The sequence below is a fragment of the Polypterus senegalus genome, chromosome 15 (genome assembly GCF_016835505.1).
Source record: "Polypterus senegalus isolate Bchr_013 chromosome 15, ASM1683550v1, whole genome shotgun sequence".
Taxonomy (NCBI): Eukaryota; Metazoa; Chordata; class Cladistia; order Polypteriformes; family Polypteridae; genus Polypterus; species Polypterus senegalus.
In genome coordinates, this window is record NC_053168.1 from 132,908,037 (window position 1) to 132,980,125 (window position 72,089).

Here is a 72,089-nt window from a genome sequence, read left to right on the forward strand (position 1 = left end):
AAATCTTTCTAATGTTCTAAAGAAATTGAACCATGGCACCCATGGAGCCGTAAGGCAATACTGGCAACAACTAGGCCGCTGTATTCTGCCTTTTACGCTGTTTGAGTTTTGGAAGATAGAAATGTGACAAATAGCTGGAGGTAAAGCAGTTCAGATCATTTTAGTTAATGCACTCCCTTATTTAAAAAGAGATAATCAGGTTGAGCTAGATCGAGAGGTATGAAATATTTGTTCCTGCCACATGCTATAAACAGCTTCTTGCCCTTGTTTTCCTTTTCAATGAATGTCTCCGATAGCGCCAGTGAACATTCTAGAATTTGCCTGCCACTTACACGACGCAGGCTGCAGCATATGCCTCTCCATATTACGTTACAAAGTCTGACAGAGTCACATTATCAGGAAGGGGGAAAAATGATGACCGTATCAAAACATTGTCTTGTTCATTCTGCTCAAGCGCTTGAATTGATTAAGCAGAGTTGTAGACACAGCAATGGAATGTGATATGCAGCTTGTCACGGGCTACAGCAATTCACAGCTCTCGTGCTCCTTTGCCATGTCATGCACAAACCTTCGACAACAATGCAAATGCCTATCTCTGGTAAATCAAAAGTTAAAAAAAAAAAAAAAAAAGAGCCAAAGGGTAATTTTTGTAATATTAAAAAAAAGGAATGTATTCTTAAAGATATATTTAGAATTTGATACACAGCAAGATAACCTGCCGCTGTCTTGCCAAAAATGACACGCATAGGGCAGCAGACAAACAGAAGAGAATTATTCCTTTCATTTGGCTGTGTCATATGGAAGATGTTATAAAATGTGGCAAGCAAATATAATTAGGATAGCTGGAAAAAAAAAAAATGGGAGTGGTCTCCCCTTGACTTTCTTGTATGCTCAGATATGGGGATGGATATTTGAGGAGTAAACTGCAAGACAATGATTATATTTATATTATGTACATTAAAGAACCATTAACAACAAATCAAATTAATAATATAATGAACAATTATTATAAAAGTAAAGTTGAATAAAAAGTAAAGTACCACTTCCAGTTAGTGTAAATAGCCCAAAAGTTGATAGAAATCTGTGTTTTCTACCTAATACTTGTATGCAAAATTTGGTTGACCTAAGTGAAAGCGTTATCGTGTTCACACACACACACACAGATATAATTCCAAAAATGGTATATTCGGACTTAGGGAGGTCTAAAATGTCGAGATTCATCAAAATCTCGAAATGGAATTTTTGGAGGATTCCAATACTTTCCCTAAAAAAAACAATACTTTCCCTACTAAAAAGATTCATCAAAGTAATATTTACTTTCCTGTACTTCACATACAAGAATTTTGGAGGATTCCAATACTTTCCCTACAAGAAAGTAAATTGGAAGTCTAAAACGTCGACATTCATGAAAATCTCCAAATGAAATTTTTGGACGATTACAATACTTTCCCTACAAGAGAAATACAGGAAGGTCTAAAATGTCAAGATTCGTTAAAATCTAGAAATGGAACTTTTGGACAATTAACAATATTTTCCCTATACTTCACATATGAGAAAGTCAGGGAAGTTTAAAATGGGAGGGGGGGGGAGGGGACCATGGAGAAAAATTGTTGTGTGACGAAATGTCTGACAATCCCCTTAAATGATTGTCTGCAATGTGCATTTTAATTATGTCTGAGTTGAGTTGTTTGATTTGTAATTTTAAATTGTGGAGCAGAGGGGGAAATAGGGGAAAAAAAAACATGTTTTGTCCCAGACATTAAGGGTGACACTACATGTCTCACTGAAGCCACCTTGGACCACTCGAAAGTGAATTTATTTTATCAGATTACATGGCACTCTACTGATGCATTGTAAGGGTTATTAACACCCAAAGAATCCTTTGTTAAGGTCATGTTACACAACAGTAATAGATACATTATTGGGGTACCTAAACTAAAAAAGTGTAAAAAGTGAAGGGGTCTTAACACTTCCTGAAGACCCACGGTCTGTGTAATCCGACAAGATCTACCTAATCTGCTTGAGTGAACTATGGCTATTCTGGATCGTTAAACTATTCTGGATCGTTAAAGAACTTTACCTTCTTCCTCCCCATAAACAGAGACGCTTTGGCGGTAGAATTAAAGAAAAAATAAGTTACGCTTTCTTTTCAGACATCCGTCTACGCGCTTTATGTAAAGATGAGAGAATTTCATCCATCACATCAATATATAAATAATATCTTGTATATAAACGCCTGCGCGTAGAAGTGTGTGTGTGTATGTCTGATTGGCCCGGAAATGAGAGGAGGAGTCGGGTAAGGGCTATACCTCTGAGAAAACAGAAAACTCACTTAGCCGCTAACAACACAAGCGAGGCCAGCATGTCAGCAAAATGAAACCTCCGAAGAAAGAGACACTCGCTTAGCCACTAATATAGAAGCGAGGCGAGCACATTGGCAAAACGGTATCCCTTTTACTTTTCCTCCCGCCGCTAACACACAAGTGAGGCGAACACGCCGGCAAAATGAAATCTCCAAAGAAAGAGTCACTCGCTTAGCAGCTAATACAGAAGCGAGGCAAGCACATCGGCAAAACAAAATCTCAGAAGAGAGACAAACTCATTTAGCCGCTAAAACAAAAGCGAGGCGATCACTTTAGAAATACGGCCTCCCTTTTACTTTTCCTCCCGTCGCTACTACACAAGCAAGGCAAGCACATCAGCAAAACGTAACCTCAGAAGAAAGAGTCACTCGCTTAGCCGCTAATACAGAAGCAAGGCGAGCACATCAGCAAAACAAAACCACTGAAGAAATACAAAGTCACTTAGCGGCTAATACATAAGTGATGGTATCCCCTTTACTTTTCCTCCTGCCGCTAATACACAAGTGAGGCGAGCACATCAGCAAAACGAAACTTCTGAAGACAAACTCGCTTAGCGGCTAATAGAGAAGCGAGGCTAACGCTTCAGAAAATGAAACCTCAGAAAAAAGGCAAACTCGCTTAGTGGCTAATACAGAAGCGAGGCGAGCACATCAGCAAAACGGTCTCACTTTTACTTGTCCTCCCGTCGCTAATATACAAGCGAGGCGAGCACATCGGTAAAACGAAACCTCCAAAGAAAGGCAAACTCGCTTAGTGGCTAATACAGAAGCACAGCAAACACATCAGCAAAACGAAATCTCAGAAGAAAGCGCACTCGCTTAGCGGCTAATACAGAAGCGAGGCGAGCACATCAGCAAAACGGTCTCACTTTTACTTGTCCTCCCGTCGCTAATATACAAGTAACCTCTGAAGAAAGACAAACTCGCACATCGGTAAAACGAAACCTCCAAAGAAAGAGACACATTGGCTCCAAAGAAAGGCAAACGGCTAATACAGAAGCACAGCAAACACATCAGCAAAACGAAATCTCAGAAGAAAGCGTCACTCGCTTAGCCGCTAATACAGAAGCGAGGTGAGCACATCGGCAAAACGGTCTCACTTTTACTTTTCCTCCCGTCGCTAATACACAAGCGAGGCGAGCACATCGGTAAAACAAAACCTCTGAAGAAAGAGACACTCGCTTAGCGGCTAATACAGAAGTGAGGCAAGCAAATCGGGAAAACTGTATCAGTTTTACTGTTCCTACCGCTGCTAATACACAAGCGATGGAATCACGTCGGCAAAACGAATCCTCCTAGGAAAGAGAGTATTTCTACATTTCAATTTTTTTTCTGACGATGTCAATAGTTTCTAGGACCTGGGCTTTTTACAGCACGGGCTTACACAGCTAGTAAACATATAATAATATTTAGTTATAAATGATTTAATTATACAAATTACAGTTAAAAAATCGTATCACTATTAATAATCAGCAAATTACTTGCCCCATAAATCAAATGTTAATATGGCACCGACAAATCCCTAGTAGCTTAAATGTCGATAAAGCCTTTTATCATACAGGGTAGGTACTTAGTATGGCATCTGCTTGTTTACTCTCTTTATTCTGGTATATTTGGTTGATGTCATCTTGTCAGGTCCCATTAGTATAAAACTGAAACATGAGAATTAGAGGGAGCAGAAAAAGACGCAGTGCTGTTTTGCCACCTGCACCGCTGCGGGCTCAGCCTAGTGTCTTGTTGGAGAGCGGATCTTGATTATATTCCACCAGCCACTGCCAGTCACAGTCTCATAGTTCTCCATCTTTAGAATTTCCACTTGAATAGAAGAGGACAGGCCCAGAGGCTGAGCTCAACACCAGGCTAGTTAGCCTTTTCTGACAATGAGACCAGCAGCGGACCCTCACCAGCGACTGAAGCGCCCTATCAGGTGCTACCACTTGCTGCCCTTCCAATGGCTGGAGCTGAATCTGCAAAGCTACCGGGCCACTGCCTGAGCTCTCAGCACACCTCATCAACTTTATTTTACTAATGAGAGCTTGCAATGCCTGCCAATATGACTGAACATAGAAGTGAAGGTATAGTGTGTGATGGGCTGCGCATAAAAGCTCGGAGTGGGTTTTCTGGATGGCTGTCATCTTCTGACTTTTATATATTTAACTTTATATATTTAGACCACTTATCAGTTTAAGGTGGCATGGTGACACAGTGCTAGTGCTGCACAGTCCAAAGACAAGCAGGTTAGGTGGACTGGCGATGCTAAATTGGCAATGGTGTGTGGTTGGGATAATAATTCATTATATTTATATAGCGCTTTTCTCAGTATTCAAAGCGCTAATCTCACAGGGAGGAACCAGGAAGCAAACCCAAAATCTTCTACAATCTCCTTACTGCAAAGCAGCAGCACTACCACTACGCCACCTGTGAGGACAATGTGGGTATGTCCCAGATTTGTTCTTGCCTCATGCCCTGTGTTAGTTGGGATAGGCTCTAGCAGACCCCAATGACCCTGTTCAAGACAAAGCGGGTTTGAAAATGTCTGAATTTGGAAAAAAGAGTGATAACACATTGTGCCAAAAATTCTTTACTAGTTATCTTACAAGTTGTGAACCTAACATGTACATTAAGCTAACATGTACATAACCTTCCAGGATCACCCCAGGGTATGTAGTACTACCCAGAGATGAAAGAGGGCGCTGTTGCTATCAATCTTGTTTCCTTTTTCCCTCACAGCCTTGAGGGGCAACAAAGCCAAGGAAGCCCCCCCCCATGCTTCTGGGCCTCCTGGTTTAAGAAGAAGGCACTACCAGAAGGTGGTCTCATTTCGGACCTGACCATGAGAGTCAATACTTAAGAGATAAGATAAAAAACACAAGAAAGTGCCACTGATAAAAGGGAATTGGTCCTAGCAGAGAGTGCCCATTGAGTGCATATGTTTCGTTAATTTTATTATTATTAATTTTTGGAATTAAATGATGGGTTTTTCTTCATAGTCGGCACCTCAAGCATTTAGATATAGAACTTTGCCTCATCATTTGCCCCGCTACAACATTTACTATCTGAATAATTATTTGTTACAGTCTCTCTCTGCACATCTCTGTCCAGTTCAAAGCTAAAATGTGAGCTGTCACCCCTCATTCACACGGACGTTTTATAGACACTTACATGAGATATGGCAGGAAGGGCTAATATCCTTTCATTCCTTGACATTCTCAGCTGTGGATTCAGGTTTATGTTTTGCCTGATGTAGTCGAGGACAATGTGATTTTTATTCATGCTCGTCCCCTCAGTAAACATAACATTAGCTTACAGTCGGTGAAGGGGGGGGGTGTCTGATCATAGGACAGAATTGTACAAGCCGCTTTGAAATGTTGGGGCACCAGCTGGGTGTCCCTATTTAATAACGCAAAGTTAAAAAGAAAAAAAAAACAAAAAACATTACATTATGTCACCAACCAACAGACTAACAAACAAAATGCTCCTTTATTTAGGGAGGCTTGGGACAGAGTTTACTCCAGGTCAGGTTATATGTTTAATAGTTAGATAGATTGGAAAGGCACTAGATAGATAGATAGATAGATAGATAGATAGATTGTAGGTTTAGTATAGTAGATAGATAGATAGATAGATTGTAGGTAGAGTATAGATAGATAGATAGATAGATAGATAGATAGATAGATAGATAGATTGTAGGTTTAGTATAGGATAGATAGTAGATAGATAGATAGATAGATTGTAGGTTTAGTATAGTAGATAGATAGATAGATAGATTGCAGGTTTAATATAGGTAGGTATAATAGATAGGTAGATAGATAGATTGTAGGTTTAGTATAGTAGATAGATAGATAGATAGATTGTAGGTTTAGTATAGATAGATAGATAGATAGATTGTAGGTTTAATATAGTAGATAGATAGATTGTAGGTTTAGTATAGATAGATAGATAGATAGAGAGATAGATAGATAGATAGATAGATAGATAGATTGTAGGTTTAATATAGTAGATAGATAGATAGATAGATTGTAGGTTTAGTATAGTAGATAGATTGAACTTGTTAAATGTATTTTTTCCTTATAATAATTATTTGATGTTAAATACAAAAATATATAAGAATCTAATGCCCTTTATGAAAGTTATAATCCACCTTAATTAAAGGGTAAGTGTCTTTGTGGATATTTGGGTATCTGTGGGGTGGCATGGTGGCACAGTGGTAGCGCTGCTGCCTCGCAGTTAGGAGACCCGGGTTCGCTTCCCAGGTCCTCCCTGCATGGAATTTGCATGTTCTCCCGTGTCTGCGTGGCTTTCCTCCCACAGTCCAAAGACATGCAGGTTAGGTGGTTTTGCGATTCTAAATTGGCCCTAGTGTGTGTTTGTGTGTCTCCTGCGGTGGGTTGGCACCCTGCCCAGGATTGGTTCCTGCCTTGTGCCCTGTGTTGGCTGGGATTGGCTCCAGCAGACCCTGTGTTCGGATTCAGTGGGTTGTTAAATGGATGGATGGATGGGCATCTGTGTGTGTCCAATCACCTGCTATATCTCTGTTATGTGCTATTTGGTATGGTATTCATAAAAGCAGTGCTTATATTTGTGATACACCATTTGTTGGAATAAAAATGCAATTTATTCCAGATAGATAGACAGACAGATAGTAGTACCATTAGCGTTAACATAATTTTGACTCACCCTGTATGTTCGGACTGGAATGGGTGGGGCTAGTGAGAGTGATGTAGGTGTGGTCAGCCTGTGTCCTGCACTGTCTTCTCTGAGCTGTGAGGGTAAAAGACAAGACAGAGCTTCTGTAATAGGCTGCTCGCTTTATCAGACGCCATCCTTTGGCAGAGCCAGGAGGATGATCCCCAGACGTGACACAGGTTAGAGCCTATCATGACCACTCTGGGAGCAAAGCTGTCCTGTTTAGGCTGCCAGTGCATCACCCGCACTCATATTTAAACTGGGTTAGTTCAAAATCAGAAATGAACCTGTGTGGCTGGGTACAGGAACTACAGCTTCAATACTTGGAGAAATTTTGGGGTGCCAATTGGGTCAGCTTCTTTACTGTCCAGAGACAAAACAAAGCCAAAACAAAAGAAAGCAAACTTTGGTGTACTTCCTGTTATGTGGGATAAATAAGGCAATAAGGCAAGGTTGTTGGGCTACATAGCCATGTCATACTGTCTGGTGAATCCAAGACGCATTGATGTTTATGGTAGGCAGGATCAGTTACCTTCAATGGGCGACTTCTCTGCACTGTGTAAAAGAAGGAGATGACTGTGTTAGTAACAACGCCTTCTCTCGTCTCTCAACTGAGCCTGTGAGGGGGTCCTCCGCAGTGCATGTGTGACACCTGACGCACACAAATTTGGGTAGCAGTAAAGAGAAATGGCACTCCATATGCCATAATTTAAAATGCTCACAAATCTCAAAAAGGTGAACAAATTCAAAAACAAAAGTCAGATTATTATTCCCAATACACGGATGAAAGGGAGAGAAACCGCTAACCAAAGTCAAAAGTACAGATCTGTCCTATCAGTTATAATTACTAGTGTTGATTGGTGAAATCTGTCAAAGACTTTTTCACAGTGAATTTGCTTGACCTTGCTTATTGAATCTCTTCCTGATATTTGCCGTGCGTCAGAGTTAGATGACCTTTCTTTTCCCAGAGTCCCATGATGCTTTGCAAGGCAAGTGTGACATCACAGAACTGTAGCAGCTAATATAGGGTGGGGATGTCAGGGCCTGATCTGTGCGACCTCCCTGATTATGTCACATATGCGAAGAACTTTCACACATGCATACTGTAAGCGTACTGCAATGCACAATTTACAGTGCTGTCCGATCTGCTTTGCATATGCATGAATAATGTACAGTGTAAATACGCACTACCTGAACGGTATTTCAGATAGATTTGTACTATGCATGTGTTTAAAAACTCAAAAAGCGTATTTTCATTTGAGGATTACATTAGCTGACCAGAATGAGAATATTATGAAAATACGTCGTTGTTCTGTGTACATTAACCATTTAATGCTCTTTGCTACTGTATGTGGTGCAGATCAGGCAATGACAGGGACAGTTCCCCAGATATCATAGACTAATTAACTTTAGACGTAGCCTTATTGGCTTTAGATTGCCTTTTTAGGCAAAGGTCTTTTTGTCCGTATTGCATCTTTTTGCCATTTTGTAGTCTTCAAATAAACATCTTTATTTTTAAGTGTCTCTTGGCTGAGAATTCTATATAAAAAACGGTTAACCCCAAGTAGCACACAGGGTAACCTGTTCCTAACCTGTTTTGATGTAATATACAGCGTTAGGCCTACATAACACTCAGGTCAGTGTTCTGCTGCCATGTTGTGGATAAAATAACATCATACCAAAAAAAAAAAATCATGAACAATTCTGCCACTCTATGGTAACTCATCGATAGTAAGGAGTGGGGCAGAGCCTTCAATCAAAAAGCATAACTGAGTGTAACGCAAATAATCTAAAGAAACACTGCAAAAAATACACTTGTAAAGACAAGACTAACAACTTTAAATGGGAGTTGTTTTGCTGTTATTTGTCAAAGCAATCTGCCAATGGGGAACTGCATATACTCGCGTTTAAGTTCTCTCACGGGGCTTGATTTTACCGTATGATTCCCGGTATTTTATAATGTTGGTCGTATAAGTCGATTGCGGAAAACTCACGCTCCCTGAGAGAGTAACCATGGAGCACACTGCCTTTTTTTTATGTATTGTGCCTACGTGACCATACGGTAATACCCGAACTATTCAGAAGCGACGTTTGCACTGTTTTGTGTTTTTTGGTATCTCGCACCCTCATACACCTTTAGTGTAAGAGAATCCCTTATCTACGATGGAGCGTTCATCCAGAAGATAATATGAAGCTGGTTTTAAAAGAAAAGTCTTTGAGGTGGCGAAAAAAATTGGTAGCCGCGCTTGCTGCAACAAAATTCAATGAATCGGAGAAACTGGTGCGAGATTGGAGGAAGCAAGAAGATGTAAAAAAAAAAATTAAATATCGTATTTTTGAATGGGTGTATAAGTCGGGGTCTGATTTTATGATTGATTTTTCGGGTTTCATGACCCGACTTATACGCGAGTATATATGGTAAGCAAAATTTCCCAGACAAGATTTCTTAAAGTAAGCTAAATAATCGTACATATACATTTTTGATAAGACAATCATTTGTACAATAAGGAAAATGTGATTTAATGTCATGATATAAATATTTTTCCACTTGCTTAGATTTCACTTTTTGCAGTGGAGTTTTAGAACAAAGTGAAACTGAACAGTTAGTTGAACCAAGCGATAGAGACAACAATGTGAATTGTTGATCAGACGATGACAAAGTAAGTAAAAATGATGCGACACGACTAAACTCCTGTGATAGGCCTGGTGCATTTGGCCATGTGAGACTTCTGTAGGGGCATTGCAGAAAGACAAAATGATTGTAGGTCAAGTAGAAGAACAACAAAGCTGTTAGGCTCCTAAGCACACTTCATAATACAATAACAGTCAATGTTTATGTTAGAGGAAATATGGACATCGCTAAGCCTTGAGCTGTGGTAGCTTACAATATCAGAAAGGGGTTCGTCAGTCGTGTGGATCAGACACTGACATTTCACCATCTCGTGTGTAAGCAGCTGAAAAAATATTCTAAGGAACACACTTTTACTGTCCCGACTGCAACATCGGGCTGTGTGTTGGTGACTGTTTCAAAATATGTCACATGAAGGATAAGTACCAGATCTGCATCAGGACGGTAGTGGATATTCAACATGCCTTTCCTACTATATTTATGTGCACTTTTTTGTATTCACATGTTCTGTTAGACGTAATAACATTTTATCTTGTTGAAAAACAATCAGTGTATTTCGTCATATTTTTCCGGGGGTACACATAATGCTAAGAAATTCAAAATTTTAATATTGGCCTTGTCCTGTCAAACCAGACGGTTTTTGTGGATCCTCTCCCTTTAAAAGGCATTTTTTTTATTGTGTGTATATTTTCAGACATTACAGTCATTGTCAACTTTAAAAGCCTGCTCCTGACCACCAACCAGGCCAGAATCCTAATCTGCCTGCCCAGTAAAGGCACGCTCTATTATAACTTGTGTTTGTTTTTTACAGGCTAGCTTCAACCTACACTGAGCCAAAAAGGCTTTGGCTTCAAAAGTTCAAAAATATAAAGGCTAAGTCCTAAAAACATCATCAAATCGCCCTGATAAGGGAAGGGATTACTGTAAGCCCCTGGCATAGAGAGATGGGTGGCAAAAAATCTTTATTAAAGAAGATTTGTTGAAATATAACAAAATGCTTAAAAGAGCAAAAAAATATCCAAAAGGAGTTGTAAACAAGGTAACCCCAAGCAAAAAGGTCTCAATACAAAATTGAAATCGTAAGAGAAAGTAAAAAAAAAATAAAGGAAACAAAAGACAATATCAGTGTCTACAAAAACACCAACATTTCACCAAGCACATTCGATGAATCCCCATGGAGTTCCACTTCTGAGCCTAAGGGTGTTTCCTTAGTAGTGAGGAAAGGATGGCCCCGCCTCTTGGGGATCCACCAACAAATTACAAAGAACATAATTACACACAGAAACAAAATAATAAATAAACAAATTAAAAGAAAATCCATAAATAGACAAATAAGAAAGAGAATAATTTTAACAGAAATGATTGAAACCAATAACCAACATTGAATTTAAAACAGAAGGAGGAGGAACTGTGGCTTAAGCATAACAACTCCTTCTCTGAGGCCTGGATGGGGCCAAAGCCTTCCTGTGGAGCTGGGAGGTGAGGCTGCCTACGGTGAGGCCTATTCTCGATGGACAAAGGAAAGGCTCTGGCCTGGTTTTGTGTGTCTGTTACAGGCCTCACACCACTTGAACATATTTGTGTGCTGCTCATTGCAACTGTGATGTCACAATGTGACTGCTATCTTGGATACCTTGTGAACAGTTGGCGATTACCAACAACAATACATCAAAAACATCATCAAATGGCTATGGAACCTGGCACTTGCATTCACATTCATGTTCGCAGATGAAACCAAGCTGAGTGGATTGGCAGACAATTGAGAAACAATCTGTTGAATCATCAGAGAGGGACTTGGACAGCATAGAGGCATGGGCTGATTTGAAATTTAATATAAGTACATGTAAAGTATTACACATAGGAAGTAAAAATGTGAAGTTAGAATACACAATGGAAGGTCTGAATATTGAAAGTACACCTTATGAGAAGGATTCACAAGAAGGACTCGACACTATCAACACTGATGAGGCCTCATCTGGAGTACTGTGTGCAGTTTTGGTCTCCAGGCGACAAAAAGGACGTAACAGCACTGAGAAAGGTCCAGAGAAGAGTGACTAGGCTGATTCCAGGGCTACAGGGGATGAATTATGAGGAAAGATTTAAGGAGCTGAACCTTTACAGTTTAAGCAAAAGAAGATTAAGAGGAGACCTGATTGAAGTTTTGAAATTATGAAGGGAATTAGTTCAGTTGATTAAGAATGTGACGTTAAAATGAGTTCATTAAGAACACAGGGACACAGATGGAAACTTGTTAAGGGTACGTTTTGCAAACTTTAAGAAGTTTTTCTTCACACAGAGAACCCTAGACATACAGTACATCTGGAAAATATTCGCAGCGCATCACATTTTGCACATTTTGTTATGTTACAGCCTTATTCCAAAATGGTTTAAATTAATTTTTTTCCTCAGAATTCTACACACAACACCCCATAATGACAACGTGAAAAAAGTTTACTTGAGGTTTTTGCAAATTTATTAAAAATAAAAAAACTGAAAAATCACATGTTGATGCACCTTTGGCAGCAATTCCAGCCTCAAGTCTTTTTGAATATGATGCCACAAGCTTGGCACACCTATCCTTGGCCAGTTTCGCCCATTCCTCTTTGCAGCACCTCTCAAGCTCCATCAGGATGGGAAGCGTCGGTGCACAGCCATTTTAAGATCTCTCCAGAGATGTTCAATCACATTCAAGTCTGGGCTCTGGCTGGGCCACTCAAGGACATTCACAGAGTTGTCCTGAAGCCACTCCTTTGATATCTTGGCTGTGTGCTTAGGGTCGTTGTCCTGCTGAAAGATGAACCATCGCCCCAGTCTGAGGTCAAGAGCGCTCTGGAGCAGGTTTTCATCCAGGATGTCTCTGTACATTGCTGCAGTCATCTTTCCCTTTATCCTGACTAGTCTCCCAGTTCCATCCCCACAGCATGATGCTGCCACCACCATGCTTCACTGTAGGGATGGTATTGGCCTGGTGATGAGCAGTGCCTGGTTTCCTCCAAACGTAACGCCTGGCATTCACACCAAAGAGTTCAATCTTTGTCTCATCAGACCAGAGAATTTTGTTTCTCATGGTCTGAGAGTCCTTCAGGTGCCTTTTGGCAAACTCCAGGCGGGCTGCCATGTGCCTTTTACTAAGGAGTGGCTTCCGTCTGGCCACTCTACCATACAGGCCTGATTGGTGGATTGCTGCAGAGATGGTTGTCCTTCTGGGAGGTTCTCTTCTCTCTACAGAGGACCTCTGGAGCTCTGACAGAGTGACCATCAGGTTCTTGGTCACCTCCCTGAATAAGGTCCTTCTCCCCCGATCGCTCAGTTTAGATGGCGGCCAGCTCTAGGAAGAGTCCTGGTGATTTCGAACTTCTTCCACTTACGGATGATGGAGGCCACTGTGCTCATTGGGACCTTCAAAGCAGCAGAAATTTTCTGTAACCTTCCCCAGATTTGTGCCTCGAGACAATCCTGTCTCGGAGGTCTACAGACAATTCCTTTGACTTCATGCTTGGTTTGTGCTCTGACATGAACTGTCAACTGTGGGACCTTCTATAGACAGGTGTGTGCCTTTCCAAATCATGTCCAATCAACTGAATTTACCACAGGTGGACTCCAATGAAGCTGCAGAAACATCTCAAGGATGATCAAGGGAAACAGGATGCACCTGAGCTCAATTTGAAGCTTCATGAAAAAGGCTGTGAATACTTATGTACATGTGATTTCTCAATTTTTTTTATTTTTAATAAATTTGCAAAAACCTCAAGTACATTTTTTTCACGTTGTCATTATGAGGTGTTGTGTGTAGAATTCTGAGGAAAAAAATGAATTTAAACCATTTTGGAATAAGGCTGTAACAGAACAAAATGTGGAAAAAGTGATGCGCTGTGAATACTTTCTGGGTGCACTGTAAGTGACCAAATAGTGTGGTACACAGTAGGACTTTAGGGGACCTTCAAAGGTTGACTTGATGTTATTTTGCAATTGTGCAGTGGATAGAATTGGCAAGCTTTGTTGGGCTGAATGACCTGTTCTCATCCAGATTGTCCTAATGTTCTATTATTTTATTTGTTTCACTTTGTAGCATATCTCCCAGGTAAGGAGATCTCTAAAAAAATCTGGAAAAATAAAGACAAATAGATCTGCTTCAATTCTGCAATCCAAGGACATAGAGAAGCTAAAATGTGAGTGTGGATGTTGTTCCTGTCTTGTGCCCATTAGTGTCGGGAATAGTACCGCTCTGTTGATTAGAATGAAACGCATATAAATGATGGATGATTTATTAAAATTTCATTTAAAAATAATAATTATAGGAATAACTATGTTTATGTTTTTAAAAACCCAGATCTACAGGGAGCTGGAGCCCACAGCATTAAATGTGTGGCAGAAACAGGCAAAGGAATAGAAACAAAATAATGAAAATATCATCTCCATAGCTTTGTGAAAATATCACTTTTTAAAATACAGCACTGCTTACTAGACTTAACACTTGTGAAAAATTGTCTTCTTTAAACAGCTAGAAGTAGCAACATTGTCGAGAAGAAGCAACAAGAAACAGGTACCACACTATGAAAAAAAAAGTGATAATTTGACTTTTCACATATTACTAAGTACACTTACTAAGTCAAGCCACATTCGTTTATTTTTATACTTGAGATGATCAGTTGTATGCACTGCACATTACTACTTTCACAGTTTGTCCGGCTGCTTGTATGCCGTAAGTGAAGTTGGTTTTGTAAAGTACTTTGTAATTCATCAATTGTTCTTATCCTGCTTGATTTCTTCCATGCGTTTAATCCTCCTTGCCCCCTCTTCTGACCCTGGCATCACTGGGAAAGCCCTCGGTTTGAATCCAACATCTTGGGCAGATTCTACTGGCAAAGAGAGATGTCAAGGGTCAGTCCTGGGCCCTCTCTTCTTCACACCTCCTATCGTCCAGTAATATGGTTTCTCATATCAGTGCTGATAATACACAGCTTTACCTGTCATGGCCTTACATTGCCATGGCCTCACTAAACCAAGTATATCTCCAATGGCTTCCGTTTTGGATACCCATAGGACTGCACGGGAGTTCCAGTTGTGGTGTTGTAGCCCTGCTGGGTTCCATGGGTGCTACTAAAAGGAGGTTCCCCTGCCAGAGAGAGGTTTTGTTTGGCTTGGAATATCTTCCAGGGGGCAACCTTGTTGCACTGGAGGTACAGCCAGCTTAAAGAGGAGAGCTTCACCTTCCCATGGTGAGTCAGAGTCAGGAGAGGAGTTGGGTGGGCAAAGCTGACTTGGGAGGCATGCTGGAGAAAATGAAAGAATCATATCTGTTTTTGGAACAAAGAAGGAGAATCATTTAAAGAGGAGTATGGAGCCCTGTAGGTGTCAAGCAAAAAAAAACAGTTTTAACAAAACTCATTCAAATTAATTACATAACTTGTTCATTTGGATCATTATTATTTTTTTCCGACTAGTATTTCAGTAGCATGGAGCCCCATATTAATTCCCCTTTTATTGGCTAACTAAAAAGATTACAATATGCAAGCCTTTGTGGCAACTCAGGGCCCTTCTGCAGGCAAAAGGTAATCTGAAGAAGGGGCCTGCGTTGCCTCAAAACTTGCCTATTGTAATCTTTTTAGTTAGCCAATAAAATGTGTCATTTTGCTTGACTTCTCACTACATTCGTAATGGCTAACACGGTACAACACTCTAGTACTATGTAGACATATAATGTCTTACCTGGCATGGTAAGAGTTTGGTTTTTTACAATCCATGTCAAATGGTAGAGCAAGAAATAGAAAAAACATTAGAAACAAATGAAAGAAAAGGTGGATCAAGGCCTCCATTTAGATGTTAAGTCTCTGCTATTGTTGATTATACAGACTCATTAAATGTAAGGCATACCACCACGTTTGTTACTTACCATTCTTACGTCTTGTTTCAAAAACCTTAAAAGGTACGTCTGGCATAGAACTGTAGCCGGATTTGCTAACAAAGCTTTCCGTTTCCAGTATTAGGCTCATTCTGCCTTGATGTCCCCGTCATCATTTGCAAAGGCCGAGTTGAAATTAACTTAACCTCAGAATGACATATTTATTTACATAAATAGTATGGACAAAGCAAGCATGTGAATGCGAAATCTAAATCAACATATTGTTTTTATAATGTCAGACGCAGCTTCAGAATGGCCATCAGTTTCTGGCTGCAGGATATTTTTTGTCAAAATGGTAGCTCAACAAACTGTTTAAAATAATTTAATCTAGCAAATCTTTGGTCATACATTTATAATCCAGGCATGACCTCATTCTGTACGGATAGATTCTTCTGGGTAAACATGACTGTCTTGTAAACAGGGCTAATTTACAGAGTCAATAACAATAAAATGTGAGAAGCAGTTAAACTGGTGTTTCGGGATGGTCACAGGATCATGGTTCTCTTTGACTTTATTACCCAACTCCCCCTGGGGTAGAAACTTGCACTAGATAACATTTTAGTAAGCCAAATAAATACAGTAAATGAAAAAGGCAGAGAAGGAATATTCAAGAAAAAAAATGCTTGACCTTTCATTTTCAAATTAAATCATCTTGACAGTGTGTCACAAAAATTACACCAATTTAGCAAGAGACAGGTTATCTGCCGTTAAAATATTAAAGAAAGTTTAATAAGTCTGTTAGGCTAGATATTCACACTTTTATTAGTCTTACCTAACACGCATTGTAAAACAAGTAGATTTCGGATTGTTAAAAAGTATGCTAAAAATAGGCAAAGGTTATTACCGTGAGGAAAAAATATTGAAGAGAAGGTTTGAGACAACAATTTGGATGTATTGTCTTCATCAGGTACATGCTGTCCCCCTGCACCGCCATTTTGTGGGGTATTTTATTTGTCATTGTCTCCATTTCTACATTGTTTTTTGGTCCTCATGAAATACAGACCATGTTGCTAGTTTTATCTTTAAAAATCGGGAGTGCTCTCCCCTCGACTTTCTCTTATACTCAGATATGGGGATGGATATTTGAGGAGTAACCCGTACAACAATGATTATATTTTTTTATATTATGTACATTAAAGAAGTATCAACAACAAATCAAATTAATAATATATTGAACAATTCTTATAAAAGTAAAGTTGCATTAATAAAAGGTAAAGTACCATTTCCGGTTAGTGGAAATAGCCCAAACGTTGATAGAAAAATCTGAAAGTGTACTCAAATTATCATGTTGACATACACACGCACACAGACACACAGTCATAATTCCAAAAATGGTATTTTCGAACTCAGGGAAGTCTAAAACATCGAGATTTATCAAAATCTTGAAATCAAATATTTCGACGATTACTACACTTTCCCTGTTTGAAAGTAATTTGGACTCCGGGAGGTCTAAAACATTAAGATTCACCAAAATCTCAAAATGGAATTTTTTGACAATTACTATTCTTTGTTAAATGGTGCGACTCAAACCACTTACACCTGAACACCAGCAAAACCAAGGAGCTGGTGGTGGATTTTAGGAGGCCCAGGCCCCTCATGGACCCCGTGATCATCAGAGGTGACTGTGCAGAGGGTGCAGACCTATAAATACCTGGGAGTGCAGCTGGATGACAAATTGGACTGGACTGCCAATACTGATGCTCTGTGCAAGAGAGGACAGAGCTGACTATACTTCATTAGAAGGCTGGCGTCCATCAACATCTGCAATAAGATGCTGCAGATGTTCTATCAGACGATTCTGGCGAGCGCCCTCTTCTACGTGGTGGTGTGCTGGGGAGGCAGCATAAAGAAGAAGGACGCCTCACGCCTGGACAAATTGGTGAGGCTCTATTGTAGGCACGGAGCTGGACAGTTTGACATCTGTGGCAGAGCGACGGGCGCTGAGCAGACTCCTGTCAAGCATGGAGAATCCACTGCATCCACTGAACAGGATCATCTCCAGACAGAGGAGCAGCTTCAGCGACAGACTGACAGACTGAGGAGATCGTTCCTCCCCTACACTATGCAACTTTTCAGTTCCACCTGGGGGGTAAACATTAACATTATTCAAAGTTATAGTCTGCAATACCTGCCTCACACTCTCCACCTTGCATTTTTTAACCTGTATTGCATTTTTATTTAATTAACATTGTTTTTTATCAGTATGCTGCTGCTGGTGTATGTGAATTTCCACTTAGGATTAATAAAGTATCTATCTATCTATCTATCTATCTATCTATCTATCTATCTATCTCACAAGAAAGTAAATCAAACTCAGGGAGGTCTAAAATGTCAAGATTCATCAAAATCTCGAGATCAAATTTTTGGACGATTGCAGTACTTTCCCTATACTTTATGAAAGAGAAATTAAAAATGGATAACTAGTTAGCTCATGATCAAAAGACATACTATGCCATCAGAAAGTATTCAGACCCCTTCACTTCTTGCACATTCTGTGCTGTTGCAGCCTCATATGAAAATCAGAGTCGCCCCTTCCATAAACACAGATCACACATTGTGCGTGGGGCCTTTGATCAGAGGACAGATGTGAGGGTGGAGCCCATTGGGGGTTGGTAGACCTTCTGCAATTCAGGGGCTCCGCTAGACAGCCAATTGGATTGTAGATTTTTGTCACATGGTTTACTTGACTTGAGTCAGATAACTCCTCCCACCGCCCTCAACTTAAATGATCGCGAAACATACTTGAAGTTTAATGTAAAGCAGCAGCCTCCTCAATGTAGAGGGGCTCTGGAGGACCACAGTCTGACTCTATTGGGGTTATTACTGTTTAATGAATCATTAAATGAACGTCATTGACAGTCACAGTAATTTTCCATTAATAAGAGGAGAGATGGCTTCATATCAAGTCTGGCCAGTGCAAGTTTGTCAACAGTGGTACCCAGAAAGAACAACCTCTGCTGGATTAAAGCTCCTATTATTAGGGTGTCTTTGCTGCTGTCCGCAACTAAAGATATGGAGTCATCTATTCTAGGTGAGGAGGCTTCATTCATTCATTTGTTATATGCATGACATTGATGCTTAAAAATACATACAGGAATAAAGCAAATGTAGAACCAGATTCAAACTTATCAAATTGGGTTATGGTCAAACTAGAGTTCCTCCTTGGCTCCTGTTTGAAGTGCTTTTCCTCTTCTTTGTGTTCTTTTAATTATTTTTCATTGTTTTCTACATTTATTATTTGTCTATCTATGTAATATCTGTTCATTTTTATTCTAGGTTGTTTTTATGCCGTTTCCATGGGTGTGTATATGTTCTCTGATGTTCCTTGCATTTTGTAGGTGATTCCCCAAGGGTCAGGGCCACCTGTCCATCACTATTCCTGCCCATCACTGTAAAGCCTTATGGGAAATGCAGTCCCATGCTGTTCATTGTTAATGTTTTGTTTTGTTTTGTTAGTGTTTTGTGTTTGGTCGAGTTCTCATGTTGTGTCACACACGTGTGCTTCGGAGGCAGCCAAAGGGTCCAAATGGGAAAGAAGGTACGAGATAGGGGCTTGGAAACAAGTACTAACGCCTTTTTTCCCCTCTCTTGGCAGAACAACAGAATAATAACCATTTTCTCCCACTTCCGTCCTCACCAGACAACACCACATCTGGTTCCATCCCAATGATGTTACCTCTGGCCTCAGATAATGACGTCACTTCCGGCCCATAATAATGATGGACCTTTGTGGCTCTCTCCTGATGATGTCACTTCCGGCAACTAACACTGATGTTACTTCCGGCTCCCAATGATGACGTCACCTCTTTTTCGTTTGCCTAGTGACGTCATTTCCACTTTCTCCACCAGCCATTTTCAGTTCTGTATAATAAGCTCCATTAACCATCTGTCAAATGTCGGACGTATTTTTGCAAAAAAATATTTTTCTTTCAGTGCAATTTTCCTCCGATCGTTCCAGACATTATACACGGGGAGGCTTCCTCAAACCTTTATCTTTGTTTTGTCCTCTGATTTCTTGACAGTTGATCATTTGCTTCTTTGTATTTACTCATTTTATGACTTCTTATACTCTTTTAAGGATTCTGATTTGCGGTTTTCGTATTGGGATTTGATTTTTGATAGACGCCATTAATCATCTTTTCGCATGGCGTTTTGGGGGTCAGAGGACAGGGTCAGCCATCGTACAGCGCCACGGGAGCAATTTTCAGGTTAAAAGCCTTGCTCAAGGCGTAGAATCCCTTCTGGCAGCAACAGGATTTGAGCTCCACAACCTTCTAGATATAAGCACAGAGCCACCACTCCTCCTTTTAGGCAATACCTTTATGATGTGTTTTTAAATGGTGTTATTTTGGTAATTTTTGGTGGGACTTGCCTGTGTTCAAGCCTGAGTTTCACGGTACTCTGTCTTGTGAAATATATTTTGAAATATTGTAGACTGCCATTTCAACCTGTTCTCCATTTTGAGGCCTAGACAGGCCAGAAGCCTGCCAATTTCCTAGAGTCAGGGTGACAAAAGGTTACAACTCATCAGTGTTAGAAGTTATAAAGAGACAGCACATTAGCTACTGTTTGCAACGGCAAAAACAAAGTAAGAAAAAGTCAAAGGAAAAGGACTCTCATTGCTTCTTTTATTAAAAGACTTAGAAAATTGTACCTTGAGGATTTATTTCCAAACAAAATCTAGCCAAATAATTCATCTGGCAAGTTTATACTAACGTAATCGTATTAGACATCGGGAGCATAGCCGCAAGATTGATTTAGAATAGTCGTGGCATATTTTTTTCCCACATATTAATAAAGTTACTTAAGATTTTAATCAAAGTTTCTCTTACAAAATGTTATTAACTTTAAAAGCATCATTAGTCAAAATGATATCAAAACAGCACCACAGATATATGAACATTAACTTGTTCAAATATTTGTCATATTACTTAATGACACATTAGCATAGTCATATCATTAAATGACAGGTCAGAATTTTCCATTAGGTATTTTCTTATCTAAGCATTAATCTGCTCTCGTTCGTATTCTGATGTAGAGTGCTGATGACATGTTGTCAGGATGTGCGGCTAAATTATTGTTTCCGTTGTTTTGTACTACTAATGCATTGTTAGTGCATCATAGTCTCACTTAAGAAGTTATTAGCTTTATGTTTGTCTCAATTTTCAATTGCCCTGTATAACTAGGCTGCTTGTAAAACATTTAAATTGTGCTTAAGGATTCATGTATACTAATAATAATAATAATATCAATAGGTTTATAGCGTCATAATTGTCATGAGTACAATATTAATTTGCACAACATCTCTTCAAAAAATTGAAATGGCTATAAATCAGTTGTTATGTTGCAGGGATGGTGTGTTCCCTAGTGTTTGTTTCTTTGACCTTTTTTGTCATTGTTTATTTTAAATTATTGTTTATCATGAATTTATTATGTTTTTTTTTTTTACATTTTTGTTAATATTGCTCTGTTCATTAATTTAGTATGTATGTATTTTGTGGTCTATTATATTCCTTGTTTCCTGTGGGTGGAACCCCAAAGAGGGCGGGGCCACTCTGACATCACTGCTGAAGGAACGCCCCCCTGTCTTTATATGTCTTATAGCTCAGGCTGGGTGTTGGTCCCTCAGTGCTCGATTGTTTGCCAAAGAGTGCATTTATTTTAAGCCTGGTATTTTTCTGCCTTCTGGGTTTTCTGATTTTTGCAGAACGGATTGCAATGCCAGGAGGTGGTAAGGCTGTCCTCCTGGCATTGCAAGCAGTCTTTGCTTCCATTTGGGAGACGGGCGTCATCCCAACTGACTGGAAAGGGAAGGGTGATCGCCTGGATTGCAGCAACTATAGGGGGATAACACTGCTTTCGGTGCCGGGTAAGGTCCTTGCTAGGGTCGTCCTCAATAGGATCCGCGATCACTTGCTCTCCTACCGGCGATCGGAACTGTCTGGTTTTACGCCTAAGAAGTCTACCGTCGACCGCATCCTGGCACTGAGGGTTCTCATAGAGCACAAACGCGAATATTGGCAGAGTTTCTTTGCAGTCTTTGTCTATTTTCATAAAGCGTTCGACTCAGTTGATTGAGCTGCCCTGTGGGACATCCTGAGGGTTCGCGGGATCCCCTTGAGGTTGCTGGATATCATGGCTGGCCTGTACACTGGTACTGTGAGTGCTGTGCAGAGTGGAGGCCGGACCTCTGCGTTTTTCCCAGTTGATTCTGTAGTTCATCAGCGGTGTTGGGCAAGGTTGTGGGGTCCAGCGGCTGTGGGGCATCTGTTGGTGAAGAAAGATTCACGGATCTTGACTTTGCTGACGATGCTGTGATCTTCACAGAGTCAATGGAGCCTCTGATCCAGGAGCTCGAGAGACTGAGTGAGGAGTCTGAGTGTCTGGGCTTGCAAGTGTCCTGATGAAAACTAACAGCCAGGCCTTTAATGACGTCTTGGGCACGGCCATCAGCAGTGTGTCTGTCTGCGGGGAGAGTGGCGACCTTGTCGAGAGGTTTACTGACCTCGGCAGTGACATTCATGTCTCTGGTGACTCTTCTATGAAGTCAGTAGATGGATTCGGAGAGCATGGGGGGTCATGAGGTCGCTGGAAAGGGGTGTGTGGCACCCCCAATATCTATGCAAAAGGACGAAGGTCCAAATCTTTAGAGTCCTGATGCTTCCTGTCTTTCTATATGGTTGTGAGACATGGACACCATCCAGTGACCTGTCTCCTTTGCTACTGTGTCTCTCCGGAAAATCCTTGGGTACCATTGGTTTGACTTTGTGTTGCTCATGGAGTCCCGAATGAGGCACATGACCTGCATTGTGTGGGAAGGTCAGTTACGGCACTACAGCCATGTGGCACGATTCCCCCGAGGGTGATCCGGCTCATAAGATTCTCGTTGTTGGGGACCCAAGTGGCTGGACCAGGGGTCGCCCACGTAACACCTGGCTGCGGCAGATAGAGGGTCATTTCTTGAGGGTAGGACTGGACCGCGTGTCTGCCTGAGGGGTTGCCAACCGGGATGTTTCGACGTGTAGTGGGTGCGGCAACGCGCTGTACCAGTGCATGCTCCCCAACTTGACTTGCAGAACAGATTAGGACTTGTTAGCTGTGGGTTGAGTGTTAAGCGGAACTACTTGCCTCATTTGTGTTCTTCTTTTATTAAATTCAAATAAATTCCTTCATTGTAAATATTCTCTGTTGGCTTGTCTTTCAAGTAGTTTCCTTTCCCTCAAGGGTATTAAGATTGGTTTCTTTTTCTGGTTTTCTTTTCCTTTATCAAATCGTATGATCTGACACTTGTTTTGAGGGGGTTTTGAGTCACTGAATTTAATTTTGATATCAGTTTGTGTTATTTACTTTTTGTTTTGATCATTAATCATTTCTTGTACTGTTTCGTCTGCCATTTTGTGTTTTTACACTCGTTGCCATTTTGAGCACTTGTCCTTGGGGCAAACACGCACTTTGACAGTGGCATGTCCTCTGAGGTCATGACCATTATAAATGACACAATGAGTTAAAACATTCCCCAGGAAATCACTTCCTCATCAGAGCTGCAGATTCAAAACCCTTTTTAAAATCACTCTTTCAAACTCTTGTTTTACAGTCCAGGCCGGACTAAGACCTTCAGAGGACCGAAACATTCAAAAGATTTTGATGTCTCCATATATAGGAGCTGCACTCATTTTCAGTTGATGACTCAATGGGACAGCAGACATGACCAAGACAGGAACAATCAATGGAGCCTCAGTGGACTGTGTGGCAGTTACCAGATTCTAATTCTGTTACATTCCCAAAATTAATATATACTAGCCAACCCGCGGCATACCATACGCCGCATAATCAGGCCGGTTTTTTAATGATTTTTAAGCAGAGGGAGAAAATTAACATTTGAAAAATTGGTAATGTAATAAATCAGCAAGAAAAGCAACATTGTAACAATGCACAGAACGAACCAACACACAATCGTCCGTGACTGAAAACTGGCGAACCGCCATCGCGCCTTCTCCTCCCAGACGGAGGGATAGGGGAGCATGACGCGGAGTGTGGAACGGGAGGAGAGGAGAAGGACGTCCATTCAGCTCCCTCCGTCATGCTAATCTGCTGAATTCTTGTTCAGTATGTACTGCCCGCTCATGTATGAAGGAATATTTCGGACAAAATTAAATAAATAAATATATAGATAGATAGATAGATACTTTATTAATCCCAAGGGGAAATTCACATAATCCAGCAGCAGTATACTGATACAAAGAAACAATATTAAATTAAATAGTAATAAAAATGAAAAAAATTAAAATAAAATTAATGTTCGCATTTACTCCCCCGGGTGGAATTGAAGAGTCGCATAGTGTGAGGGAGGAACAATCTCCTCAGTCTGTCAGTGGAACAGGACGGTGACAAAAGTCTGTCACTGAAGCTACTCCTCTGCCTGGAGATGACACTGTTAAGTGGATGCAGCGGATTCTTCATGATTGACAGGAGTTTGCTTAATGCCCGTCGCTCTGCCACAGATGTTAAACTCTCCAACTTTACTCCTACAATAGAGCCTGCCTTCTTAACAAGTTTGTCCAGGCGTGAGGCGTCTTTCATCTTTATGCTGCCACCCCAGCACACCACCGCGTAGAAGAGGGCACTCGCCACAATCGTCTGGTAGAACATCTGCAGCATCTTACTGCAGATGTTGAAGGATGCCAACCTTCTCAGAAAGTATAGTCTGCTCTGACCTTTCTTACATAGAGCATCAGTATTGGCAGTCCAGTCCAATTTGTCATCCAGCTGCACTCCCAGATATTTAAAGGTCTGCACCCTCTGCACACAGTCACCTCTGATGATCACAGGGTCCATGAGGGGCCTGGGCCTCCTAAAATCCACCACCAGCTCCTTGGTCTTGCTGGTGTTCAGTTGTAGGTGGTTTGAGTCGCACCATTTAACAAAGTCTTTGATTAACTTTCTGTACTCCTCCTCCTGCCCACTCCTGATGCAGCCCACAATAGCAGTGTCATCAGCAAACTTTTTCACGTGGCAGGACTCCGAGTCATATTGGAAGTCTGATGTATATAGATTGAACAGGACCGGAGAAAGTACAGTCCCCTGCGGCGCCCCGTATTGCTGAACACAATGTCAGACCTGCAGTTCCCAAGATGCACATATTGAGGTCTGTCTATAAGATAGTCCACAATCCATGCCACTAGGTGTGAGTCTACTCCCATCTCAGTCTGCTTGTCTCTAAGGAGCAGAGGTTGGATGGTGTTGAAGGCGCTAGAGAAGTCCAAAAACATAATCCTTACAGCACCACTGCCTCTGTCCAGGTGGGAGAGGGATCGGTGAAGCATATAGATGATGGCATCCTCCGCTCCCACCTTCTCCTGCTATGCGAACTGCAGAGGGTCGAGGGCGTGGCCGACCTGTGGCCTCAGGTGGTGAAGCAGCAGCCGCTCCAGGGTCTTCATCAGATGTGATGTCAGAGCAACAGGCCGGAAGTCATTCATCTCACTAGGACGTGATACCTTTGGGACAGGAGTGATACAAGATGTTTTCCAAAGCCTTGGGACTCTCCCCTGTTCCAGGCTCAGGTTGAAGATGCGCTGTAGAGGACTACATATTATTTATTTATTTAATTTTGTCCGTAACATTCCTCCAAACCATCATGAAATACGACTTGAAATAAAACTGTCACTTTCACTCGTCAAAGTTGAGAGGGTGGGCTCTAACACGCCCTCTAGTTACTGATTGGTGAATCGATAGCACAAGAATCAATTAGAAAAATGCTTACTACTGCCGATGAAATGGATTCTGCCGAAGATATTATGTATATCACAGAGAGAATTGAAGATGTATCGGAAGAAATTGCAATGTTGGCGGCCCTTTTAGACTCCGATATAGATGAAACTATTTTTGAAAATATCGAACAACACTCCAGTTCAGGTGACGCAGTCCCCTGCTCTGGACGTTCATCTTTTGACATTTAAGCTGAGTCAATAGAACACCTTCTGTTATGCGGTTTAAAAGTACGACCGATTACAGATCTATATGGTGTAACGGAGAAGACGATCACAAGGCGATTGAGCCAGTTTGATATACGGCTGCATTAGTTTAGGTACTTTGACATGGAATGCCCAAAGCAGCGCCAACTAATATTTTGAACTGAGTATTTGACCCTTGTTTTACGAGTATAAAGTCAGGTGCATATTCGCAGCTACTTTTTCAAACGACTTTACAACTCAGATCAGTGTCAAACATTGTAACAACATTGTAATTTCTTCCGATAAATCTTCAATTATCTCTCTGAAGTACATAATATCTTCGGCAGAATCAATTTCATCGGCAGTAGTAAGCATTTTTCTAATTAATTCTTGTGCTATCGATTCACCAATCAATAACTAGAGGTTGTGTTAGAGCCCACACTCTTAACTTAGACGAGTGAAAGTGACAATTTTATTTATAAGCCGTATTTCATGATGGTTTGGAGGAATGTTACGGACAAAATTAAATAAACAAGCAACAAAAACATATTTCGTGACACATTTAATTTATGCTCTCATTTCATGACATATTTATTTATTTAGGCACTCATTTTATGACACATTTATTTATTTATGCTCACATTTCACAGTACTTTTATTTATTTGCGCATTTATTTATTTAATTTTGTCCGAAATATTCCTCCATATGCGCCGGGTAGACACACGCTCAATGTCATGCAAAATAATTTATTGAATGCTAAACACTTCTGGAAAGACACGGTTGTCTAAAACAGGTTGGTGTGAGAATACAACAGTAAGTGAATGAAAAGATGGAACTCGAGAGAGAGCAAAATACAACACAATAGTGAAGCCGCGGCATAACAAACACCGTATAATTATTTATAGATGGTTGAACATTTCTGGAAAGACACAGTTGTCTAAAAAGGGAGGGTTTGAGGATACAACAGAAAGTGAATAAAAAGATGGAACTCTGGAGAGAGCAACATATAATTGTCCGAGAGTGAAGAAGACGCATGTTTGTTGCGGATGCGAATTGCTGTATGTAGCGTGTAAAACAGTTTGCCATGGTGCACGCGGTCGTGCGTTGTAACCGAAAACTCGGTTTTTAAAGACTGCTTACTTCATTGTGTTTTAACCTCAGTTGTAAAGGATTGTTTTAAGGATCCCATGGGATACCCCTCGCAAACCGTTTTACACGCTGCATATGGCGATTCACCTCCGCGAGAAACATGCCTCTATGAACAGTCAACGTGGCTCAGAGGTGCATGTGGCCTCTACGACAGATGAATATAAATGACGCAGTTTTTTCTGTGTCGTCGCGACCGAGTTGGTGGGCGTGGCTCTGTGAGTTGTCGCCGTATCCAATGGTCTTGGAGTTGGTGGGCGTGGCTCCTCCCTGCATGCGCCATAGGTGGCTTACTTGTCGGCGGCTTAGTGAATCCATGTCCCTTCCGGCGTGCTTTCCATGGGTGTCTTGCCTTAGTGAATTATATACTGTATATAGATCATTAGCCTCTATTATAACTATTTTATTCTTGTATGCATGTATGTCATTTTTTTATTTATTTAATGTGGGAGCCCCGTTATTTTGGAACTTGGCTCAGCTGTACCATTTGCAGTTTTGCACTGTGTGGTCCATGGTAAATCTGGCAATGGAAAAGTTCTGTGGTGCCCCCCTTCCCTTGATGCCCCTAAGCATGAGCTTATTTTACTTAATAGTTAATCCAGCTCTTTTCCAAATGTTTCTTTGGTTCTCAAATTTGGTCTTGTTTTTTCAACATGTTTTTGTCTCGTGTGTTAGCCTTGACACTCCTACTTCTGATCTCCTAGTTTTAACCCTTTTATTTTTGCTCGTGTCTTTCTCCGGTGACACTTTTTTAACTCTTACCTGCTCACATTCATAACATTGGGGCAGTGTTTGTACAGTACAGGCCAAAAGTTTGGACCCACCTCCTCATTCAATGTGTTTTCTTTATTTTCATGACCATTTACAGCACTCCATCACTCTCCTTCTTGGTCAAATAGCCCTTACACAGCCTGGAGGTGTGTTTGAGGTCATTGCCCTGTTGAAAAATAAATGATCGTCCAACTAACCTGACTTCTGCACAACACAACTGCTGGTCCCAACCCCATTGATAAAGCAAGAAATTCCACTAAATAACCCTGATAAGGCACACCTGTGAAGTGAAGACCATTTCAGGTGACTACCTGTTGAAGCTCATCGAGAGAATGCCAAGAGTGTGCAAAGGGTGGCTATTTTGAAGAAACTAGAATATAAAACATGTTTTCAGTTATTTCACCTTTTTTTGTTAAGTACATAACTCCACATGTGTTCATTCATAGTTTTGATGCCTTCAGTGAGAATCTACCAATGTAAATGGTCATGAAAATAAAGAAAACACATTCAATGAGGAGGTGTGTCCAAACTTTTGGCCTGTACTGTATATTTTTGGACATTTAAAGTGCTTGGAAATTATTATATCTGATCTTCATTTTTGAGCCTGTTTAGGCCAAAGCCTGCCTGTGGAGAAGTGGGAGATTCTGGCCTTGTTTGTGGGTCTTTCTAATTACCATTGCCCCTTTTTGTTATGTGTTGTGCGCGTAATCATAATGTCATGTCACAAACACCACTATTCTTAGAACTAAAGATCAGGCAGTCAAATGCCACCCTTATTAAAGCTCCCAGTGAGGATGAGATATGAAGCATCTTTAAGTAGAGCTTAGAGATCATCTATCGCATTGTTAGAATTTAAAAATGAGTGGCTTAAACCTGTACACTGAAACACTATGAGTTATGAGTTTGACTACTTACACTAAATCAGAGTTCAAGTGACTATTGTCTGTTGGCATATTTTTTAAGTCTTTTTATTATTAATGGTTACTTTCAATTCTTGTTTTTTGAGGTGCATCTAATTTTTTACATATTTACACATCATAGAAATTACAGCTATTGTCAATTGTTTTGAACAGTTTCATTTGCATCTTTTGTCGCCATAGTCCTGACACGATGACAGTTGCTACGGTTTGCTGTCCCAAGAGTCACATGGTTGACAACATTCACGTGCCGATATGAAATTTGATGCACCGCATGCATCACTCTCTGAGTTTACATATGTTAAAGAAAAATCTATCTTTGAGTGTGTGTGAGTTGTACCATTTGTCAAGGATCTGGTGGAAGTTATATGTATTTTATTTGTTTTTTTTTTTTTTTTGTTAATTTTGAATGATTATTTCTTATGTGTTTATGTTATTTTCATGTGTGATTTTGTAGTAGTGTGCTGTCTCTTTAAATGTAACTGCTTCCATGTTCTTTGTGGGTGGAGCCCTAAAAGGCGGGGCCACCATGACTTCACCGTTCCTGGGCCATCCCTCTGGCTATTTAAGAAAAGCAAGAAGGCCTAGCAGCTGGAATCATGTCCTGTCCACTCCACTCCACTATACTATACTATACTATACTATACTATACTATACTATACTATACTGTACTGTACTGTACTATACCATTCACTGTTGGATTTCCAGGGTTTCATTGGTTATCTTTTCCCTTTATTTCAAAGATTAGTCAGATTCCTGGACTGTATATTGGAACCTTGTTTGCTTTGGATTGACTTTTAGGCAACTCTTTTGTGCCTTTTAAGGTTTTCTTTGTATTTTGATATTTTTTATGAATAAATCCTTACTTGACAAAGACTCTTTGTTTGCCCTTTAAAAGCATCGCGATTTGAACGTGGAAACATTCTTACGCAATATTTCTGTGCGTACGCACTATTTATGCATGAGGCCCCTGAACTGCAGGGAACAACAAGTCAGCTTTCTAGTGGGCTGACAGGAAGGGATGTGTTTTGAGGACTGGAACCAGAAGTGGTGTCAGGGCTGGAACCAGAAGTGTAGATTTCTTTCTGAGGGTCTGCAGAGGAGGAAGGACAGACCGGCGTCAGTAGGCAGCGCCACCCCTGGTCCGGTGTACGATTACCCTGTAAGCCCATCGACTTCCTCCCATGCTTCCATTTGTGAAAATACACAAATAAAACATGTTCAGATTAACCGCAAATCACCACAAATAAGAACAAGTGCATTTAGGACAGAAACCAGGAAGGACTTCTTACGCAAAGAGTTGTGGGAATCTTCAACAAACCACCAAGATGTGGAGTTGAAGCAGAAACCTGACAACCTGCAAGAAGAATTTAGATGAGATATCGGAACATCTTAGCTATTAGCTACACCAGTGTGCTTCATGGACTGAATGGTCTCCTCTCATTTGTGAAATTTCTTCTGTTAATTGTTACAATCATACTGTCTATCAGAAAGGACAGCCTGCCAGAAGTCACAATATATTTTTGCTAGCTTTGCTGGCAGTAAGTGTGGGAAAAAAAAAAGAATTTGTTTGTCTTTGACTGAATATTCGCTCCGTACGCTCAGGGTGGACCCTCTCATCACTTCTACAGTAGTCTGTTTCCAGCACGTATATTTTCAACACCCATTTAACCATGAGAGATGTTGACAACCCTCAGAGCGCCGCACTGTTACTTCTGTGCCTTGTGCAATTGTAATTGAACAATAAGGGACTTCTGTTTTTTTATAGAAACGGTGAGTGTCAGTGACAGAGCAGCTCCAGCTGAGGCTTTGTTGATTCCCTTTTGGGCCCTTCATCAAGCGAAGGCAGCAGATTCACTGAAAAACACACCCTTTTGAGCGCAAAACTTTACCTTTGTTTACCGGGTCTGATAAATTAAGTCTTCTAAATAGGCCCTCTGGGCCCTCAAACCTCTCACATGTTTACAGCATACATCATTATTTATGTTTGGCTTTCTAATGAATGAAGGTCAATAAAATATGCCTTTTAGTCGACAGTATAAATGACAATATAAACTGCAAATTGCCATAATATAGGTTAAAAATTTAGACTCTCAGACAGAAAATTGTGTAAGATAAGTACTGATTAGAATATTAGAACAATCGAGATGAGAAAACAGGCCATTCAGCCCAACAAAGCTCACCAATCCTGTCCACTTAATTCTTCTAAAATAACATCAAGTTGAGTTTTGACAGTCCCTAAAGTCCTCCTGTCCACCACACTACTTGGTCACTTTTTCCAAGTGTCTGTGGTTCTCTGTGTAAAAAAAACTTCCTAATGTTTGTGTGAAATTTACTCAGTTTAATAAGTTTCCAACTGTGTCCCCCATGTTCTTGATGAACTCATTTTAAAGTCACCGTCTCGTTCCACTGGACTAATTCTCTTCATACTGTTAAACACTTCAATCAGGTCTCCTCTTAATCTTCTTTGGCTTAAACTGTAAAGGCTCAGCTCTTTTAATCTTTCCTCATAATTCATCCCCTGTAGTCCTGGAATTGGCCCAGTAGCCCTTCTCTGGACTCTTTCTAGTGCTGCTATGTCCAATGTTATTGAATTGTGAAGGTTGAAACTCAAAGGGTTGTTCCTTATCACAGACCAGATGCCTGTTCATCCATTATGGTGTCTACAACCTGCAAGCGTCTTTATCCAGTTCTAATAAAACCTTCCTTTCCTTATATCTCTTATATTTTTCATTTCTTTGGTATTTGTTCGATTTTGGGGACTACCACAGCTCCCCCGACAGGCCACAACAGACATGCGGAAGCTGCAATTCTGTGTCTGGATATTGTTTGGGGGAGTCCTTCCCCATGTATTTGTAAATTTTCCAGCATAAGCATGAAGAGTCTGGCTGCACACATCCACTATGAGACCTGAGGCTTGAAGTCCACTGTGGTGACGGAAGTGATCTTCTCTTTTGGTTGTTCCCGTTAGGATCATCTTCTTCCATATCGTCCTGTCTTCTTCTTCTTGCTCCGTTACACCCATCATCTGCATGTCCTCTCTCACCACATCCATAAACCTCCTCTTAAGCCTTCCTCTCTTCCTCTTACCTGGCAGCTCTGTGCTTAGAACTCTTCTCCAATATAACCAGCATCTCTCCTCTCCACATCTCCAAACCAACACAATCTCGCCTCTCTGGCTTTGTCTCCAAACAATCCAACCTGAGCTGATCCAGCTAATGTCCTCATTCCTAATCCTATCCACCCTCATCACGCTCAATTCAAATCTTAGCATCTTTAACTTTGCCAGCTCCAGCTCTATCTCCTGCTTTCTGGTCAGTGCCACCGTCTCCAACCCATATAACATAGCTAGTCTCACTACCTTCCCTTTCACTCTTGCTGATACCCGTCTGTCACAAATCACTCCTGACACTCTTCTCCACCCTGCCTGCACTCTCTTCTTCACCTCTCTTCCACACTCCCCGTTACTCTGTACTGTTGATCCCAGTTATTTAAATTCATCCACCTTTACCAACTCTACTCCTTGTATCCTCACCATTCCACTGACCTCCCTCTCATTCACACACATACACACATATTCTGTCTTGGTGGTCCTACTGACCTTTGTTCCTCTCCTCTCTAGAGCATATCTCTACCTTTCCAGGGTCTCCTCGATGTGCTCCCTACTCTCGCTACAGATCACAAACATCATAGTCTATGGGGGCTGCTTTCTAATCTCGTCTCTCGTCCTGTCAGCTTCTGGTGACAGAAGTGATGTTTATTGTAAATATGTCTGCTGGAATTCCATGTCTCTAAAAGAGAGTATGCAGCTCAGTGAACTGTGAACACTGCCTGGATAAGGACACTCTAATAAAACAAGTTAGTGTTTTAAAAATGGATGATTGGGTACTAATAATCTATTATATATTTTTAGTTTTTGCAACGGACTGATATTCCAATCTGTATTTGATCCTGCTTTTCACTACGCCATGTAAGACAAAAATCAGAAAACAAACATGATGGACTGGAGCACCAATGACGATCCCCATACAACTGAAGATCTTTGCAAAAGGTTTCAAAATGCAAAAAACGACAGCCGTCCTGAAAGAGCCATCTTCCAAGGCACAAGTCGAGAGTGGCCGCCATCTTGTTGGTGGCTTATTTAAGTCTGTTCGAAAGAGGGAGGCGGCTCCAAGTTGCCAGAACTGGAAGTGATGTCACAGATCTTCGAGTCTGGAGGCAACAGGAAGGAAGAGGAATTAGGCAACAGTGTCAACCCTCGACTCGGAGTGCAATTACAGCCAGACAAGCCCCGAAGTGTGTGACTGACAACTGCTATCCAAAGCTTTAGAACTGGATAAGCAAATAGGGAAAATGAATTTGCTGCTTATTCTTTCCTATTTTATTGTATTTTTTTATAGGTTTATATAATTTGAACAGTATTTGCAGAAATTGCTTTAATTTGTTAATCATGTCAGCTGCTTTTCTGGTATATCTGAATGTCGAGAGAACATGAAATTATTATGGATCATATATATAATATATTGTAAAAGACGGAGAAGGACACAACATAAAGGTTTGGGGTTTTCCGGCCCCGTATATTGTAGATGCTCCACAATAAAAAATGAAAATGCAGGTCAAAAATATAAACTAAACAGTTCGTATGCGCGACGCCGAAAGATGGCGTCGGCCATTTTATGAGGGAGGAGCCGAAGTGAAGGAATGCTGGGAAGGAACCGTGAGGGATGCTGGGATCGATGACGTCAGGACAAGATGGCGGAGGAAGGGTGGAAGTAACGTGCTGCGGGCAAAGCCGGCTTATGGCGGCGGAGCGTCTTTTTTCCTGAAAGAAAGCACAGGGAGAAAGTTAGTACCCGCCATTCCCTGCCGGCGAATGTCTTCCCAGGTGTGTTAAAATCCGTCCGCGGTCTCCTACTCGCGCGTGCGTGACAATATATATACATATATATTATCTATATATACAGGTATATATATATATATATATATATATATATATATGTGGTATCCGGCCGGGGCTGGAGCCCGGCGGGGCCAGGAGGACCGGAGGAGGGTTTGTGCCTCCTCCAGACCGCGGCGTCCGCCCTGGTTATGTCGGGGGACACGGGTAAAGGGCTTGGAAGCCCAGCCCTGTTGGGACCCGAAGCCACCGCCAGGCGGCGCCCGGTGCCTGAATATCCCTGGAGCCCAGCACTTCCGCACACCAGGAAGTGCTGGGGGGAAGACGACAGGGGACACCCGGACGGCTTCCGGGTGCACAGCCGGCACTTCCGCCACACTGGGGCGTGTCTGCGGAGGAGTGCCGGGAAGCAGCTGGAGCCCATCTGGGTTTTTATTTAAGGGGCAGCCTCCCTTCGGTCGATAGCGGAAGTCGGGTGGAGGAGAGACGGAGCTGGAGAGAGGACTGGAGGCGGCCAGGAGAAAGGCATTGTGACTGTGTGGCCTGGACTTTGGGGAAACGGTGCAAGAGGCACTGGGGAGTGCACTAAACTGTAAATATAATTGTAAATAAACAGTGTGTGGTGCATCCAACGATGTCCGTCTGTCTGTGTCCGGGTTCAAGTCCACAATATATATATACTACAAAGTATATATATATATATATATATATATATATATATATATATATATATATATACTATATATATATATATATATTTTTATATACTGCAGTGGGTTGGCACCCTGCCCTGGACTGGTTCCTGCCTTGTGCCCTGTGTTAGCTGGGATTGGCTCGCAGACCCCCATGACCCTGTATTCGGCTTCAGCGGGTTAGTAAGTGGATGGATATTTTTATATAGATAGATAGATAGATAGGTATATATACATATATATTATCTATATATACTATATATATATATGTAGATAGATAGATAGATAGATAGATAGATATACAGGTGTATGTATATAAATATATACTTTTTTTTTTAAAATAACCATTGAAATAAACATTAATGTTGAAAAGCCAGATACATGCATGTCTTGAAAATTCAGGCATCAAATAAAGATAAGAAAAAAAATGCCCTCGAGTCCCTGGGGGTGAGCATTAAGCTCTACTTACAGTATTCTTCAGTGTAATTTTGTTTATGGCTTCCTGGCACACAGAAGTCTGCGCGGTGCGCTGCGTTACCCAGGAGGACCCGAGCCAATCAAAGTCACACACTTCACTTATTGAAGCCAGGGGACATGCAGGACCACACTGAAGTGGCAGGGTCTCGGCTCCAGTGGTCTAAAGTTACATGATTATCTGCTAATTACAAAGAAACATCTCCAGCTCCCAATTACGCTCCTCAACAGCATCGTCTATATTTCTAGCAGTCATTAGTAGGAATAATTATTTGTCTTCTTTTATAATTGCAGTGTGAACAGGTATGCAGGTAATTGCTTTGTGGGCTGTGATCTAAAAAATGTCTTTCTCCTCCTGCAGTTATGATGAGAAGGAAAAAAAAAATAATAATGTGCTTTATTTTTTTTTTTTCTTCAAATCACATAAGCCAGTTTCTCTATTTAGGCCATAATGAAAGCAATTTAGTGGAGCTACAACTTAAAGGGAAATGTACACTTCTGTCTGAAAATCCCCAAAAAGTCAAAGCAGTGTGTCTACAAACATATTTGCCTTAAAAGACTTTTCATTTTCTCCATCCTTGGTTTAAATCCCCTTATTTTTATTATTTTTTGTTTTTGCTCTCCTGAGAAAATAAAGCTTGGCAGAAATCTGAATGTGATGCTGCAATGACTGATTAAACGATACAAAACCGTCGGGTGTCTTTTGGAGTGACTTTGTCACAGAGTCTACACTAAAGCGCACAGCACAGGACAGTTAACTGACTGAAAGGGCACATCGCCTCTAGGAGAGTGACCACCGGGGGGCCGGAGTGAGGTACACACGCGCCCGTCTGCAATGTCGATTTATGCAAACTGAGTCTCTGGGTCCTTCAGGGGACACGCTGCGTCTTACGAGAGCCATGACATTTCCTGACTCATCAACAGCACAAAGGCCCGAGGTGAAACATTTTCATTCAGGTCTTACTAAAAAAAGAAAATAAATAATAATAATGATAATAATCACAATAAAATGTCATTTTTATTTATGTGGACCACCCCCATTTTGTCACATGCTTAATTATATAATACCAATAGGCCTAGTATAAAATATTGAGGCCAGTCAACACTTAAAGGAGAGCTTATCCCTAATTATAGAGTGGCATAAAAATAAATGCATCTACTATTTCATAAAACACAATTTTTTACGCGTGTGTGTGTGTGTGTGTTCTGGTCCTCTCAAGCAATCTGATTGGTCACTTTGGTTTTGGTTGCTGTAATGGTGGGGATGATGACACAACACTTTAAAGGGTGTGGTGTGCAATTTAATTCCTGATTGTGACATTTTTTTATTATTATTCTTACAAAAAAAAGGAGTTAAAATGGAATATTTCAAAAACAACAAAGTGAATAACGTGCTAGCGAGGTGCAACCAGAATTGCCTTTAAAGTGTCCTGATCAGGGCTGAATTTTGGGGTCTTATTGCCTTTGCCTATAGTGGAAGCCATTTTGTTGTTAGGGTCGTGTACTGTGTTTCCAGGGGTGTGGTCTCTAGGGTCATGACCTCAAGACATGGATTAAAGGCCAGTGTTTGCACTGAGTTTTATCTGATTTGTGGATAAATCCTTCAAAATCTTTATTGTATTCTATCTTTGTGTTTCATTTTTCCACGTCTGGCCTGGTTTTTGACATCTTGCCAGCATTTTACTTATCAATAGCACCTGACCCGACTCTTTCGATACACTAACACAATGTCTTACTGGTATTTCTGAATGGATGAATAGTAATTTTCTCAAACTAAATAAAGAAAACTGAAACTTTAGTAATTGGCAATAATGGATTCAGCGAGGTTATCAGAAATAAACTTGATGCACTAGGATTAAAAGTTAAGACGAAGTAAAAATTTAGGGGTAACCGTTGACTGTAATCTGAATTTTAAATCGCATATTCATCAGACCACTAGGACAGCATTTTTTCACTTAAGAAACATAGCAAAAGTTAGACCTCTTATATCATTGAAAGATGCTGAGAAATTAGTTCACGCTTTGTTTTCAGTCGACTAGATTACTGTAACGCACTCCTCTCAGGACTACCCAAAAATATATAAATCATTTACAACGAGTGCAGAATGCAGCTGCTAGAATCCTAACTGGGAAAAGAAAATCCGAACACATTTCTCCAGTTTTAATGTCACTACACTGGTTACCTGTGTCATTCAGGATTGACTTTAAAATACTGCTTATGGTTTATAAAGCCTTAAATAATCTGCTCCATCTTATATATCAAAATGTCTGACACCTTATATTCCAAATCGTAACCTTAGATCTTCAAATGAGTGTCTCCTTAGAATTCCAAAAGCTAAACTTAAAAGTGGTGAGGCGGGTGGCCTTCTGCTGTTATGCACCTAAAATCTGGAATAGCCTGCCAATAGGAATTCGCCAGGCTGATACAGTAGAGCAGTTTAAAACACTGCTGAAAACACATTACTTTAACATGGCCTTTTTATAACTTCACTTTAACTTAATCCTGATACTCTGTATGTTCAATTCTTCATAATAACTATTCACAGTGGCTCCAAAATCCGTACTGACCCCAACTCTCTCTTCTGTTTCTTTTTCCGGTTTCTTTGTGGTTGCGGCCTGCGCCACCACCACCTACTCAAAGCATCATGATGCTCCAACATTGATGGACTGAAAGCCAGAAGTCTACGTGACCATCATCATCAGGTCCTTCCATGAAAACCCTAAATACAAAGAGGACTGTTTGACTGATGTTAGGTAGATTGCCCAGAGGGACTGGGTGGTCTCTTGGTCTGGAACCCCTACAGATTTTATTTTTTCTCCAGCCTTTGGAGTTTTTTGTTTTTCTGCCCACCCTGGCCATCGGACCTTACTCTTATTCTATGTTAATTAATGTTGACTTATGTTTATTTTTTATTGTGTCTTCTATTTCTCTATTCATTTTGTAAAGCACTTTGAGCTACATTTCTTTGTATGAATATGTGCTATATAAATAAATGTTGATTTTGATTGCGATTTGTGTCTCTCGTCTGGGTTTTGGTCGCTTCACTTCTTTATTGAGCCACGTCCATACCAGGTAGTGGGTGCATCCTGCCAGTATGCTTTCAACAGCCGCATGGTAGAAAGACTTCAGGACTCTCTTTGACACTTTGAATTTCATCAGTTGTCTGAGATGATAAAGGCGTTGCCTTGTCTCTCTCACCAGAAGGTCTGTGTGTGTGTGGACCACGTTAGGTCCCTCCTGATGCTGAAACACTCAGCCCTCTCCAGAACAGGAGTCTGCACACACAGGTCTCTGCTTCTTCTTCTTTCTACTGAAATCCACTAAGAGGTCTTTTGTTTTGCTGGCGTTGATGGACAGGCTGTTTTCCAGACACCTTCTAGGTCGGACTTGTCGTTGCTGTTTCTGATGAGGTCTACCTGCAAGTCGAAATCTGGTACTGAGTCGAGTTATTTTACCGTAGTGTAGAATATTCCATAAACAGAAATAAAATAATAAGCAAAAAGGATCAAAATAAGCAAATTAATAAATACAGATATTGAACAAAGTATCAGACAACTATGAAGCTTCGAGTGTAGTCTGCTTTCCAGCACACAGGCCAGTTCTTCATAAGACAAAAATAAAAAAAATGATGGCAATTTTGGTTCTCAATCCACTCTCTCTTTTCTCAAAAATTGATGCAGTAAAACGTTTACTACTGTAATATAAGCCAATAACATTATTTATCTATCTATCTAGCTATCTATCTATCCTGCCGACTATACTAAAATTATCTATCTATCTATCTATTGTGGAGATTGGCCCAGACACAGACAGGCAGACACGTTCATGTCACCCACAACACGTTTATTTACAATAATAAAGTCAACACAGTGCACCACAATACCCCCAAAAGTCCACAAAGTCCTGGCCACAACAATGCCTTACTTCTTCAGGCCGCCTCCTTGCCTCCTTTATTCCAGCTCAGTCCACTCCGCTCCCGACTCTCGCACTCAATGAAGGGAGGCGGCCCCTTTTATCATCACCCGGATGAGCTCCAGGTGTTTCCCGGCATTCCTCCCTGGACACGCCCCAGTGTGGCGGAAATGCCGTCTGTTCTCCCGGAAGCTCTCCGGGTGTCCCTGCTCTTCTTTCCCCCAGCACTTCCTGGTGTGGCGGAAGTGCTGAGGCAACAGGCCCCAAGACATTGGGGCGCCTCCTGGCGGTGACCACGGGCCCCTGCAGGTGGGGCTTCCATGCCTCAACCCGTGGCCCCAAAGCAACCAGGAAGGCAGCCCCACGTGATCCAGGGTGGCGCGAGACCCACATCCGGTCCCTCACGGCGTCCCGGCCGGGTCGTTGCCCCTGGCATCCCTGACACTATCTATCTATTTATCTATCTTGCCAACTATACTAAAATTATCTATCTATTTATCTGCCAATTACCTATTATCCTTTATGGCAAAAGACTTCATTAGGCTAAGAGAAAATCAGAGGAACTCGACTTCAGTACATCCAAAGACAGAGGAGGAGGTGGGCTGCTTTTCTGATCTGAAAGTGGAACCAAATTGGACATGAATGGTGTGAGGGAGGACTCGATTTTAAGGCTTGATAGACAGGAACTTTTTTTCGATCTTTAAATAAGAAAAAAAATGCCCTCGAGTCCCTGGGGGTGAGCATTAAGCTCTACTTACAGTATTCTTCAGTGTAATTTTGTTTATGGCTTCCTGGCACACAGAAGTCTGCGCGGTGCGCTGCGTTACCCAGGAGGACCCGAGCCAATCAAAGTCACACACTTCACTTATTGAAGCCAGGGGACATGCAGGACCACACTGAAGTGGCAGGTTCTCGGCTCCAGTGGTCTAAAGTTACATGATTATCTGCTAATTACAAAGAAACATCTCCAGCTCCCAATTCGCTCCTCAACAGCATCGATCTATATTTCTAGCTAGTCATTAGTAGGAATAATTATTTGTCTTCTTTTATAATTGCAGTGTGAACAGGTATGCAGGTAATTGCTTTGTGGGCTGTGATCTAAAAAATGTCTTTCTCCTCCTGCAGTTATGATGAGAAGGAAAAAAAAAATAATAATGTGCTTTATTTTTTTTTTTTCTTCAAATCACATAAGCCAGTTTCTCTATTTAGGCCATAATGAAAGCAATTTAGTGGAGCTACAACTTAAAGGGAAATGTACACTTCTGTCTGAAAATCCCCAAAAAGTCAAAGCAGTGTGTCTACAAACATATTTGCCTTAAAAGACTTTTCATTTTCTCCATCCTTGGTTTAAATCCCCTTATTTTTATTATTTTTTGTTTTTGCTCTCCTGAGAAAATAAAGCTTGGCAGAAATCTGAATGTGATGCTGCAATGACTGATTAAACGATACAAAACCGTCGGGTGTCTTTTGGAGTGACTTTGTCACAGAGTCTACACTAAAGCGCACAGCACAGGACAGTTAACTGACTGAAAGGGCACATCGCCTCTAGGAGAGTGACCACCGGGGGGCCGGAGTGAGGTACACACGCGCCCGTCTGCAATGTCGATTTATGCAAACTGAGTCTCTGGGTCCTTCAGGGGACACGCTGCGTCTTACGAGAGCCATGACATTTCCTGACTCATCAACAGCACAAAGGCCCGAGGTGAAACATTTTCATTCAGGTCTTACTAAAAAAAGAAAATAAATAATAATAATGATAATAATCACAATAAAATGTCATTTTTATTTATGTGGACCACCCCCATTTTGTCACATGCTTAATTATATAATACCAATAGGCCTAGTATAAAATATTGAGGCCAGTCAACACTTAAAGGAGAGCTTATCCCTAATTATAGAGTGGCATAAAAATAAATGCATCTACTATTTCATAAAACACAATTTTTTACGCGTGTGTGTGTGTGTGTTCTGGTCCTCTCAAGCAATCTGATTGGTCACTTTGGTTTTGGTTGCTGTAATGGTGGGGATGATGACACAACACTTTAAAGGTGTGGTGTGCAATTTAATTCCTGATTGTGACATTTTTTTATTATTATTCTTACAAAAAAAAGGAGTTAAAATGGAATATTTCAAAAACAACAAAGTGAATAACGTGCTAGCGAGGTGCAACCAGAATTGCCTTTAAAGTGTCCTGATCAGGGCTGAATTTTGGGGTCTTATTGCCTTTGCCTATAGTGGAAGCCAATTTTGATTGCGATTTGTGTCTCTCGTCTGGGTTTTGGTCGCTTCACTTCTTTATTGAGCCACGTCCATACCAGGTAGTGGGTGCATCCTGCCAGTATGCTTTCAACAGCCGCATGGTAGAAAGACTTCAGGACTCTCTTTGACACTTTGAATTTCATCAGTTGTCTGAGATGATAAAGGCGTTGCCTTGTCTCTCTCACCAGAAGGTCTGTGTGTGTGTGGACCACGTTAGGTCCCTCCTGATGCTGAAACACTCAGCCCTCTCCAGAACAGGAGTCTGCACACACAGGTCTCTGCTTCTTCTTCTTTCTACTGAAATCCACTAAGAGGTCTTTTGTTTTGCTGACGTTGATGGACAGGCTGTTTTCCAGACACCTTCTAGGTCGGACTTGTCATTGCTGTTTCTGATGAGGTCTACCTGCAAGTGCGAAATCTGGTACTGAGTCGAGTTATTTTACCGTAGTGTAGAATATTCCATAAACAGAAATAAAATAATAAGCAAAAAGGATCAAAATAAGCAAATTAATAAATACAGATATTGAACAAAGTATCAGACAACTATGAAGCTTCGAGTGTAGTCTGCTTTCCAGCACACAGGCCAGTTCTTCATAAGACAAAAATAAAAAAAATGATGGCAATTTTGGTTCTCAATCCACTCTCTTTTTCTCAAAAATTGATGCAGTAAAACGTTTACTACTGTAATATAAGCCAATAACATTATTTATCTATCTATCTAGCTATCTATCTATCCTGCCGACTATACTAAAATTATCTATCTATCTATCTATTGTGGAGACTGGCTATCCAGACACAGACAGGCAGACACGTTCATGTCACCCACAACACATTTATTTACAACAATAAAGTCAACACAGTGCACCACAATACCCCAAAAGTCCCCAAAGTCTTGGCCACAACAATGCCTTACTTCTTCAGGCCGCCTCCTTGCCTACTTTCTTCCAGCTCAGTCCACTCCACTCCCGACTCTTGCACTTAATGAAGGAGGTGGCCCTTTATCATCACCCGGATGAGCTCCAGGTGTTTCCCGGCATTCCTCCCTGGACACGCCCCAGTGTGGCGGAAATGCCGTCTGTTCTCCCGGAAGCTCTCCGGGTGTCCCTGCTCTTCTTCCCCCAGCACTTCCTGGTGTGGCGGAAGTGCTGAGGCAACAGGTCCCCAAGACATTGGGGCGCCTCCTGGCGGTGACCACGGGCCCCTGCAGGTGGGGCTTCCATGCCCTCAACCCGTGGCCCCAAAGCAACCAGGAAGGCAGCCCCCACGTGATCCAGGGTGGGCGTAGACCCACATCCGGTCCCTCACGGCGTCCCGGCCGGGTCGTTGCCCCTGGCATCCCTGACACTATCTATCTATTTATCTATCTTGCCAACTATACTAAAATTATCTATCTATTTATCTGCCAATTACCTATTATCCTTTATGGCAAAAGACTTCATTAGGCTAAGAGAAAATCAGGGAACTCGACTTCAGTACATCCAAAGACGGAGGAGGAGGGCTGCTTTTCTGATCTGGAGGTGGAACCCAAATTGGACATGAATGGTGTGAGGGAGGACTCGATTTTAAGGCTTGATAGACAGGAAAAATTTTTTTTCGATCTTTAAATAAGAAAGACGTGTATGTGTACTGCCTCAAAGTTTTCCATTTTTAAATCTAAAAACACCATCATGACGCCCTGGACTGAAAAATTAAATGAGGTCAGGCCAGAATGGAAAGAATTTTATAAACACCCTAATAATAAGAGAGCAGGCGACTTACAATGGAGGATCGTACACGGGGTCATCGCAACTAATGTATTTTTAAGTAAAATTCAGAGTGGTGTGAGCGATAAATGTGCCTTCTGTGGGAGAGAGAGACTGTTTATCATTTATTCTTGTATTGTATGAGACTGAAAAACTCTGTTTGTGTACTTTCAGAAAATATGTGAAAAATTTACTGTTTCTTTTAATGATCAGAGATTTATTTGGGGCATAAAATATAACAAAACATCAAAATTAAAATTTCAACTTTTAAATTATTTACTTGGGCAAGCGAAGTGAACTGTTTTAAAAGCTGTAGTAATAAACAGAGTGGTACGTTACTAGATGATGTACTGTTTATTTTCAAATATTATGTAAATTCAAGAATTAAGCTGGAATTTATGTATTATTAAACAATGTGCAATACTGAAGAATTTGAAAAAGTGTGGGAGTGAAGGGAGTGTTGTGCTCTATTGAGGAGGGCGACTAAAAATTAATTTGGAATAACAGAGAAGAGCTGGAGTACTGAATACTAAATACAGACTTGTGTACTTGACTTTAATGTGTGGGCTTGAGGCGTGGAGGAGTAATGTATTTGTTATATTTGTTGAGAAATTGTTATTTGTATTGATGTGTTCGTGTCTTCTATTATTGTGCAAAATAATGTTTATATTAAAAATAAAAATCTATCTATCTATCTATCTATCTATCTATCTATCTATCTATCTATCTATCTATCTATCTAATATAGTGCCCTTCATATCTATCTATCTATCTATCTATCTATCTATCTATCTATCTATCTATCTATCTATCTATCTATCTATCTATCTATCTAATATAGTGCCCTTCATATCTATCTATCTATCTATCTATCTATCTATCTATCTATCTATCTATCTATCTATCTATCTTTTCATTTAGTGTGTCATGCATGCATATCTGAGGATCACCTTGCCTGCACTGATCAAGTATGTAAAACTACCCTTGAGCCAGAAAGGGTGTTGCTGCTAACTGTCTTGTATTTTACCCTCACAGCTCAGAGAAGACAGTGCAGGACACAGACTGACCACACCCACATCACTCTCACAAGCCACACCCCTTTCCAGTCTGAATATACAGGGTGAGTCAAAATTATGTTAACACTAATGGTACTGCTAAGTATATACTTATATACAATTTTTGTAGACAATTTATGTTCCACATATGGAACATGGGTTGAACATGATGGCAAACAGGTTGAGACTATCTATCTGTTATCCTGCTAATTATACTAATTCTATCTATCTATCTATCTATCTATCTATCTATCTATCTATCTATCTATCTATCTATCTATCTGTTATCCTGCTAATTATACTAATTCTATCTATCTATCTATCTATCTATCGAATAGTATCTATCTATCTATCTATCTATCTATCTATCTATCTATCTATCTATCTATCTATCTATCTATCTATCATATAGTGCATTTCATATCTATCTATCTATCTATCTATCTATCTATCTATCTATCTATCTATCTATCTATCTGTTTAACAATTAATACTAATTTAATGACAAGTGTGCACTTCATGATGCTGAAACACCAAATGAGTGAACTTCAGCTGAAATTCAAACATGAAGGAAGTATAAAGATTACATTTTCTTTTTGTTCTGTTTTCTTGAATCGACATCACTGCCTGTAATATTTTTTTTTTACAACAGGAACAATTATCTTTAAGTAGACATGCAAATCGTGATGAACCCTCATGGGAAGATTAGCAGTGTGGCTCTTCATATATGCTTTTTTTCTCCTAATGACTTTGTCCTAAAAACACACATTCACCTTCATTCATCGACCACATGCATATTCAATTTATTCTTTGCAAAAAAAAAAAAAAATTGCTCTATTCAGCATGTTTTTTACTCCTCACACATTTTTGTTGTTTTTTTAATATAGCTGGAATTTGCACCCCGCCATCTGTGCTCGCACGTTTCCCTTTTTTTTTCTTTTCTTCTTTCTGTGTGTCCATCTCTTGAAAAACAGTCTCCACAATGTATACCTGTTTAATAGGAACAATGAAAGTAGGAGCAATCAAATCATGGAGAGACCTGCTATTATAACTGAGCGTCATGTACAATGTAAGCAAGCAGTCACCCAATTCTGGATTTTAAATGCAAACTGCAGTAGTAAAAATGCATTTATGCCATCTTTATCAAATTTCTACAATTTCCTGATGCTTAGTTTCTGAATTAATTTACTTTCAGTTGAGAAAGTGAGATGGCCCTAGTGTTGGTGAGGCCAGCAGGGGGCGCTTGATTCTGTGGTCTGCGTGTGGACCCCAGTGCACTATAACAATTGGTGCCATCTTTCAGATGAGACATAAAACCAAGGTCCTGACTCTCTGGTCATAAAAGAACCCTGGGCATCTTTTAAAAAGTGTAGGGTGTACCCTAATGTCCTGGCTAAACTGCCCACCATGGCCTGGTTATTCGGGGCCCCTAGTCATCTCCTGTCTCTAATTTGCTAATTATCTCTCTTACCACCTAATAGCTATGTGTAGTTAATGTACTGGTGTAAGAATGGCTGCTGTCGCATCATCCAGGCGGGTGCTACAAATTGGCGATGGTCGAAGTGGCCCCCCAATGTCTATGTAAAGTGCTTTAAAAAGTGAGAAAAGCAAGTCAGACAATCACCACCAACGTGTAGCATCCTTCTTATTGATGTGACGGCAGCCACCTTAGCTATTAGTTGGTGAAGGGGTGAGAGATAGTTAGCCAGTTAGAGACGGGGCATGAGTAGGAGGCCAGAATGACTAGACTGTGGTGGACAATTTGAAGCTGGGAATGTCCAGCACTGGCTGCTACAGCTCTGTGATGTCACACTGGCATCAGAAAGCAACAAGCACTGGACAAAAAAAAAGTTTGCCTAAGCTGGCAGCACGGCCAATGTTTAGGGAAAAATTCAGTAAAAATTCAGCAAACCCAGCAATTTCATTGCACAATAAACTTTGGCAAATTTCACCAATCAACACACTGATGAACTAAGAAGAAGATAAAGGATCTGTCTTTATAGTGTTAGAAATGTGCCCCCATGTGGTCCCTAGAAAGGATGGAGGGAACACCATTGCACAGTTGATAAATATCTTACTATTTTATTAATTATACTGAGAGCTTACAAATTAACATTATATTTTTGGAAGAAATCAATTAAGCCTGACAAAATGGATGAGCTTGTATTTGATTTAAAATAATGGAATGGAAATGAAATGTAGGTGTGGTAGAAGATTATTTGAATAAATTAGAATATTATTATTTTACTGGCTGTGATGCCAATCTAAATGAGTTGAAATCTAAGTAATAAAATGTAGACCTTCACAATAATTTTGTCAGAGCACCATCATTCAGAATGTAATTTGTAATGCATGTAGCAAAACAATGCATTGCATTTGTCATTCCAACAGGTGGTGCATCACAAACATTTGTAATAATAAAATGCATTGCTACAAATATTTGTGATACACCATCTGTTGGAATGAAATGCAATGCATTTTATTACTACGAATATCTGTGATCTGCCAACTGCTGGAATGGCGAATGCAATTCAAATGTTTCTGTTATATGCCATTTGGTGTGGGATTCATAAAAGCAGTGTTAATGTTTCTGATGCACCTTCTGCTGAAATGACAAACGCAATGCATTTTATTACTGCAAAACCTTGTGATGTACCATCTGTTGGAATGATAAATTCAATGCATATGTCTCTGTAAATATGCCATTTGGTATGGGGTTAATTAAAGCAGTGTTAACGACAGTGATGCAGCATCTGTTGGAATTGAAAATGTAATTAATTTTATTACTACAAATGTTTGTAATGCGCCATTTGTTGGAATGAAAAATTCAATATATATGTCTCTGTCACATGCCATTTTTTATGGGATTAATAAAAGTGATGTTAATGTTAGTAATGCACCTTCTGTTGGAATGGCAAATGCAGTTCATTTTATTACTACAAATGTCTGTGATATGCCATTTGTTGGAATGAAAAATTCAGTATAGATGTTTCTGTCACATATAATTTTGTGTGGGATTAACAAAAGCAGTGTTAATGTTAGTGATGAGCCATCTGATGGAATGCCAAATGCAACACATTTAATTATTATAAATGTTTGTGATGTGTCATCTGTTGGAAAGGCAAATTCAATGCATACGTCACTGTAAATATGCCATTTGGAATGGGGTTAATTAAAGCAGTGTTAATGATAGTGATGCAGCATCTGTTGGAATGGCAAATGTAATTCATTTTATTACTACAAATGTTTGTAATGCGCCATTTGTTGGAATGAAAAATTCAATATATACAGTGCATCTGGAAAGTATTCACAGCGCATCACTTTCTCCACATTTTGTTATGTTACAGCCTTATTCCAAAATGGATTAAATTCATTTTTTCCTCAGAATTCTACACACAACACCCCATAATGACAACGTGAAAAAAGTTTACTTAAGGTTTTTTGCAAATTTATTAAAAATAAAAAAATTGAGAAATCACATGTACATAAGTATTCACAGCCTTTGTCATGAAGCTCCAAATTGAGCTCAGGTGCATCCTGTTTTCCTGATCATCCTTGAGATGTTTAATTGGAGTCCACCTGTGGTCAATTCAGTTGATGTGACATGATTTGGAAAGGCACACACCTGTCTATAGAAGGTCCCACAGTTGACAGTTCATGTCAGAGCACAAACCAAGCATGAAGTCAAAGGAATTGTCTGTAGACCTCCGAGACAGGATTGTCTCGAGGCACAAATCTGGGGAAGGTTACAGAAAAATTTCTGCTGCTTTGAAGGTCCCAATGAGCACAGTGGCCTCCATCATCCGTAAGTGGAAGAAGATCAGAACCACCAGGACTCTTCCTAGAGCTGGCTGGCCATCTAACCTGAGCGATTGGGGGAGAAGGACCTTAGTCAGGGAGGTGACCAAGAACCCGATGGTCACTCTGTCAGAGCTCCAGAGGTACTCTGTGGAGAGAGGAGAACCTTCCAGAAGGACAACCATCTCTGCAGCAATCCACCAATCAGGCCTGTATGGTAGAGTGGCCAGACGGAAGCCACTCCTTAGTATAAAAGGCACAAGGCAGCCCGCCTGGAGTTTGACAAAAGGCACCTGAAGGACTCTCAGACCATGAGAAACAAAATTCTCTGGTCTGAGGAGACAAAGATTGAACTCTTTGGTGTGAATGCCAGGCGCCACGTTTGAGGAAACCAGGCACCGCTTATCACCAGGCCAATACCATCCCTACAGTGAAGCATGGTGGTGGCAGCATCAGGAACTGGGAGACTAGTCAGGATAAAGGGAAAGATGAGTGCAGCAACATAAAGAGACATCCTGGATGAAAACCTGCTCCAGAGCGCTCTTGACCTCAGACTGGGGCGACGGTTTATCTTTCAGCAGGACAACGACCCTAAGCACACAGCCAAGATATCAAAGGAGTGGTTTGAGGACAACTCTGTGAATGTCCTTGAGTGGCCCAGACTTGAATCCGATTGAACATCTCTGGAGAGATCTTAAAATGGCTGTGCACCGACGCTTCACATCCAACCTGATGGAGCTTGAGAGGTGCTGCAAAGAGGAATGGGCGAAACTGGCCAAGGATAGGGGTGCCAAGCTTGTGGCATCATATTCAAAACGACTTGAGGCTGTAATTGCTGCCAAAGGTGCTTCGACAAAGTATTGAGCAAAGGCTATGAATACTTATGTACAGGTGATTTCTCAGTTTTTTTTATTTTTAATAAATTTGCAAAAAACCTTAAGTAAACTTTTTTCACGTTGTCATTATGGGGTGTTGTGTGTAGAATTCTGAGGAAAAAAATGAATTTAATCCATTTTGGAATAAGGCTGTAACATAACAAAATGTGGAAAAAGTGATGTGCTGTGAATACTTTCTGGATGCACTGTATGTCTCTGTCACATGCCATTTTGTATGGGATTAATAAAAGTGATGTTAATGTTAGTGATGTGTCATCTGTTGGAATGACAGAAACCCAGCAAACGGACAGTCACTTTTCCTTTTATTAATGTGGACTATAATTGAGTACAATTGAATGTTATTTCTTGAAACAAGTCATTCACAGAAGGAATGCATATTAATAAAGCTGCATTTATTATGCAGAGGAATAGCGTTTCATGAGAATGATATGAAGACTTTGCTTCCTTCACTTCTAATGATAATTAAAGCATGCCATACCGTTTGCAGTGAAAGTATTTGTTTAGAAACAATTGGGCACCAATTTCCTCTGCAATTCAGAATAATTATTAAATCTTTATTACTGACTAATGTGGTGAATAATGCATTAGGACAACAAATTCAACAGCTCAGGTGCACTACTCCGAAACTCCCTTTCAGATCTTTGCAAATGCAGCAGTCGGGATAAACCTACTCCGGATATTTTTTTTTTTTTTTACATACAAGTCTAGAAGGAAAAGTAAAGAGCAAAAATGATACTGCTGATTTGTGAAACAGGAGACAGGCAAGAAATCGTGCTGCCATGATTGAGTGCCAAAACCCCCTTTGCATTTGCTTTCATGTGTGCGAATGTTCTAAAGCTAACAGTACCTGATGGCACTTGCAGATTAACACATAATAATCTCACGCAGACACATCGGGAGTCAGTCATCTGATTACCAGGTGAGGCCCGGAGTCGCGTGTTTAAAAACGAGTCGAGTTGTTGACACGTGCGAGCAGGCAAGGCGTGCTGATTGTGAGGAGAAGAGGGGTCACAGAGGCAGGTGTACTTTGTCTGGGGGACTGCCGAAAGAAAACATCTTGAGACAAGCCAGCGATGCTCCATTGTTCCTTCTCCTCACACCCTAACACTTCAGAAGGTCACACTTGAACAAGAAATGTTGATTAAGGGTTTACTATGACTATGTGTGAAATGTGTCAGAAAGCAATGTTTATTTCAAATGACTTCCATATGAGCTCAATATGGAATTGTGTTAGACAATACATCTTTACATCAGTATAACCGAACACCTATCTAGGAGTGTTACCATACAGAATTTTCGTAAAACTAATTAAGTGGCATTTAGATTCCAAAAAAAAATAGAATTTATTTATTACTTTCTTGTTTGCATATGTGTGTTATTAATTTAATTTATATTTATTGATGATTTTATTCATCCATTCCAGGACCTACCCATTTTTCTTAATGCTCCGATTCCAATTCACATTTGCAGGGAGCCGAAGCGTATGTGGGCAGCATCAGGCCCAAGGCAAAGACTGGCAGCTGAGCTTGATGGTAGTCCATTGTAGACCATTCATTTTTATTACGAGCCAACTGACTCACTCAGTTAATCTTCTCTACAGCTCCTTCCATCACTCAGGTCAGGTCGGGATGGGGAGCATCTACTGGTCCGGCGTGTTGCCGCGCCCACCACAAGACCAAAAAGCTTGGGATCCTGTTTGGCAACCCTCTACGGTGATGAGGCTGACTTCTGTAGTTGGGGAGATCCTTCAGGTCATCAATCAAAATCTCCCAATTTTGCAGGCCGATTCGTTTTTCCTTAACCATCTCTTGATCTCCTTCCTTTGACGACCTAATCTACGAACTGAAAAACTAGAGGGCGATTTCTTCCAAGAAGGAAAGTCAGAGAACCACAGATAGGAAAAGAGGGGACACATTAGGGATTAGAGAGTTGCTTGTCCTAGCCTTCTTGGAACTCGTGCTTTTCATATTCCTCATGGTATCCTTCAAAAAGGGTGCGTAAATAAAGGAGAGCTTCAAAAGAGCGACCTCAATTGGGTGCAACGAATAAAGTTAAAATTTTTACAGAAAATTTATTAGATAAAGGCAATGATTGAACGTATAAAAAGGTGAAAGCAAGAATATTAAAACATCCAATTAATTAATGCATTACTTCTAACAGACTATTTCTGACAGCGAGACGAACATTTTCCAATCCTATATTCAGTGCATTTCCAGATGTGTTTCCCGTTGATAATTTTCTCCTTTCTGAATGTGTAGCCTTCGACTACGAGTAGATCTGCACCTTTGTTGCTCTTCACATATTCAAGAGCCATTTGAACTAAATTATCTACGAACGTCTTTATTCGCCGCGCCAAATTAAGGTCGCCCATTTGAAGCTCGCCTTTTTGTGCGCGCCCTTATTGAGAAGATCCATTCTTCATGACTATCAGCTCTGGGAATTTTCAAATCAAGCAGCTTGTCAAAGAAACGTAAACCCGCAGGCCAACAGCCTGAGAAGCAGAGGTCTGAGCGACTCTTACCACATTATCAGAACATTAGAACAATCTGCATGAGAACAGGCCATTCAGCTCAACAAAGCACTCCAGTCCTATCCACTTAATTCTTCTAACATAACATCAAGTCGAGTTCAGCCAGTCCATAAAGTCCAACTGTCTACTTGGTCACTTATTCCAAGTGTCCGTGGATCTGCGTGTAAAGAACGCGGGGATCTTCCCAGACTGTCTTGGGGGTCTTCCCAGACTGTCTTAAGACTGCTGTAGTTAAACCCCTACTCAAGAAAAATAATCTTGACCCCTCTGCTTTTGAAAAGCTTAGACCCATTTTTAACCTGCCTTTCTTAATTAAAATTCTAGAGAAGGCAGTCATTATGCAGTTAAATAACCACCTCAATAAGCATTCTATTCTTGATAAATTTCAGTCAGGTTTTAGAACAAATAACAGTACAGAAACTGCACTCGTTAAAGTAGTAAATGACTTGTGGGTAAATGCAGATGGAGGCCATTTATCTATTCTCATCCTCTTAGATCTGAGTGCCGCATTTGACACCATTGATCACAACATTCTTAGAAATCGCCTTAGTCAATGGGTGGGCCTCTCTGGCAGGCTCTTAAATTGGTTTGAATCCTACCTGGCAGGTAGAAAAATCTTTGTTAGTTGTGGTAATCACAACTCAAAGACACAGGATATCCGATATGGTGTTCCACAAGGCTCTATCCTGGGTCCGCTGCTCTTTTCGATTTACGTGCTTCCGTTAGGTCAGATTATCTCGGGGCACAACGTGAGTCACCACAGCTATGCCGAAGACACGCAGCTGTATTTATCAATAGCACCTGATGACCCCGACTACACTAACACAATGTCTTACTTGTGTTTCTAAATGGCTGAATAGTAATTTTCTCAAGCAAAATAAAGACAAAACAGAGATTCTAGTGATTGGCAATAATGGTTATAATGAGGTTATTAGAAATAAACTTGATGCATTAGGACTAAAAGTCAAGACGGAAGTAAAGAACTTAGGGGTAACTGTTGACTGTAATCTGAATTTTAAATCGCATATTCATCAGACCACTAGGACAGCATTTTTTCACTTAAGAAACATAGCAAAAGTTAGACCTCTTGTATCATTGAAAGATGCTGAGAAATTAATTCACGCGTTTGTTTTCAGTCGACTAGATTACTGTAACGCACTCCTCTCATAACTACCCAAAAAAGACATAAATCACTTGCAACGAGTGCAGAATGCAGCTCCTAGAATCCTAACTAGGAAAAGAAAATCCGAGCACATCTCTGCAGTTCTGATGTCACTACACTGGTTACCTGTGTTATTCAGAATTGACTTTAAAACACTGCTTATGGTTTACAAAGCCTTAAATAATCTCGCTCCATCTTATATATCAGAGTGTATGACATCTTATATTCCAAATCGTAACCTTAGATACTCAGATGAGTGTCTGCTTAGAATTCCAAGAGCAGAAAGAAAGAAGTGGCGAGGCGGCCTTCTGCTGTTATTCACCTAAAATCTGGAATTTGCCAGGCTGATACAGTGGAGCAATTAAAAAAAAACTGCTGAAAACACATTACTTTAACATGGCTTTCTGATAACTTCACCTTCATCTAATCCTGATACTCTGTGTATTCAATTCATTATAATAACTATTCATGGTGGCTCTAAAATCCGTACTAACCCCTACTCTCTCTTCTGTTTCTTTTCCCGTTTTCTGTGGTGGCGACCTGCGCCATCACCACCTAATCAAAGCACCGTGATGTTCCTACATTAATGGATTAAAATCCAGATGTCTACATGACCATCATCATCAAGTCCTTCCATGAGAACCCTAAATACAAAGAGGACTAATCATTGATGTTAGGTAGAATGCCTAGAGGGGCTGGGCGGTCTCATTGTCTGGACCCCCTGCAGATTTTATTTTTTTCTCTCTTTTTGTTTTTTTTCTGTCCTCCCTGGCCAGCGGACCTTACTCTTATTCTATGTTAATTAGTGTTCTCTTATTTTAATTCTTACTTTGTCTTTTTTTTCTCTTTTCTTCATCACGTAAAGCACTTTGAGCTACATTATCTGTATGAAAATGTGCTATATAAATAAATGTTGTTGTTGTTCCTATTATCTGTGTGAAATCTGCCCACCATAACAAGTTTTCAACTGTGTCCCCGTGTTCTTGATGAACTCGTTTTATAGTCACCGTCTCTATCCACTGGACTAATTCCCTCCATAATTTGAAACACTTCAGTCACGTCTCCTCTTAATCCCCTTTTGCTTAAACTGTAAAGGCTCCGCTCTTTTAATCTTTCATCATAACTCATCCCTTGTAGCCCTGGAATCAGCAAGTCGCTCTTCTCTGGACATTTTCTAGTGTTGCTATGTCCTTTTTGAAGCCTGGAAACCAAAACTGCACACAGGACTCCAGACGTGGCCTCACCAGCACATTGTAAATCTTCAGCAGGACCTCCTGTGACTTGTACTCCACACATCGGGGCGCTATATAACCTCACATTCTGTTAGCCTTATTGGTTTTTGAATGCTGTTAGGCAGTTGATAGAGTTGAGTCCACTATGACTCCTAAGTCCTTCTCATAAGGCGTACTTTCGATTTTAAGACCTCCCATTGTGTATTCAAACCTAACATTTTTACTTCCTATGTGTAATTCTTTACATTTACTAAAATAAAATTTCATCGGCCACAAGTCTGCCCAAGCCTGTATGCTGTCCAAGTCCTTCTGTAATGATATAACGGACTCCAAATTGTCTGCTAATCCACCTATCTTGGTATCATCTGCAAACTTAACCAGCTTGTTACTTATATTCCTATCTAAATCATTTATATATATATTAAAAATAGCAACGGCCCTAATACTGACCCCTGTGGAACACCACTCTTAACATCGGCCACTTCTGATTTGGTTCCTCACACCATCACCCTCTGCTTCCTGTGTCTGAGCCAGTTCTGCACCCATCTAAAAACATCACCCTGAACTCCCACCTCTTTTAGTTTGATGCCCAACCTCTCATGTGGCACCTTATGAAATGCCTTCTGAAAGTCAAGATAAATAATATCATATGCTCCACTTATATATATATATATATATATATATATATATATATATATATGCCTGTTTTATCAGAAACTTTGTTATCTCCGTTCTGCATGTAAAAATTACATTACATTTTCTTTTCGGCCATCACTGCAAACTACATGGGGTAGGTAACCTATAAAGAAATATAATTTTTTGGAATAAGTGTTCCTTTGCGCTTAGGCGAGGTAGAGTATAGAAACACCAAGAACCAACAGAGGACACGTCCTGTGTCTTCACCAAGACTGAGTCTGCCGTGGCGCTCACTCAAGCAGTGACAATGATTAGTCGTCTCCAGAATAAAGAAGAGAACTGAAGTATTGGGTTTCATATGTCAAAACAGAAGAATGAATGCTTAATTTTCAAAGTCAAAATAAAAAGCAATATTTTTTTCTTCATTTACAAAGACAGTAGACAAAATACATTTTCATGTGTCAAGTCAAGAGATATAATCTTTCATTGCACGCATTAAGAAAGCATAAAAAATATTTTATTTCATGCATAATGACAAAATTGCTTCGTATGTCAGGAAAATTGATCATTTGGTTTTATACTTCAGAGGAGCAGATACACAGAGGGTTGTTAAAACCTGCTGTAAATTATCGACAATACTCATTTAATTTTATTTGCTGGGATGGCATTAGATGAGCCATTTGATCATATGTAAGTTATGAGTTATTAGCAACACACCTTATCAATTATTGCCTATTCTAATTATTTAATATGAAATGAGAGTTATTAGCATCACACCTTGTCAATTATTCTACGTTTTAATATATTATTCGGCTTTAAAATATTGTGGGTGTGGTGGAATGAAAGATTTTAAAGCATTTCAAATGGTTAGGTTAGGTTAGATAGACCTTTATTATCCCAGAGGGAAATTAGTTTGCTGCAGGAATATACAAAACATGAGACATTGTTACACGGCTACAAGAAAATAATAAAATGGTCATTACAGATTGAAAGAATGCTTTATGAAAATGAGTAGCTCATTCTGTTTTTTTTTTTTATTTGAAGTAACTCTGTTGTGCAGTGATTGACGGTGGTCCCTCATAGCTGATGTGACCTGGACTGAATTCCAGGCCCCGTCCTGCATGCTGAGGTGTCTGCACATTTTATACATTCTCTGAGCACTTTGGCGTCTTCCTACATCTTAAACCTATACATGTGACATAGTGGTTACATTTTTGGATGTCATACAAGGAGGTAATGGGTTCAAACCCCATTGTGTATTCAGGTCTAATGTTTTTACTTCCTTCGTGTAATTCGTTATATTCACTTACATTAAATTTCATCTGCCACAAATCCACCCAAGTCTGTATGCTGCCTAAGTCTCGCAATGAGTCAATGGATTGTTTCTTCGCAATGAAGAGGTGTATCCGCGAGAATTAAAAGATTTGTTGTTTGGTGAAAGTGAAATCTACATACACGAGTGGCAGACACGAGAAGTGGCTGATAGAGAGATAGAGTGCAGGCTAAGGGGGATAGATAGATAGATAGATAGATAGATACAGTAGATAGATGTGTAAGGTAATATAGGTAGACAGATAGATAGATAGATAGATACTTTATTAATCCCAAGGGGAAATTCACATACTCCAGCAGCATACTGATAAAGAACAATATTAAATTAAAGATTGATAACAATGCAGGTATAACAGACAATAACTTTGTATAATGTTAACGTTTACCCCCTCGGGTGGAATTGAAGAGTCAAATAGTGTGGGGTCTCCTCAGTCTGTCACTGGAGCAGGACGGTGACGGCAGTCTGTCACTGAAGCTGCTCCTCTGTCTGGAGATGATCCTGTTCAGTGGATGCAGTGGATTCTCCATGATTGACAGGATTCTGCTCAGCGCCCGTCGCTCTGCCACAGATGTCAAACTGTCCAGCTCCGTGCCTGCAATAGAGCCTGCCTTCCTCACCAGTTCGTCCAGGCGTGAGACGTCCTTCTTCTTTATGCTGCCTCCCCAGCACACCACTGCGTAGAAGAAGGCACTCGCCACAACCATCTGATAGAACATCTGCAGCATCCTATTGCAGATGTTGAAGGACGCCGGCCTTCTAATGAAGTATAATCGGCTCTGTCCTCTCTTGCACAGAGCATCAGTATTGGCAGTCCAGTCCAGTTTATCATCCAGCTGCACTCCCAGGTATTTATAGGCCTGTACCCTCTGCTCAGTCACCTCTGATGATCACGGGGTCCATGAGGGCCCTGGGTCTCCTAAAATCCACCACCAGTTCCTTGGTTTTGCTGGTGTTCAGTTGTTGGTGGTTTGAGTCCCACCATTTAACAGTCCTTGATTAGGTTCCTATACTCCTCCTCCTGCCCACTCCTGATGCAGCCCACGATAGCAGTGTCATCAGCAAACTTTTGCACGTGGCAGGACTCCGAGTATTGGAAGTCCGATATATATAGGCTGAACAGGACCTATTAATTTTACTTTTAATTAAATTGAGAACATTTTAATGTACAAAATACTTACCTATTGTTCCCTGTAAATTATTCCCTCACACTACTCTTCACCAGGAGTGGGTGTAGGATGCTTCCTAACTAGTCGTGTCCTACTCTGAGGTGGGGCAAATTCTTATCCTAGTATGAAGTTTAGTGCAATTCCTGAGATTCTTGATAAACAAGGGCACAGAAGTGATAATCGGTTGCCAACATTATTCACTTCTCCAGTCACTGCTCCTAATGCAGTGTTTCATTTGTCCTCACAAGTTATTTAAATGTCATATCAACCAAACAAAGAAGGAAGAGAAAAATAAGAGGAAGTGCTTTGGCTTTGGAATCATTAACATCACTGAATGGTCCCACTGGTGTGACTTTCCTGTAAAACCGTTTGACCGACGCAGTCATCTCATCGGAATAATAGAGCTTAACTAGTGCTGGCTTCTTTATGAACATATGATCGTGGCACTTGTACCCTTTGGGATAAACGAGATGCCACTTTTCTCAGCCAGCACAGTAAGCGGTGGGACAGATATTCAGTATGTCAAATGATCAAACAGGTTTTCTCGTGCACTCTGGTTCAACACCAGCAGATGTAAGGGTGTCACAATAATTGACATTTTAGACCTTCATAGCACCGCCATCCCTTCATTGGCATCATTTTTTTTTTTTTTTTTACATTCAGCTGCACCTGGGCACCCGCTCGGGGTCATTGCCAGATCCTGCACCTGTTTCTCTTCTAATCAAGACAGTAAAGGGCCTTGTAACACGTCTCATCTCAGGAAGCATTTGTTGTCTCATTTGACTCCTTTACAGATCTTCAGTGGCGCAGTGGGAAGGGGCGAGGGTTTAATGAAGTACGTAAGTAACCACAACCACCGGGCAGGCAAACAAAAGTGTGGAAAGAATGGGCCTCCTGTATTATCGTTAAGACCATTAAAGCCTCCTGATTACTCGCTTCAGCTTCAGCAGTTTTTAAGCCTGGAAAGTATCCCTTTTCAACACTCTCCACGGGCCCCTCGGGGTTTCGCTGCGCTCCATAGTCAGCCCGTTAACAAACATCTGCTGCTGCCACAAAACACAAGGGACCTTCCTCTGTAATTTTCATTTTATTTTTTTCACAGATCTGCATAGTTTTTTTTAATTAAAAGCAAAAGTTGGGATGGTAATCTAAAGTGTCAGTAAAATCTGTAAATTGGAAAGAAAGTCTTACAAATTTACAGATTTTTAATGAAGATGGACCACCCCCACCCCACTGCGCCCCCACCAATCTTTCAAAATGCACTCCTATGCATGCCTTCACATCCTTTGTTAAGGTACTTTGATGATTAAAACTCATAGAGGCTTCACTTTGTCCAAATGATGCTCAAGTACAGCATTCCAGCGTTCATTAAAATTCTGTGGAAGATTAAAAAAAAAAAAAAACTTTTCAGAATGAACATTTTATTCCGTGTAATTCACCGCAGCTATAATATACAACAATATTTTAGTGCTGAAGAACACATCCGTAATCTTTCTGGTCACGTTGATGGCAGGAGCACTTCAGATGCCCTATTGAATGCAGCACGCTTCAAGATGTTTAGTACTTCATGTTACACATCTCTATATACAGTATAGAAAATCCAACGTCTGTCTGCCTGTATGTATATCCGTCCGCTTTTCACAAGAGAACTACTTAACGGATTTAGATTGGGTTTTTTTTTCTATAATTTGCTTGAACATCCCGGTTGATTTTTTCGACTTTTCTCATCGTGCTAAGCATCATACTTCACTTGTGGTACCGATTTATTAGCATGAATCCGAGAGAGACGTAGCGGGCCGTGGCCCTCCTCACTCACACGCCACCCTCAGGGTGTTTCTTACATCTGCTTAGCTAGCGAACGAGAGAACTACTTAACGGATTTAGATTGGGTTTTTTCTATAATTTGCTTGAAAATTCCGGTTGATTTTTCGACTTTTCTCATCGCGCTAAGCATCATACTTCGTTTGTGGTACAGATTTATTTGCACGAATCCGAGAGAAATGTAGCGGGCCGTGGCCCTCCTCACTCACACGCCACCCTCAGGGCGTTTCTTACATCTGCTTAGCTAGCGAATGAGAGAACTACTTAACAGATTTAAATCGTGTTTCTTCTATAATTTGCTTGAACATTCCGGTTAATTTTTCGACTTTTCTCATCGTGCTAAACATCATACTTCGCTTGTGGTACCGATGTATTTGCACGAATCCAAGAGAGACGTAGCGGACCGTGGCCCTCCTCACTCACACGCCACCCTCAGGGCGTTTCTTACATCTGCTTAGCTTGCGAACGAGAGAACTAATTAACAGATTTAAATCAGGTTTTTTCTATAATTTGCTTGAATATTACGGTTGATTTTTCGACTTTTCTCATCGCGCTAAGAATCATACTTCGCTTGTGGTACCGAACCCAATCTAAATCCGTTAAGTAGTTCTATCGTTCGCTACCTAAGTGGATGTAAGATAGATAGATAGATAGATAGATAGATAGATAGATAGATAGACAGATAGATAGATAGATAGATAGATACTTGATACGCCCAGAGGCTGGTGTGTCAGTGAGGAGGGCCCCACCAACCCACCTCCCTTCGGCCCACTGCGTCTCTCTCGGATTCGCACAAATAAATCGGTACTGCAAGTGAATTATGATACTTAGCATGTTTAAATATTGGCACTGTATATGATTACGTTCAGCTCTGACTGGAGAGCAATCCCTGCATGGGGAGAAGAGCATGTGGCCGTGATATCTCTGGCAATCAGCAGCTACCCTCTAAAACACACGTAGCTCTGATCTCTCTCTCAGAAATGTGAAACGTTAATCCTTAACAATCTCCAGATAATAATGTCTGCTGAATAAACAGGTATCGCTAACTAAGCAGAGGTAAGATACGCTCCAACACATGGTGAGAGGTAGAGCGACTCGAACAGAGGCTGGCACCTGAGTGAGGAAGGCCCCGCCCGGCTCCTGACTCCTGAGGTCCTGCCTCTCCCTCGCCTGTCTCTCAAATTTGTGTGAATAAATTGGTGCCGCAAGCGAACTATGATATTTAGTGCGATGAGTGAAGTCGCAAAATCAACAGGAATGTTCAAGAAAATTACAGAAAAAATCCTGATCTAAATTCGTTAAGTAGATCTCTTGTGAAAAGTGGACAGACATGGAGACAGACAGACGTTGGATTTTTTATATATATATATACCGTTAACGGCCTACTGCACGATAACGTGCAGTAAATACACTTGACTTGAGCCTTGATTAGTTTTCATCCTCTTTCTCTGTCTCTGTTTAGCATTCATTTGCTCAGAGGTTGATGCGCTTTCCACTTCCTGAGCAGCTCTTCCTTTCTCCACCTTAGCGGCCCACTGCTTCCCTTCTTTCGTCTGCATGTTTTCACGTTAAAACTGATTAAGTTAGTTTTTGTGTTGCAATTACTTAGTACGTTTTTCAAAATTTTTCACTTAAGCTGGCACTTAAGTCTTCAATCTCTCTCAAGAATGAATAAAGATATGAAGAGGTAGGGGAAGAGACCGCGAAGGTGGTAGGGAATGAGAACGATACACATACACATGTGCCGCACGGCCGACCCTGCTGCGCGCTGCCAAGAGTTCTACAATAAAATAAAATAAAAAGAGTAAGAAAAATCATCACCCAAAAGCGGATAGTAGACGTCACGTAGCATATGTGTACCAAATATCAGGTCAATCGGTGAGATGGTTTGCGAGCGACAGGTGATTTAAAATCCTGGAGAGGCAAACGAACAGCCACGGTAGCTTATTATATAAGAAGATCTAGAGATACAGGCATCAGTTTAACCAAGAACTGTGACTGCAAGGACCACATTTAGGTTACATCTACATTACTACGTTTTTGTTTTCCTCTGCTGTTTGCCTGTCAGACATGTAGAGGTGTGGAGGACGCTCTCATCTCCATGCTCCAAAGAGCCTACTCCCACTTGGGCAAAGCTGGCACCAAAGCCAGGCCCATGCTGTCGGTCCTTTGCAGTGCCCTTGAATGCCCTTCATGGCCCACAATCTCCTGGATCCTGGACTACCTGACCAACAGTGTGACCTGACATTTGCGCGATAGACATATGAGCACCGACAAAATAGTTTAGTACTACTACATACTAGTTTAAAGCATATATAATAATGTTTATTTTAGAAGTCAATATTATGAGACGCGGCATGCCATCAGGACGGCACACAGATAGTCCTTAAGATCACGCCCTGCATATGTAGGAAGAATTGCAGCAAGACGTCTTGATAGTTGAGCATATTCAGAATTGCTGGCTGCCTGACTGCTGGTAATTCCACTTTGTATACGACGCGTTATGCCAACCCTCGACTGAGTTATTTGTTTGCGGCATGCCATCAGCAGTTATAACAGTTATAATCTAGCACATAATGTGTACACAATGTGCACGTACGCGTCCCACTCTCTTGGCCTCTCTCGCGATTTGTCGAAAACCAGTTAGCAGGTTTGTCGGCGGTCATTTGTACGTCGCGGTTTTGTCGGGGCGCATATGTCTATCGCGCTTTTGTCAGTGACCCGACCAACAGACAGCAGTTAGTGAGGATGAGGGACTGAGTGTGTCAGAAATGGTGGTGTGATACTCAGAGAACTGTCCTATTTCTATTACTGTTTACCCCTCTACACAACAAACATCCAGCACGACACCAGCGCTTGCCATCTACAGACATTTTCAGATGACTCGTCCATCATAAGCTGCATTAATAATGGAGATGAGGCAGAGTACAGGAAAGGCATGGAAGACTTGGCCTTGTGGTTCAGGGTCAACAACCTGCAACTCAACATTGGCAAGACAAAAGGGCTGGTGGTGGACTTCCGGCATGCCAAGGAGCCTCTGAGACCAGTCAGTCCATTCAAGGAGAGGACATGGAAGTGATGTGGAGCTACAGGTACCTGGGGGTTCACATGAACAACAAACTGGACTGATCAGACTGGTTCTGCGTGGACAAGTGAAACAAAACTTTTTTTCCCCGTGGATGACAGAGGCTGCTAGACAGTTCTAGGAATCGGCAACTTGAGAGGGCAATGCCAGCTATTAGAGCCCAGGGTGGGCTTACATTTTGCACATATCTGTTCATTTTTCTCAAAATAAATCACTACAAAATCAAATCTGCATTTCTGTTTTCCGCCATCGGGGCCTGGGTAGCCCACTATCACGGAACCCTTTATGAAGTCGACATTGTACAAGATGGTGCTTGAAGATAATGTGAAACCATCTGTCAGAAAGTGGGCCTTGCAACATGACAATGACCCTAAAAATACCAGGAAATCCATCAAGGAATGGATGAAAGGAAAGAAATGGAAGGTTCTGGAATGGCCAAGTCAAAGCCCAGATGTGAATCCCATCAAGATGCTGTTTCCCCTCAAACATTGCACAACTGAAAAAATTCTGCATGGAAAAGTGAAGCAAAACTTTCTTCCACTCGATGTCAGAGACAGTTCTAGAAAACGGCCATTTGAGGAGGAAATGCCAGCTATCAGAGCCAAGGGTGGGCTTACATTTTTCCCAGATGGAAAAGGCATATCTGTTCAATTTTCACTCAATAAATTATTACAAAGTCACATTTTCATTGCTGCTTTGCTGAATCAAGGCCTAAACAGCTCCCCATCATAGACTCCACTATGCGTTCTTCATTATACCAGATGGTGCTTGAGGGTAATGTGAGTCCATCTGTCAGAGAATGGGAGCGCAACCAAAAGTGGGCCTTGCAACATGACAACGACCCTAAAAATACCAGGAAATCCATCAAGGAATGGCTGAAAGGAAAGAAATGGAAGGTTCTGGAATGGCCACGTCAAAGCCCAGATGTGAATCCCATCAAGATGCTGTTTCACCTCAAACAGCCGAAAGAATTCTGCATGGAAAAGTGAAACAAGCCCTGCAACATGACAACAACCCTAAACATATCAGTAAATCCACCAAGCAATGGCTGAAAGGAAAGAAATGGAGGGTCCGTTGCCGTGTCGGGGCCTGGGTAACCCCCCCATCATAGAATTCTTCACTGTAGCAGGGGGTGCTTGAGGAAAACATGTGATGGCCTTCCATTTACTCCCGTGTTCACACAACATTAAGGTGGGCATGTTCAACACACTCTCAGTTTTTTATCTGGAACGGGACGCGGCCCCCTTTTACATGTTGTTGTGTGACCTGACTGATGTCACGTATTGATATTTGCTTTGTGATCATTTCCCCCTCAAACACAAACTGTTAAGTTGAAAGTGTACTAAACCAATGAACTTCCATACTCATTCACGAAGGCAAACGGCAGGACAGACACCTTGAGGAGTGTCACTATAAAATCAGCCTGCTCTGCCTTTATGCAGGTGACGCTTTACGTCTAGCATCTTGGGCACAAATGCGTCCGCCCCGCACTGTCGCAGTTGGTATTGCTGAAGGAAAAAGTGAAGAATCTCATCCGTGCACTTGAAGCTCGTGATGCAATAAAACCTCTGTTTCAGTGTAAGATAATAGCTCCCATAATCGTATTCATTTAAGCAAGGAATAGACCTCAGGTTCCTTCTGATTCTTACAAACTCAATGGCCAAAAGCCTTGTTTTGCATTCAGCGCCGGGATTAATCTGATCATTTACATCACCGACATTAGCAAGCGCAGTCAGAGGGAGAATATTAAGATAAAGCCTGCGTGACGCATGGCTCACCCTGTGATAACCCCACAGAAATGCGAGCACTAATGTGAGCACAGATCACTCTGTAATCTTACCACTGGAAATGACTGTAAGCCTGCCTTCATATCAAAAGGGGGATGCAGTCGGCGTTATCGGAGCGTCACTGCGAGGTGCCAACGCTGCTTCGCTGAACAAACACCCGTGTCATACTTCTGGAATTTTCGCCCTGGGACTTTAAAGCAATTTTATTATTTGCATACACGTAATTTAAATCAACTGACCAGGCTTTCTTCTAACAAGTCATAGTGTGTTGCAAAATGCCACTTTTGAAACTGGCAAACGGTAATGCTGCTTAAATTCTCAAATTATTTACTCATCTTTACTTCCACTGTACTCGTTCTGTGGTGAAACTCATGGAAACAGATTCAGCCCAGACAGTGGAAACCACTAAAAATCAAACACCCCGAAATAACCAGTGTTAAGAAGGTAACCATGACAACAAGAGTTAATAGCCCTGCCATTTAAATCAATTTTAACCTGGGATAAAAAGTAATTGGATGCTTTGTCCATCAGCCAACTTTCAGCACCTTCCTTTATCTCCGAGTGTTTGTATGTTTATACAGTAATTGAAACACTAGGATGCAATTCATTCCAAGATTAATTGATCTCCTACTGTAAGCTTGATTAGAACCTGTAATCTTCTAAAAATCAATTAAGTGGCCCATTTTCAATCTGAATCAAACTGTGCGACAGTTAAAAGAGTTACGTCTAAACCTCTCGGAGGGAGATCTCTGCTGGGCCGCCGAGATCAAAAGCAGTGCATCTCCCCCCACTTGTCACCGGAAAGCGGGGACGGATATTGCTAAAGTATAGCGCGTCTTCTGTGACACTTAGATGCTGGCCAAATGACAATAAAAGAAAAAATGTAATTAGCGTAACTGATTTTTTTTTTTGTCTTGTGGGAGTGATGCGGAGACTATAAAGCGAAATTTACTTGTGTATTCCCTAAACCTCACCATCTGCGATTGCAAGTCAGAACTGTTAAGCCAGCCTCCTGCCAGTTACTTTGATTGTTTTACTCGGGGAGTAGACTTACTGGTGAAAATCTGAAGATAGTGAGATCAGTAACATCACAAGCCATGGTGGAGCTCTACTTCACAATTCGGTTTCCACACAACATTTTATTTCTTTTAATCCCCTAAAATTAGACAAGAAATGCCTCATTGGGTTTTATTACTTTTTATTTGTAAATTTCCCCTTGGGATTAATAAAGTATCTATCTATCTATTGTGACAGATAGGGGGCACTGTCGTCCCCTTGAATCCTCGGACTTTATTATAATAATAATGTGCACAAAGCATCCTCCACTCCACAATACTCATAAACAATAACGAAGAACAATCACTAATCCAATCCTCCACTCCCAGATGCGTTGTCACCCTTCCTCCCAACTCATCTCAATGCTCTGGGGTTTCCCACAATCCTTTATAGTCCTCAGCCCGGAAGTGCTTCTGATCCTGCCAGTCCATGTGATTCTTAGCACTTCTGGGTCAGATCAAAACTCCTCTTCTCCTCAGCCCGGAAATATATCATCTCTTCCGTTTCCGTTATTGTGAATTGTTTCCGGGCTATATGGATAGTACAAGTCCCTGGGCCTCCCTGCAGTGTCCCCTGGCAGTGCCCACGGTATCCAGCAGGGCTGTGAAGAAAGACTCCAAGGTCTATAATGCCCTGCTGGAATTCGGGACACCTCCATGTTGCCGGGAGGGCTCCATCTATTGGCATGGGGGTATTGGCCGGGATAATCAGCTGGCCATATGCCACACTATCTATCTATTAGGCCCTGATTTTTTTGACAGCCCACCATCTGTGACTCTCTAAGAACATCAAAAGATAACATTGTAGGAAAAAATTGGAAGAAATCTTGGAAAGGGGAAATCAGAGAGGAACCCCCACCCCATCCATGTAGGTTTGGCGTGCAATGGGCATCAAACCTCAGGGTTAATACGACACCCAACACAGAACGCAAGTAATCCTCTTCACAGAGCTTGATGGCCGATCAATCATGGCCACCTCAGAAATACAACACAATGGTACAAACTGCTCTGTTCTTGCAGAGTTGTAGCAAAACTACGTAAAGGTACTACATATCCCAGCAGCCCCTTTGGCATAATGTTATGGAGGGCACAGGGGATGTTGGGAAATGGCAGGACACTGGGGGATCGTGATCATCGGTCTGACTATTCACACCCTGCTTTCGCCCATTTGGATTACTCGTGGGTTATTTTAGATTACTGTTCTGAGCTTGCGCCTGTCCTGGATAAAAAACAAAAACCCAAACCTCTTCGGTACGGCCATCAGCATTGTGTCTGTCTGCGGAGAGGGTGTCGACCTCGTCGAGAGGTTTACTTACCTCGGCAGTGACATTCATGTCTCTGGTGACTCTTCCTATCAAGTCAGTAGACAGATTGGGAGAGCATAGGGGGTCATGAGTTCACTGGAAAGGGGCGTGTGGCACTCCTAATATCTCTACAAAAGGCTGAAGGTCCTTAGAGTTCTGGTGCTTCCTGTTTTGTAATATGGTTGTGAGACATGGACGCTACACAGTGACCTGAGACGAAGACTGGACTCCTCTGGTACTGTGCGTCTCCGGAAAATCTTTGGGTACTGCAGGTTTGACTTTGTGTTGAATGAGTGGTTGCTCATGGAGTTCCAAATGGCGCACATCACCTGCATTATGAGGGAGCGTCAGTTACGGCACTACGGCGATATGGCATGATTCCCCGAGGGTGATCTTCCTCGCTGGATTCTCATTGTTGAGCGGGTGGACTAGGCCAAGGAGAAGCCCATGTAACACCTGGCTGTGGCAGATAGGTCATCATTTCTGAGGTTTGGGACAGGACCACGTGTCTGCCTAGGGGGTTGCCAACTGGGATTCCAAGGTATTTCATCATGTGGTGAGTGTGACAACACGCTGTACCAGTGTACGCTTCCCAACCTGACCTGACTTGACCTGTTCCTGTCTGGATGTATGGTCTGTCTCATGTTCGTGTGAGTTTGTATGGATTGGATACGTTTACATAAGAGGGAGCGCTCCCAATCACCTCATCCCACACTGCATCAGGAAACTGGTAGGTCAAACTTTACATTACTCAAAGTGAACCATTCACAGGATATTTCACTCGCCCATCCATCGTCAACGGCCTCTGTTCCATTGGACTGTATTTTGGACACTGTCATTAGTATTTATTGTTTGAGTTAGGGTTAGGTTTAGGGTTAGAGTTAGGTGTTTGTAGAGCTGTGTCAAAATTTATTATCGCTGTCGGTTTATCGGGAGGGCCTTTCTGCGTACATATTTTTTGTTATATTGTATGTTCTTTTTTCTTTCTTTTGTTAATATTTGTATTGCCAAAGGGGAAGGGGAGGGTTGGCTGATTTTTGTTGTTGTTCATTGATTTTTCACTTAATATATTTCAAACATTTGTTTGATTCATGTCTCTGTCTGTGAGTGTACGTGGACGGGCCAAGGCTGGGTGCGTTCCTGGAATCCCCACCAAAAAAAATAAATAAATCACCGCCCATCACTGCCATTGCCATGGACAGTGTGAATCGGAGGGGTACAGCGTGGTCTACGTCTTTGTGGCTGAGCTGGTGCCGATCCGTTCACTTCACAAGACTGGCACTTTACAGTTGATCCAAAGTTGGCACAGTGGCTACTGTACAACTTAAAAGCCCAGTGCTTGATTCAAGAGCTGACCCCACTGCGTGCATTATCTCCAGGTGCCTAGGTTTCCAACAAAGCCCAAAGATGTACAGTGTAGCAGTTTGCCACCACTAGGGTTGGTGTTAACCAGTATGATAACCAAAAGACTCCCACAATCCCCTGGAAGATATGATGAATAGAACTCCTTAGCAGAGAGAAGACAAAACTTTGAACAATGCAACACATGGACACCCTGCCATTTAATGGAGCACACTAATTCCCTCTATTAATGGCACGTGGACTGTTTCGATGTTGATCCCTCTTGGTGATTGCAGCCCATGGGCACTCAATCAACTGTTATTTGGGTGCCACCCCCCTCTGAAGGTGCGGTCCTCACCCTCTACTAACACCAATGTAGAACTCTAATATGCAATGCTGTGTGTTTTTGAATGTGTCTTGTGAAAGACTAGCATCCCAACCTGAGTCGACTTCTCTCTTGTGGTAATGCTACTAACTCTCTGGCCCCCCGTGACTCCTGTGACCAGTAGGGGGTGTAGCAGCATCCCAAACCACCCCAGACACAAATACACAATACAGTCTAGGGTTCAAATTCAAGATCTTCTTTATTATTTTTACTTCCACCCTCCTCCCAATTCCTTCCTTAATAATAATAATATAATTATCGAAAACATCTCTTTTAACTCATTCCATACCTCCCTTGAAGTTTCACGATTCTGGTTTCTCTTCCAGGAAACTTGGCTTCTTTTATGCCTGACACAGGAGTACATCTGGTGCCACAGCATTGCACACTTCTGGGTCAGGAAAACGATGAAAGAGTTCATATTGATTCCTTATAGCTCCTCCCTGGTGGCACCCAAGAACCCCAACAGGGCTGTCACAATGGACTACAACTCCTAGTATGCCTGATGGGTGTCCTGCAAGTAGGATGCTGCCACCCTGTGTAAGTGGGAATATAACTTTGGGCAGCAGAACCCTCTTGTCCTTCCATTGTGATTTCCATTTCTGGCTGGAAGTCAACTTCTATGCCAACTTGGATGCCCATAAGCCCCCCCACGATACTCACACTGTCTACTGGAATATCTGAATTGAAATGGATGGATTAGCTTCAAGTTCTTAATTAATACATAAAAGAAACCATAAAGATGATTCTCTAATGACAAAGCTAGTTTTGTGTTCATACTTTGTAACAGAGTTTTACTCTCTAAGCTCTTCTATACTTTTATGTTGTATTTTGCTTTAATAATCATTACTATAAGAGAAATACTTTAAACTCGTACAATGTCGGCTCCTATACTTCCACCACCTGGCATTGTACCACACTGCAAAGGTCAAAGAGAAGCAGCCACTATTAAGACAAATCTTCAAGCCGTAAGGTTAATCTTCCTAAATAAATGAAAGAAATATATATCCTTTCAGCCTACAGGAAATCAAATATTTATAATGCATAACACACGTCTTTCAATTATTAAGAGAAAATGTGAGCATGCATTGTTGACATTTTAAAGAAAGAAAGAAAGAAAAATCACTCCCAGACTGAAAAAAGATACAAGGATGTTGGGGAATTGGGGTTTGATTATGGTTTATTTCTTATGCTCTAAAGTGTTAAGAAAGATTATAGGCAATTATTTTATGGTAAGAATGCGAAAATGTGCTTTAGTTATCTTACTGTCATTCTACATATGTTTAATTGTTAAAAGCACTTTCTGTACAATAAGTGAAGTATGGAACTCTGACTTTAATTATTTTTATTTCTGTTTTACTTGCTGATTTGACCTCTGTAATAGCAGCTAACCACATAAAACAGTAAAAGTTAGCCGACAACTCAAACTGGCAAAAAGGGAAACTCACTGCTGCGAAAGAGCAGTCCGGCAAGATAAAAGGTCAGAACATCAAAAGGGAAAAGGCTGCAGAGCTCCATTACGTTCTGTCGTTAGTCGAGAAATGAACGGCAACTTCCGGTGACTTTGTTCGTTAAACAGGCAGTGAGGTGGAAGAAATGAGATCTTTGGAGTGAAGTTGGAGGTGACGTTAGTGGTCGTCATGGGACTCGTCTCCTCATCAGCAGGTGAGTAAAGAGCGGCTGTTAGTAACTGCGCTTCAGCTGTCTATGGCGTCATCGTACTTACCTTAATAACACCAGTCATTAGTCCAGAAACGAACGCAGACTTCTGGCGACATTGCTCTTTAAATAGTCCATGGGGTGGAAGAAGTCGGGTGAAGCTGGAGATAATGTTAGCGGTTATTGTGGGACTTGTCCCCTGATTAGCGGGCTGTTTGTGACTGCGCTTCCACTGTCGCTGGTGTCATGCCACTAATGTAACTTTTTTATTAGATAGATAGATAGATAGATAGATAGATAGATAGATAGATAGATAGATAGATAGATAGATAGATAGATAGATAGATAGATAGATAGATAGATAGATAGATAGATAGATAGATAGATAGATAGATAGAGTCACACATGTGCACATAGGAGGCAGTCAATGGGCTAAACTAAATGTTGTATACCAGGACATGGGCTGACGTGTTGCACTAATGCTTTTTCTTCTTCCCCAGCAGATCCCAAGAAGGGAAGCCACTCTAATTCTGCATCCAATTCCTCCACAGACTTCACTTCCAGACTACAACTACAACCAGGCCTTGACATCAATTTCTGGCAATGCATTAGACACTCCTCTTCCTCCCCTTCTTCTATAAAAACTCAACTTCTTCAGATTCCCAACAGTTCCATTTTGGACACATTCTTTTGTGACTTCTCTTTTTTCTGAACTGTCAAGTATATGGAGTGGATCCCCAAAACTTTTTGACGTCTCTCTGTATCTCCTTACAATAGATAGATAGACAGATAGATAGATAGGAAAGGCACTATATTATAGATAGATAGATAGATAGATAGATAGATAGATAGATAGATAGATAGATAGATAGATAGATAGATAGATAGATAGATAGATAGATAGATAGATAGATAGATAGATAGATCCTCCCTGCATGGAGTTTGCATGTTCTCCCCATGTCTGCATGGGTTTCCTCCCACAGTGCAAATAGATGCAGGTTACGTGCATTGGCTATTCTAAATTGTCCCTAGTGTGGGCTTGGTGGGTGTGTGTGTGTGTGCCCTGTGGTGGGCTGGCACCCTGCCCCGGGCTTGTTTCCTGACTTGCACCTTGTGTTGGCTGGGATTGGCTCCAGCAGACCCCCGTGACCCTGTAGTTAGGATATAGCAGGTTGGATACTAGATAGATAGATAGATAGGAAAGGCACTATATAACAGATAGATAGATAGATAGATAGATAGATAGATAGATAGATAGATAGATAGATAGATAGATAGATAGATAGAAAAGATAGATAGATAGATAGATAGATAGATAGATAGATAGATAGATAGATAGATAGATAGATAGATAGATAGATAGATAGATAGGATAGGCATAGATAGATAGATAGATAGATAGATAGATATATAGATAGATAGATAGATAGATAGATGTGCAGACTTCTTTCTTAATTTCTTTTTCACGCCACTGCATGAGGTGATCCAGGTTCAGGTGGTGGCTCACAGAAGCTCCGCTTGTTCTTGTGTCAAGTCTTGTGCTCCCTGTGTGCTTCTTTTTGATCTCGGTTGAAATGCCTGCCTGATAGCATCGTTTCGGAGTGTCACTTTTTGAGGCTTTGCAAGTGGGTGCTCTGTCGACATGCCGTGAGAGGCTCATTATTTTGTGACTCTCTTGTTATACAAACACATGTAAAACCGTGAGCTTGAGAGACACTAATCAGCAAGCTTTTTACAGGGATTTTGGCATCACTTTTTCTTGTTTTTTTTTTTGGCTGGTTTAACATCTTTCTTCTTCCAAATTCACTCAATGGCATGGAGCCTAAGGATTCACCCCTTGTCATGAAGCATGGTCCATCTTTATATAATGTGCCAAGTGGACTACTATGGTGTCTATAAAAAGTATTCATTGAATCTTAATAGATTTATTTTGGCTTTGTTTACACGGAACAACAGGAAGAACAGTCTGTTTAATGTCAGTGCGAAAACAGACCTCTGCAAAGTGGTCTAAATTAATTAAAATATAAAACACGAAATGATTGATGTCATGAGTATTCACTCTCTTCAAGTCAGGATTTAGTAGATAAACCTTTGGCAGGCCGGCCATGTCAGCCTTGAGTCTGTGTTCCCTGGTCTCCCTGTCTAAATCAGCTCTGCCTTTTCTCTCCATTCCTCTTTACAAAACTGCTCCAGCTCTGTCAGGTTGCATGGAGATCGTAAGTGAACGGCCTTTGTAAAGTTGAGCCATAAATTCTCAATTGGATTGAGATCTGCACTTTGACTCGACCACTCCAGGACATTCACATTGTTGTTTTAATGCCATTTCTGTGTAGTTTTGGCCTTTTCAGGAAAAGCAAATCTTCCAAGGCGCAGGCTTATGTTTCCCTCCAAGATGTCTCCACATTCTTGCTGTATTCATTTTCCCCTCACAAGCCTTGCTGGAAAGAAATACCCCATAGCCTGATGCTGCCACCACCATGTGGTGTGGATGGTGAGGTTCTGATAATATGCAGTGGAACACAGAGGTCAGTCTAATGGTGAAAAACCTCAAATGTAAAGCAAAAACATTCTCAAATATGTATGAATATGTATGAATTGCCATTTGACCGTCAAATGGAAAATTGAGATTATCTCGAAAACTGGTCATTTTTCGACAAAGCAACAAAAAATGCTTAGAATGTGGTGCTTTACCATAATATGATGTGAAATTATCGAATTTTCAATAGTTTTGGGGAAACATTTCAGGTAAAGTAGCACTTCCAGTTAGCAGAAATAGCCCAAAAGGTGATAGAAATCTACGTTTTGTTCCTAATACTTGTATGCAAAATTTGGTTGACCTAAGTGAAAGTGTACTCAAGTTATCGTGTTTACATACACACACAGACATAACTACAAAAATTATACTTTCGGATTCAGGGAGGTCAAAAAAGTCTAAAATGATTCTTCAAAATCTCGAAATCGAATTTTTAGACGATTCCAATACTTTCCCTATCCTTCGTAAACGAGAAAGTTAAAAAAGGTTTGGGGATCCTCTCCCATATACTGCAGGAATACAGAGTAGTCACAAGAGACAGTGTCCAAAACGGGACTGAGAGAAAAGGGTAGAGATTTGGTTTTATATAGGTAGGTGAAAGGAAGAGGTGGGTCCAAAAGGTAGTAGTGGTGGAAGTGAGTTCAGTAGGAGGGCATGGTCCGGATATGAGAAAGTTGGTTAGGGCTTAGCTCATCTTGCCTTTCGGTGACCTGTGGAGGACAGAGAAGAGGCATTAGTACACAGTGTCAACCTCTCACTCACCGTTTTACCCCCAGTTAAGCAAATTGACTACTTCCCAAGCACACGTGTGTGACAGAGAATAATGGCAAAACTGGATGCCATCATGAAAAATCTCCTGCAGGAGGTGCTCTCTTGGAATACTTTTAGCCACAAGCTTTTTCCACCATGGTGTGCTAAGAAGAGCCTCTGGGGAAGGTTTTTTCGGTCGACTGCTATGAGGAAATTCAATG